We start from the raw sequence: 60,948 nt of genomic DNA, 5'->3' as shown, positions 1-60,948 counted from the left end.
GGGGGATCCGAAACATTGGACAATGGAGATCAGAGCAAAGTCACGGACTGGAAACTTGTTGGATTGAGCTAGTTTCGAGTTCTGTTACGGCTTTCGACGTTTCCCTTGTGTTGGATATTTAAGAATAGAAGTAGGCTTAATAATAATTCCTGATGATCCTTTACATATTCTCTGAACGTTAGTGACAATGTTTCTTTTTAGCATGTGTCGGCCCCCGTGTCGGAGTGGCAAGTCGACCTCCGTGGCGGAGTGGTTAGCAGAGCGCGCTCCAACGCCAGGGGTTCTGGGTTCGAGTCCCGGGTAAGGCATGGGTATTTGTGTTCGTCCAGTTGATAAGAAAGAAAGAAAAATGTAAGAATTGAAAAGTGTAAAAGTGAGAAAAAGAGTGAATGGTGAGGGATACCTCCGTGTAGGGGGTATTTCCTTAAAAAAAAAAAAAAAAAGAGTGGTTAGCACACCGTGCTACGAATCCAGAGGTCACAGGTTCGAATCCCGGCCTGGGCATGAATGTTTGTGAGTGTCCATTCATCAATTTTATCATATCATCATTCATCCCCATCTTTGCAAATTAGCCGAAAGTGGCACAAAAAGCGAAGTAAAAATAAAGCAAATCAATCAATTTATTAGCATGCAATGTTAATTGCATTTTATCGTATTCCAACATCCTTCCCTTACAATATACAGATTATAATGACTTCAAAATACAATATCACTTTAGGTATACACTGACCTAACAATGAAAGTAAAAATTATTCAGATTGATTCCTAGTGAGCTGTGGTTGGTAAGTTGAAGATGGAGGATATGTGAACTCTGAAATAATCTGGCTGAAGACAGTGGATCTAGGATAAATTGTTCTCGCCTATTTTCTATTTTTCTCACCAAAGCCTGTTCTATTTCTAGGGGGTCCCCTAATTATTATCAGCACGTTGTTTAGAAACTGATAATTCAGGCTCCCGATGGGCATCAAACACCATATGCTAATATTTCAATTTTCCCTGTTCGGCAATGTTGACCTGCATTTAACTCCATTCCCATGCTCCTTATGTACAGTACAAGAAATGAAATTGGCTTTGTAAAGAAAAGGATCGAAAGGCAAACGAATGAAAACATAAATAAATTCAATATTATATTTAGCGGCTTAGATAAGATATAAAGAAAACGAAAGAACATTAAAACAAATGCTGTCTGTTAAGGATGAAAATGGAAAAGAAGACCACCAAGCACATCAAAAACACCAACAAACCATCAATATTACAGCCTCTTTCCGTAGATTGGGGGTTCGTGTACAAGGTAAAGAGCAAGTCTATGAGAATAGAGAATAGAATAGAGAATGGCATTCTTCGAAAAGTGTGAGGAGTTGTGTTTTGAAGATACCGACGTATATAAACCACAAACGAAAATAATTTCTGGGTAAATCTCGAAATACAGTGTTCCGTTCAAATCTCCCTAATTTCAACTAATTACTGTGAGTGAAGTACGATGAATTGTTAAATAACTGTAACACTAAATGAAAGGCCAGATCTTCAAGTTTTGTTTCCATGACTTGAAGTTGTCCGTTTGCTAACTACGCAGCGCCACGGTCGCATAAATAAAAATGGCGACTGTTCAACAACGCGCGCAGGCAGTGGTGTGGTATGCTGAGAGAAAATCTGTGATTGCAACGCAACGAAATTTCAGACGAGTGTGCGGAGGAGTTGCACTTGATGCTAAATCTGCAAAATCAATTAGGCTGTAGTTTAGTAAGTTTTCAACAACCGGAAGTGTCCTAAAACAATCTGGTATAGCTCGCCGTCGTGTGTCGGAGGAAAAGGTGTAAGAAATTCGACCTGACCTCACTCCGCTGCACATCTTCCTCAGGGGTTACGTCAATGATCGTGTGTTTGCGACGCCAGTGTTACGAACCCGCATACGTGATACTATTGCAACAGTAACAGGGGAAATGTTGGAGAGAACATGGCAAGAAGTTGAATACAGACTGTGCTACCAATGGGGCACATGTGGAGGCGTATTAGTGTGTGGAAAATAAAAGTTATGAGTTTTTCTTAAAATTTCATTGCTCTATCATTCATACTTTCCTTTCTACGATTAATTGAAATTAGGGAGATTTAAACGGAACACCCGGTACATTATTAGTGCCAATCCTATTAGCTTATTCATTTATTGTTTTGTTTCCAAAATGTCGGCAAGATCTAGAAAATTAACAAGATAAATTGATTTATGTTTTAATATTAAATGCAGTGTGAGAATTTATCGTACTGTTTGGAGATAGAAGAGGGGAGGGAGTGCGAAGAAATTGGATCTGTTTTAGGAGTAGATAAATGCAACATATTATAGTTAGCACATGCCTGTTCAGATAAAGTGGCACTTTCTTCATACCTTCAGCCCTATAAAGTGATCCACTTTATGTGAACAGGAGTGCACAATCAACCGCACCGATAACAGTAGGCAAATTGCCAATCGCTATTTTCATTTTCTTCATTCGATGTGCTCTTAGGGAATGAAATTGCTCTGGTACTGGATCACTGGTTGTCCTCTGCTTATTCATGCTTTTTGTTTCAGTAGAACCCCCATTGCGGAAAACAGAATGAATGAACATGGTGAAGGATAACTTGTCTACTATTATATTTGCTCTTTGGTGTACAGTCAAGTAACAATTGACTTTTGTAGCTTTATATTGCAAAAAAGAAAAAAAAATCAAATTCCTGTAACTTCCATCCTGTCCTGAAAATCAACCTTCATTGTGTGTTGTCTCTTGACCCTTACCTCATTTTTCGAGAAGTAATTAATTACATGTGTGAAATTTAGGAAGTGTGTTAATGATGGCATAACCCCTCCAGTCCCGAAGCCAAATTTTTAGTAAAAGTTTCACAAAATTTCAAGTTTTGGGACATTTGCCACCTACCTAAAGATAATATTGCAGTGTTCCCCCCCTTAAAATTAGAAATATTTTAGAAGAGGTATCAAATATGATACCTCGGGATTCAACGAGGACAATGTTACTTCACAATTGGTATCATATGTAATACCTTGAGACTCTGTGAGGAAATTTAATACATCCCAAAAAATGACTGTAGTGACGTTTTTATTTAAAATACTCTACTTTCATACCCTAGGATATATTGCAATTATCATGGGAATGATTTTACATTACTTTCTACAAACAGTGGTGGCGATTAGGGGGGACGTGGGGGCAGTTGCCTTCACTATTTGCCAATTATGCCCCCACACTATGCTAAACCTTATGTACCAAGGGAAAGTAAACCTTCATTGCCTCCTCCCTATTTTGACACCCCCCCCCCCCAAGTTTTGGTACCCAATCGCCGCCACTGTGAACAGAATATGCACGCACAATTTTGTTTAAAAAATTGTACAATGCTTCTAAACTTGCACAATTTCTTAAAATTTTGAACTCACGATGAATGATGAGAGTATTTTTCTTATGGAAATTAGAGGAGATAAACAATTTGCATTTATCAAACTGTACAAAAGTGAGACCATCACATCCAGGATTGCGACATTTTGGCCTATTATTATTATTATTTTTTACCATACCGTAGTAAGTGAGAGACTGCTGGCTTACAGATATGGCAATTGTGTTGGTGTTCAAGGCCTCTTTTCCTGTGTAGAGAATCTTTATCTTCACTTTCTTTGTCATTCTGCATTTTATTGGTGTCATTGTCAGTAGAAATAAGATATTCAGAGAAGTTAAAGTAAGGTAAATTGCACTTCTTAACCCACCCATTATTCTTAGCAGCGTTTCAATTTTGGATCCAGAAAGCAGCAATGACAAAACCGATGAAGGGATGAATCAATCTGACAGTTCAATTTCTTGTGCTCTCATCGAGTATTTCCTCAATACTCCACCTAGTACAGGATGCCCCAGCACATCGCGCTACGACGCCAGGTGTCCGGGTTCGAATCCTTGCCTGGGCATGGATATTTATGAGTGTCCAGTCATTAATTTCATCATATCATCACTCATCCCCATCTTCGCAAATTAGCCAAAAGTGGCACAAGAAGCGAAGTAAAATAAACAAAGTCAATCAATAAATACAGGGTGTCTCAAATAAAAGTATACCCAATGTTCTAATTAACTTTGATCTGAGTGTACTTTTATTTGGGACACCCTGTATATCAGCACCTCCCATATTGATGATGTACATATTTCTTTACAACATGTAGACATAGACAGTGGCAGCGCTTGGGTGTCAAATCTTGGGCTGCAAGGACAGTTCACTTTCTCTTGGTCATTACGAGGCCATAGTGTGGAACAAAAAGTGGGGGAGCAACTGCCCCCTTGGCCCCCTTAATCGCCGCCACTGGGTGTGGGACTTCGATAATCCCACCATCTTTCCTTGACCATCGTCAACAATCTTCCAAATGCTCGACGACGTATTCATTTGAAACTACTGTTACGGATCTATGGTCAAACAATTTGGCAATTGCAAAATTTTCATGATTTCTTTCACTTCGTCCATACGTTCATTTCAATTTTCACTTGATGAAAAATCACCTGAAGATTATTCTTCAACAATTAAATCATCTTCATTGTCATCATCGGCATGTTCAAAATCAACATGAGAGTCTACTGGTGTATCAGCTCTGCAATTTCTTTGTATTAGAAAAAGAATGATCCTAATAGAGAAATAGAGTAAAAATAGATAGATATAGAGCAAGATAGCGTACCAAGTCACGCACACTCTGAATTTACATGTATTCTGAACAATTAAACTAAAATAATAAGTGTAACTATTTCTACAACTTCTCAATTGATACACCTGAATAGCAAGAGAAAAGGATCTTCCGATCATTTTCGGCTTCGTATTTTTGGTGAAGAAAGGAATGGTTGAGTCCCGATGTATCAAATGTGATACCTGGGTGAAATTACGTCATAACACTAACATATTTTACTTTCTTTGCGCAAGTTTTCTGCAATTCACTGCCATCTACTGGAACTACAACAAACGAAAAACAAAGCACTAACGCAAAGTACAGTCTTTTCACGGTGATACCCCAGCAGCCAACTCAATCGATTGAAGCGTAGTAGTGCAAAAAAATAAAACCTCAAGGTATCATATATGATACCTCGGGACTGAAGGGGATGAGAACTTCGATCATTCACTGTGCGAAAATAATTAACTAGAGGAGAAATCTTTCAAATTCCACAAATTTCAATCCAGAAAATTCAATGCCCAACTTCTGAAATTTATGACATTTGGATGACTTATTATTATTATTATTAGACTTATTATTAGAGGTTCTGGTCCTACTCAATTTTTTTTTGTCATCCGTCACTATTGCATTTTGAACAATTGTTAGTGCAGAAGTCTCATTATACGACAAACGTAATTGTTTCATAGAACTAATATTTAAATTCCTCGTATTTACTTGAATTCTACATATGGGCTTCCAAAACAGCACATCAGTATAAACAGTTCAGGATGTTTCAAACCAGCATGGTCAACATATTTACATTTTTGAAATTCAATATTTATGCTTCAATAATATATTGTTTTCTGGGGAGTAGGATAAAATCAACCTTGGTATGGATGTAAATTCGTCTCCCTTGCCCGGAATATAATTGATTGCATTTGAGTTGCTTTTACTTCGCTTTTCGAGCCTGAGAAAACTTGGTTACATGGGTTCCCAGGTTCGATCCTCGGTGGAGGCACAAAGCGACTCCTTGAAGGTTCATCGAGCTTACAGTTAAGAGCGATCGGAACCACTATCTGCGCCCACCGTGAATCGACAAGGCGATAACATTACCACTGCTGCAACCGGAGGCCCTCTAATTCCTTCCAAAATATAAAAATATAATGCAGTATTGTCTGTGGTATTGTTCTATTCGTGTGTTTTACATTTGTCCTGTCTTGTTCTCATTTTCTACGTATATATTTTATTTATTTTTAATATATATATATTATTTACTTTTCCTGACTGTAACTCGGTGAGAATGTATTTCAGGATAATTTGTACACAATAATTTGCTTTACAAAGTCATCGTCTTTGCATCGGTGCCCAAGGCTTTGAGTGGTCGATTCACGATATCTCAAACGAAGGTTCTGAGGGTCCCGCTCATTAATTTCATCAATTTTTATTATCCATCCTCAACGTCGCAATTATCCAAAAAGTGTCAAAAACAGACGTAAAGTAGGAAAAAATACAAACACAAAATTGTAAGTTCGTACGTTGCGTATGTATATTGATCAACTATGATATTGTCGCTTGCATCAATATCAATATGCACAAGGAGCAGTGGCGAAGCGTGACATCTTGACGTAGTCATCGCAAGATTTGCCAAACGTCAGGGTCGATCTCTCAACGGTTGGAGGGGAAGGGGGGCAATATGTATCTGCGATAAACACCAAGGTCACTGCCAAATCAATGTAAAAGCTCATACCACAGACTTTATGACTACAAAAGAGACATAATTCTATCCCATACGATGAGAATGATTAAATATGATTATTTATATCGTTCAATATGTGTTTTTTCTTTTAACAAGTGGAAATAGCAGACATTCTCAGTGGCGTGTTCAGGATTTTCGAAGGGGGGAGGGTTACGTGTACTTTTTTAGTAATCATTCCTCATTTTGCCATCTTTTCCTGCCATTCACATTCTTTTTTCCCCATTTTTTAAAGAATATTGAGCCTAAGTAGGGATTATGACCCTCACCAACCCCTCCTTGTGCACGCCACTGGACCCTCGGAAGAATCTTGATGACTCCATGGAAACCCTGCAGTGGCTGAAAACATGGGGATGGGAGCTGAAAAAAAGGCCTGTTATGACCCAAACCTTCCAGAGTGGTGGAAAGTAGAGGTCGTAGGATCTTGTAGTAGGATCTGCCTGTTCGGAAGAGTTCGGCTGTTCTCGGCACCAGCGGAGACCAGGGGGATTCGCACCCTTCTGCCATTAGCTGAGGCTTCTAACACCATTGCCTTCAATAGGAAACTTGGCGGGAAGGTTCGGCGCGAGGGGTAGTACTAAACACTCATTTCAATGCGCTAAACTTTAGCGAATCTCTTGTATATTTCGAGCTGTTCCATGCTGGCGCTTGGCTTATTTCGCACAAATATGCGAATATTCTGACTTATTTTTTTCTACTTCTTCCCTAAAATATTTAAAATTCAGTAATTTTAATATTTTGCTTGGTCATCGCCGCATCTCCCGATGACCGGATGCCTCGCCTCTGACGGGGAGAGAGTAATTTCCTGGACGGAAACGAGGGCCGGATGTATTCGAGAACATGGAATGGGTGAAGTCTATTTCTATGGATGATAGAAATATCGATCGGTATGTTAAAGTCGCATTCACATTGACACTGTGCTCATTGCCTCCAGACAGTTCGTGTCCATCGTAATGGCTGCCAGTGTAGGTCCCAGTGGTTCAAGACAGGTATGAGATTATTCATTGTTTTCGAATTGAACTTATTCAGCATAAATTGGCGTTCAATTCTCTTCTCCGCTGCGGCTGACTGTTTTTTTTATTATGCACTCAATTAGAGCGACCGTTGGTGACAAAAAATGTTGCGTTTCATCAAAACTTTTCACACTCCATCTATATCCGGGCAGAAACAGTTTTTGAGGTAAATCCCAAGGATTATCGCTGACATATTGAAAATACGACGCCGTATTGAATTTTTGGCACCGCTCTCTTTTAAGTGAGTTTTCTCATCAACCAATAAGCCAAACTGCACAGACTTTCTTTTTTTTTTTAAAAAAAAAAAGAAATATATATATATATATTTCATAACGCTTCATTTTACCGCCTCATATTGGAATATACTGCCAAATCTGTACACAAATAACTTTAAAGACACAGCATCAGAGGCGCAACCACAATTTTTTGTCGGGGGGCGCCAAATATCCAGATTAATTGTCATCGCTAGAAAATTTTGTAGGGATGTTAGGGCAAAACTAAAAAATAATAATTATAATAATAACCATAAATAATAATTATTAGAATTTATTAAATTAAAAAGTGAATCTGCAATTGGTCGAAATAGAGCATCTAACTTTATCTTGAAAGGCAACCGTGAAGTTCTGGTTCCATTTCTTACAACTTTCTGTAACAGATCATTATTACCAGAACTTCAGAAAGATGTTTTTATTGTTCAAGTGTTAAAAAATATAGAGGGAAATTGATAACTGTAGGCCAATAATCATTATAAATGCAGTAGCTAACGTGTTTTTACCTATCAAGCTTGACTCCCAATGAGACACGTCTGTTGCGTTCTGTTGCCGCTTTTCTCCACGTCTCGGGGGGCGTCAAGCTTAATTGCAGATTATCTGGGGTTTCTTTCGAGCAATATAGTAATGTTAATTAGCCAGGATGTATAAAAGCTAGATCAACGATTGCTATTATGTTAGATTTAATTGATGCTACAAAATCAACTCTTAAGTAGGAAATCGCAAACTGATTTTTATACTTAAATCTTTTGACTCCGTGAACCATAAATTAATTTTACTTAATTCTTGGAATATCACTTAGGTTTTTTTAAAATTGTTTGAGAGTTATTTACTAAATAGAACTAATAGAGTTAAAGTAGGACACACTACCTCTGAGAAAGCAAAAACAACTGGTGGAGTGCCACAAGGATCTGCTCTTGGACAAGTTTATTTGCAAATCTTATTAATGATATCATGTATAGTGTTATTGACTCAACTTCTCTTTTATATGCTGACGATCTAAAAGTTTTTTATGGAAATACAAAACGGGTCAGATGTTTTAATGTTACAAAATGATTTCAAAGATTAGTATAGCGTGAAAACAATGGAATGCAAATTAATCTTAGTAAATGCAAAGTGATGTACGAGAAAAACATACTTGATTGTTTCCAATTATTTTATTAAATACAGAAGGTGCTACTGTGCTCTAGTGATAAGGAACTTGGAATAATCATTGATTCATGATTATTATTTGATGAAAACATAATAGGAACTTGTAAAAAGCTAAAAAGGTACTAGGTTTTAAATTTTTAATTAGACTTCTTTTAGAAATTTTCAGGTTTTTATGTTACAATCGTGCGTCCATTGCTAAAATATGGTTGTGAATTATAGAGATCAGCAACTAAATGCTACACAGAGAAAATTGAATCAGTTCATAAATTATTCATCAGAATTGTTACGTAATATTTAAATATAAAGAGTGGTTGGAATAACTTAAATTACAAACATTGTGTTTAAGAAGTAACAAAATAAGTGCATTAGTACACTTCTGTTCACAAAAAGTGGCACACTCGTTTCAGTTGAAGTCCACATTCGGGTCTGGCAGTACAGCCAAAGTATGTGTTCGGAAACAAGCAGTGTTGCTTACTATCAAACATTTTAACCACATGCAGGGAATTTTGTGTCTCTCAGACTCAAAGAAAAAGGTTAAGGGAAAGATTGCAGCGTAAATATTAATTAAGTTGACTGTCCACGTCTACATTGAAAGTAATGTAAATGCGAATACTTCGTGAAAATATATTTTATAAAACGCATTTTTTACGTTCGTGAAGAAGTGGTTATCACAATGTGTTTGAATGCGAGAGCCCCGGGTTCGAATTTGGCCTGAACATGGGTGTTCTTTTTGAGTGTCTCTTCATCGTTGCCAGTTGCCGAAAATGGAAGGAAAGCAACACTAAATAACGAAGAAAAACGCAATTAGAATAAGCGAGGCGGAAATAGTGCGGTTGTAATTCCTGACAATGATGCAAAAAGGCAACTTATGAATGTTTTCTTGCGGGAAAGTGTTATCCTAGCCCGGAAGAAGGCTTGAAGAAGGCTTCCCCATCCACTTTGGCAAACATAAACCCAAAGTCGGCACTGAATACGCGATGGGAAAAATAATAGAAATACGAAAGCAAGAAAAGTTTATGTCACAGCCAGGGAGGCACATGAGATGAGGTACCCCCCCCCCCCCCACCCACAAACACACACACACATCAGTCATCCAGGCTACTAACAATAAGTCAATGGTTGTCCTCTCATTTAACTTTAACAATAAATGGAAATTTTGTAAAATAATAATTGTTGAGCTTTCCTTTTTTACACGTGCACGTTGGTTTCGTAATGGAGCACAAAAATAGAATTGTGACTCGTAAAATCACTACCGGCTGAATGAATTTCTCCGTAGATTCCAGAATAATGACTCTTATTTTTTAAATAAATAGTTTAAAAATAATATAATATATGTGCCGTTGGGTAATAAGATTCCTCGTCACATAGAAGAATCCGTTATGTTGACGGAAGCTACGTAGAACACAATTATCATTTTGTAACACTCGTTTCCGAACATAACACTCGCCTTCCACAAAAGCACGACTTCGCAACATCTTCATTCATTTTCATGCACAAACTTGACTTGTATTCTGTAAGCAATGTGCACAGCATAGAAACACTATCTGATGAAGCGTATTGCTTTCAAATGAATGTAATTAGAGAGAAGCGACATCAAAAGTTTCGAGCTGGACAGGAAAAGATGCAATCTTATGGAGAAATTACTTGAGTAGAAGAGATTACCCCTTGCGTTATTTTTTATCGATTTTCTGTCATTCTTAATTGATATTAATGGCTTTTTTTATTGATTTTCATGCAATATTGAGGGGTGCGCTATTGTTAATTAATCAAGCGGAAAGCATAGGGGAGGGGGAGGTAGATGACTCATGAATGACTCATGCGCACGTGTGGGCTTGGATTTATTGATTTTCAATTAGTGCACAATAGTTACTATTATGTATCCCGTTTTTACCCTAACATAACCCTATTGTTGTACTTTATATATGCGTTACAGCCGGATATGAGTCATGGATGATTTATGCCGTCGAGAGAGCTTGATCTTAATGGTTTTCCATTAGTGCACAAAATATACTATTATGTAACACGGTTCCGGTCTATTCTAACCCAATTAGTGTACATTATATACGCGTTACAGCCGGATATGAGTCTCGGATGATTTATACAGACGTGGGGGGGCCTCCCCGATGGCGCAGTGGTAGCGTCATTGCCTTGTAATCAAGGGGTCCCGGGTTCGATACCCGGTGGAGGCACAAGTGGTTCGGATCCCACTTTAAACTGTAGGTCCAGTCCCGATTAGCCTTACTGTGCATAAAGTGGACTTAAAACACCAACTCAAACTCAATACAGACGTGGGGCTTGATCTTAATGGTTTTCCATTAGTGCACAATAGATACTATTATGGTACCCGGTTCCTGCCTTTTCTAACCCAATTTATGCATTTTTTATATGTGTTACGCCCGGATATGAGTCAAGGCTGATTCACGCATTCGTGGGGGAACTTTAAGTTAATGCGTTTAGGACACGTTTTTGGCTATTTACGCGAGGTTTTCAGTCGCCGATGACGCCTTAAGCCGCCATTTTGACATCGGTGCTGGATCATATTAGGTATAATTAATGATATGGATTTATCCGGATTCAACTGGCCGCGAAGGGATCTGGCTAGAAGCTATTATAACACAATATATGGCGTTAGCTTATGTGAGCTTTAAAGGCGAAGAAATGGAACGATATAGCCCATATGAAAACGAAGTATACGGGCAGATTGTTAAATTGTTATATTTGAGGGAGAAGAAAGGAAAAATATTAATAAACTTCCAGTTATAGACACCCTTAGTAAAGGGATTTCAGTCCCCATAGACACATAATAATTTTAGTTACAGTAAAAGTTTGTCCTCTTATAAGTGCAAAGACTACAAATATTAAATATTTCGTATAGTTTATCTAGTAGATAAGCAATGGCTAAAAATACGATAACAGCGTAACATACCTAAAAATTAAGCAAGCAGTGATATTCTAGTGGCACATCATGAGTCTGAAATGTAGTTTAAAATACTCTGACATAAGGATGTGTGTTATCTGAGATCGACATTTTCAAGCTTTCTCTCATGCATAAAGTGGTTCTAGGAATCACTAAGCCTCAATAAAATGGAAACATGGGGGAGTAAAGGCAGCTGGAGCGTGGTGCTGATTGCATCATCTCAAAACATGCAAGAACAAGAATATATGGAACCCTATTCATATATTTAGGAAACTTTACCAACCCTAAGAGGAAGAATATACCGATGTAACTGTAAAATAAACAAACTTTCGTACGTAGCATGCGTAACCTGACTTAAATAAATATAGAAATATTAAAAAAATTAGCATAGTGGAAGTCAATAAACCCTAACAATAACAACAACATTCAACAACTACATCAACAACAACAATAATAATAAAATAATAGTAATAATGAAGTTTGTGGCTAAAGTTTTAGTTAAAAGTACTTATTCCTTAGTGATTAGAGAAATTATTTAAATAAAAACAAAACTGAAAGTTAAAAATTAGTAAATATAAGATACAGAACGCAATAAATAAAATAACAAAACTCTAAGTTAAAGATTACATACAAATCGCAATAAATAGAAAAATTGATACAGGAAGTAGAAAAAATCTCTTTTCGAGTGTAAACTGCAATAAAAAATGTAGACTGAATAGATGAAATTGTGTTATTAGAGTAAAAAAAAAATAAGCCTAAACTTGTAAATAGTAAGTTAAAAGTTGAAAAAATCTCTTCGTAAGTGCGATATGTAATTTAAAATGTTGCCTGAATAGTATAAATAGTGTTATTTTGGTTAAAAAATTAACATGAAGTTGTAAAATAATAAGTTAAAAATGAAAAAAAACTCTTTGTGAGTCCAAAATTTAATAAAAAATATTGCCTGAATAGTATACATAGTGTTATTTTTGTAAGAAAATTAACATAAAGCTGTAAAATAATAAGTTAAAAAATGAAAAAATATCTTTGTGTGTTAAAAATATATTAAAATGTCTTGCTTGAATAGTATAAATAGTGTTATTTGAGCCAAAATAAGCCTAAAGTTCAGCTAAAGTTGAAGAAACACACTTTATGTGTCTAAATTGCAATAGGAACTCTTGCTTCAATCGTTTAAATAGCGTTTTCTGAGTAAAAATACGCAAAAAATGTGTAATATTGGCCCTAAGAGTCAAAATCTGGTCAATATTCCGTAAAAAACAACAACAATCCTGTAGCTTATAAAGCAATAATCAAAGAGTCCGTGGTTCGAAACCTAAAAATAAGGGCAAATAGTGGATCGCATCCACTTTAACCTGTAGGTACTGGTCCGGATTCACCTTTAACCTGTAGGTACTGGGCCGGATTGTTCTTAGTTCAGCCAAATTCCTTACGCTTTAGGTCAAATAGTCTTTATAATGTTACGAAAGGAGGAAGAAAACCCCCTAAGTTACTTCCGTAAAACAAAATTGGATTCTCAAAAAAATCAATACAAGCGTGATAAAGTATTGGCGGCACGCGAAATTCATTACGTATTATTATCCCCTTCAGTTCCGCTAGGGGGTCCGCTGGGAAACTAACAATAGAGACCCTTTCTCACCCTCGGCCGGCAATGATCCCTCGCTTGACAGGGGTGACAGAGGAAATATTCTTCTTTACTGGTGCGAATTTCGTCCGCAACCTTGTAGAGGGGTCTTGCGGTCAACGTATTCTTCCATTTTTCAAGAGCAATTGTTATTAATAACATGCATTCTGCCCGTATTCTTCATTTTCATATGGGCTACATCGTTCAATTTCTTCGCCTTTAAAGCTCACATAAGCTAACTCCATATATTGTGTTATAATAGCTTCTAGCCAGATCCCTTCGCGGCCAGTTGAATCCGGATAAATCCAGATCCATAATTATACATAATATGATCCAGCACCGATGCCAAAATGGCGGCTTAAGGCGTCATCGGCGACTGCAAACCTCGCGTAAATAGCCAAAAACGTGTCCTAAACGCATTAACTTAAAGTACCCCCACGAATGCATGAATCAGCCTTGACTCATATCCGGGCGTAACACATATAAAAAAAATGCATAAATTGGGTTAGAATAGGCCGGAACCGGGTACCATAATACAGGGTGTCCCACGAACAGCGCAACTGGGAATTAAGAGTGGCGTTACTTTGTAACTGAAACCTGTACATACATAAGTCACACACCAAATGTTAGCCCTGTCCAAGTAGATATTTTTAAACATAGAAACAACAAACGGGGTGCAGTGTTCTTCATGCAGTGTTGCCAAATGTAAGTGAAAGTGTAAATTTATTTTTCCACAAAGCATGGAAAATTGCATGTCAAACATTCGTACGGAAATTTGGACGTCAATTTCCACCTTGGGTAGGTGGACTATTTCGCCATCTATAGTTCAGAGAAGAAAACCGATCGTTTTCGCGTATAGCCAATCCTGAAATGCCTCGTAAATGCGTACCGGTCCAAATGGGTGTTTTTAAAAAAATATGAGGTACAGTGGCAACACTGTTGATGTTTGAAGGCAACCAAAGGTGTGTTTAGTGATGGTCTATGACATGGAAATACTGGAAACAGGAAAAAAAGAAAATGAAAAATATGGTGAAAAAAGTGTTACTTACCTACTCCTGGCAACCATGCAATGCGCGTAACAGGCAGTGTAGCTTTACAAAAGATGTTGAAAATGACAACCATTTTCCCTGAGGCATTCATCAACACGTTTTATCATGTTGGAAGCAACTTTATGCAAGGTTGATTGGTTTATATTGTTAATGGCTGTGCAAATGTTTATTTTTAGATCATCAAGTGTTCTTGGGTTATTAATGTAAACTGTTTGTTTCAAATAACCCCACAGAAAAAAATCTGGAGACGTCAGATCCGGGGAGCGACTAAGCCATAAGTTTTTGCTTATAATTTGATCGCCAAAAAACTCTGCCAACATGTCTAAAGTTTCATTAGACGTGTGACATGTTGCGGAGTCTTGTTGAAACCAACAATCACGTTCATCACGTTCCAACAGAGAAATAAACTGTGTGATAAGGTCACGATAAATTATTCCGTCAACTGTTGTGTTGAAAAAGAATGGACCGATTATTTTTCTCCACGAAATCGCGCACCACACACCGATCTTTTGTGGATGAAGTGATTGTTCATGGAACAAATGGGGATTGTTACTTGACCAGTGTCGAGAATTTTGACTGTTGACATATCCATTTAAGTGGAACCATGCTTCATCCGTGAAAAAACCTTATCCAAAATATTCACACCATTGTCTCTAATAAATTTCTAAACCACTGGCAGTATCTTACACGTGCACCTTTGCCTGCTTCCTTCAGTTCTTGCACAGCCTGTACCTTATATGCACGTAGGTGCAATTGTTTTAACGCTCGGTGAGTTGTTGTTTTTGATACACCTGACTGTGCAGAAAGTTTACGAACAGATTTCCTGGGAGATTGTGTTATTACGAGGCATTTCAGGATTGGCTATACGCGAAAACGATCGGTTTTCTTCTCTGAACTATAGATGGCGAAATAGTCCACCTACCCAAGGTGGAAATTGACGTCCAAATTTCCGTACGAATGTTTGACATGCAATTTTCCATGCTTTGTGGAAAAATAAATTTACACTTTCACTTACATTTGGCAACACTGCATGAACAACACTGCACCCCGTTTGTTGTTTCTATGTTTAAAAATATCTACTTGGACAGGGCTAACATTTGGTGTATGACTTATGTATGTACAGGTTTCAGTTACAAAGTAACGCCACTCTTAATTCCCAGTTGCGCCGTTCGTGGGACACCCTGTAGTATCTATTGTGAACTAATGAAAAACCATTAAGACCAAGCCCCACGTCTGTATAAATCATCCGAGACTCGTACCCGGCTGTAACGCGTATATAATGTACACTAATTGGGTTAGAATACGCCGGAACCAAATTCCATAATAGTATATTTTGTGCACTAATGGAAAACCATTAAGATCAAGCTCTCTCGACGGCATAAATCATCCATGACTCATATCCGGCTGTAACGCATATATATAAAGTACAACAATAGGGTTATGTTAGGGTAAAAACGGGTTACATAATAGTAACTATTGTGCACTAATTGAAAATCAATAAATCCAAGCCCACACGTGCGCATGAGTCATCCATGACTCATCTACGTCCCCCTCCCCTATACTTTCCGCTTGATTAATTAACAATAGCGCCCCCCTCATTACTGCATTAAAATCAATATAAAGCTATTAATATCAATTAAGAATGACAGAAAATCGATAAAAATGACGCAAAGGGTAATTCCTTCTACTTACCTGAATAGCTTGGTTTCTTCACCGTGGTTTGTGGCCATGTCGGTTGAAGGTTCTTTTAAAGCTGAAGTCCTAGGTTCGATTCCCCTCGTGGTCGTTTTTTTACTAACTTGTAACACATTAATTATTTCATTGTCTTTGTATTTCAGTGTTTTAAAGTGTGATGCGAACCACTATGTGCCTTGACCGAGTATCGAACATGGGACCTCCTTATTACTAGTCGTCACACCGATTGTAGCGTTATAGTTTGTTATTGTTCGTGTGGAGAGATGAAAATAAAAATATGACACCCACAGATATTCTGACAGTCGAAATAATTTTGAGTGTATAGCGTGTTTTATTTTCTTCATCGTGTTGCAGCTAGAGGTTGCTACTTACAATAATCAATACTAAAAACGCGTCGTGAAATAAAACTGAAGATGAATCGTTCAATATTCTTTAGAAGAAGGGTCACTGGAATTAACTGCAAAAATTGTGAGTTACATAAAAATATGGTTTCGTCATTGATATGCTTGTTTGTGTAATTTTGGCGTTGAACTCCACTTTATGCACAGCAAGGATAATCGGAACTGGACCTACAGTTTAAAATGGGATCCGAGCCACATCTTCCTCTATCAGCAATAGAAATTGGGACATTATCGATGTTCCCTTCTGTAAAGATAGAATCACTACAAGATCCTTTTTAATTATTATTTTCTATGTATGTTTAATATTATTTAGTGACAGCTATACTTCTTTTTTACGCAATTCACAATGTAACCTGCTATCGAGCTGGCCTACGTGACGGTGAAAGTCAGCTTGCAGAAAGCGGTTAGTTTTAAAAATCTTGTATTTTCAACCTGAGGGGGGTTGAAAGAAGTTTCGTTTAATGTTTTTTTTTTTCGAATCGCCTATACTTATAAGGGATCCGATTGAGTAACGGCGGTTGGCATTCTTACATTTTTGGGCAATGGGGAAGACCTTTGGAAGGTTCTTTCGGTGCCGGTAAAGTGGCTGAGCTAGTCAAATGGCTAGCGGTCACGGATCAACCATTTGCTTATATCGAAATACATAGATGAGTCCACGCAATTTTTCTAGATTCGTTTGGTGACAAGCCAACGCTTAGTTTTCGGTGGACATTTGTATTATTCTTAGAGAAACGTCGTATCCGAGGGAATTAAGGGACGCGTTTAATTACAAGAATATGTATATCCGTTGGTGACTAGCCAAGCACTTTGTTCCGCGGAAATATTAGTTTAAATTTGTAGATTCAACACTGTCAAGGTGTCCGGTTTTTATTTAATCAGGGATTAAAGGGACTGTGACAGGGTGGAAATAGAATCACGGCAGTTTTGTTTTGTATAATTTCAAGAAGAGCACATTATTAGTTGTGTATTTTCAATTCAAGTTTAGTCTCTTCTTGCGTGGCAATTTGATTAGAAACCAGAAAGGGAGGGAATTAGAGATACATGTCATGTATGCTATTGCCAAGCTAGATACATTTTTTAACTAGTACTGCTGGTCTAGGCCAGCGTACGAACCTCTCTCTTAAATATATATTACAGTGTTTCAGTTAAAGAGGATCATGCCATTTTTTATGTGGGAGTTATTTCTGATGTAATTCTTTTGTACATATTTAATCAATGAAATGAATATTTTTTTATATATATTTTTAAACTGAACGTCTGAGCTATTATTCAAGATAAAAAGAACTGAGTTTTCCCTAATATCTAGAATATGGTAGTTATTCTATGTCTTTAATTCGATTGAACCGTTTTTGTTAGTTTTCATATGTTTTTGCACCTTATTTTGCCTGAGGAAGTAACGAACATAAGTAACAGGTCGAGCCAAGACAGGTTTCTCCCTCCAGAATAGAAGTAGAGCAAAACACTTCTCCTCATGTAAACGTATACATAAACATAATAATAATATTCCTTGGCGCGACAGCCCTGTAAAGGCCTTGGCCTTTCTCCCGAATGCCAGTCTCCCTTCCACAATCCTATCTAGAGGTGTGGAGTTCTTCAACTGGTAATGGGGTGACGTGGGGTCAGCACGTCGAACCCTCAGACACACCTACTATATGTAGGTAGATATATAGACACAAGTGGATGTCTGGGTGCACGTTCGATCACAATCACATACAAAGCTATCTTGTAACTAAAATAACCGATGAAAATGGAAATCGTGTTTGTCTGCTTGTAAATGCGCTTGAAATCTTTATTCTCTTTGAGCATTTGATAATTTAAAGGAAATCAAGCTCTAAAATTATGGCGTTATAATTAAGGTATTTCAACTCATACGGGATTTTCGTTTATTACTGTAAAAAAAGGCGAGAAGAGAATAAAATATGTTCATGAACTAAGATTGTAAATGTAAACTCTCTGTATAATGACATCAGTATCCGAAATTTACCCTGTGTTCAAAACTATTCATGTAATATGACATCGTGGGATCCCATTTCGAATTTGCAAATTTTTTTGTTATACGAGGGTCACTATTTATATTTTGAGCCTTGGCAAAACTGATTGAAGTTAGGCGCGATTTGACGTTTGCACGGAATCGTCTGGCATTATTGACCATAACGTACTTCAAATGTTTTGTCAATAGCTTGATTTGTGTTGTTTATGTTGCCTTGGAGATTGCGCGACAACAATAAAATGGAATTAACTCGTGAACATTTTTTACGATTTTCGACGTGGATTATCAAGACAAGAGTGCATCGATCAACTCACTTCCACATTTGGCGATGAAGCCCCATCCATTGCCACTGTGAAACGCTGGTATAACGAATTTAATCGTGGCCGCCATTCGCTCACCGACGAGATTCGCGAAGGTCGTCCAAAATCAGTTGTTGTTCAAGAAAACATTGATGCTGTGCAAAACCTAATACTGCAAGATCGTCATGTGACATACTGTGAGATTGAGGCAACCATAGGCATTAGTTCCACCAGCATATATAAAATATTACATGATCATTTAGCTGTGAGAAAGGTATGTTCTCGTTGGATCCCACACAATTTGACAAAAACTCAAAAAGACGCTCGCGTCAATTGGTGCAAACAAATGCTCAATAAATACAATCGTGGTGCTTCAAAAGACGTATATAAGATTGTAACAGGTGACGAATCATGGATATATGCATATGAGCCGGAACGTAAACAGCAGTCGACTGTATGGGTGTTTCAAGATGAACCCAATCCAACAAAAGTTGTTCGCGCTCGAAGCACATCGAAACAAATGGTCGCCTGCTTTTTAGGGAAAACTGGTCATGTGGCAACTGTGCCTTTAGAGGAACGTAGAACGGTCAACTCTGAATGGTACACAACAATTTGTTTGCCAGAGGTCTTCGGTCAAATACGGGAAACAAACAAACGCCGTCGGATCATTCTTCATCAAGACAATGCCAGCTGTCACACATCTCGTCTAACAACCGACTTTATGAACAGTCAAAAAATCGAATTGATGGATTTGGCACCCAATGACTTCTTCTTGTTCCCGAATGTCAAGAGTAAATTGCGTGGACAACGATTTTCGTCGGCGGAAGACGCCGTTGATGCGTTCAAAAACCATATTATGGAGGTGTCTCAAGAAGATTGGAAAAACTGCTTTGACAAATGGTTCAAACGAATGCAAAAGTGTATTGACCATAAAGGAGAATACTTCGAAAAACAATAAAGCAGTTTTCAATGCCAAATTCCTGTTTTTTCATTGTTAGGCTCAAAATATAAATAGTGACCCTTGTAAACAACTAGCGGGAGCTTGTTGTTGAGTGGCACAGTGATATGCATGTTGTGTCAACTACATTACTTTAACTCTATTTTAAATAGTGAAAGCGGAAATCCATTACCTATCTGCTGCAAACGTTTGGCCACGCAATCGGAGAAACGTAATTTAATATTATATATATATATATATATATATATATATATATATATATATATATATATATATATATATATATAAAAACTGATCCTACCAGGGTTCGAACTTACGAACGGAGATTATCTGTTCCTTTCACAAAAGTGAAGAACTAGGACACATGCGCTCTATATGGAGACCACGTTGCTCGCAGTTCAGTACCTGCTTTGCGAGGCTGGTTGATGGACATGCGTCACGTGGTTTGTGTTTATCGGCGGTTCTACGGCCTTGGCGGAACAAAACAACTCGCAATGATCTGAGAAGAATGGGTTTTTGGCAGAGAAAAAGAACATTTATGCGTTATATTTGACAGGGCTTTCTTCGGATTTCGTCTCCAACTATTTAAATCTTTGAAAATACATTAATACACATTGGTTTTCACCAGCATATTTCATTTCTCACGCATCATTTTCAGGAATTACAACAGCACTATTTTCGCCTCGCTTATTCTAATTGCGTTTTCTTTCTTTATTTAGTGTTGCTTTTCTTCAATTTTCGGCAACTCGCAACGATGAAGAGACTCAAAAAGAACACCCATGTTTAGGCCAAATTCGAACTTGGGGCTCTCGCATTCTAACTCATTGTGATAACCACTTCTTCACGAACGTTCAAAAATGCGTTTTTTAAAATATATTTTTAACGAATTTTTCGCATTTACATTACTTTCAGTGTAGACGTGGACAGTCAACTTAATTAATATTTACGCTGCAATCTTTCCGTTAGCCCTTTTCTTTGAGTCTGAGAGACACAAAATTCCCTGCATGTGGTTAAAATGTTTGATAGTAAGCAACACTGCTTATTTCCGAACAATTACTTCGGCTGTACTGCCAGACCCGAAGGTGGACTTCAACTGAAACGAGTGTGCCACTTTTTGTGAACAGAAGTGTACATAATATACTCTCCTCAAGGGTCGATAGTGACCTTTTCATGAGAGTTATTTCTTGCAACGTTCCCAAATATAGAACTAGACAAAATTCCTTTCTTTCAGTAAATAGAAAGAATAGTGGTGAAGTAATAAAACACTAATAGATAATCTAATTGATGATATGCATTGTGTAAATTGGACATCTCGCCATTGATGTGGTGAGAATTATTTAGTTTAGAGTTGTAGTAGAAGATCTTGTCGAAAACAATAACTTGAAATTTAATATTACTCTCAATATATAATTCTACTTCTTACATATTTATCTCTGTACTTTTGTATTTCTTTACTTGGCTTTGTTCTATATTAGGTTGCATACTGTGCTGAGCACTTGAAACAAACTGTTATTATTAATACTAATTATTATTATATCCTTGGGGAGATATTTGTACTTGATCCACCAGATAAATGAATATCCAGTAAACTTATTTTTAAAATTATGTTTTGATATTTCATACAGTAAGCGGACTGAAATACATAGTTATTCTCTCTTGTTATTAGCTTTTACGCACCTCGTTCAAGAGAAAGTTTTAAAATGTAGGAAGACATTTTATATAGTGTTTATGTTGTATGACTAGTACATAAATATTGTTTTTTGGAATTTTTAATATTGTGAAACCATTTATATTTTTGGATAAATGGTAGAATATGAAAACATAAACTGGACCCTGTATTTTACACTCATTTTTCTTCGCTTTAACGCATTTTTTACTTCGTTATTCTCTTCGAAAACTGATAAATTAAACATTATATAGATTATTAACATTAAAAGTAACTAACTTTCTGGTTTTTTGTCACTTGAAATGAAGGCTGCCAATTTCCAGTGGATGGATTTGCTTACCAGAAATAAACGGTAATACGCAATCATGTACTGCACACTAGAATCCTCTGATTGCCTGCTTGCAGCCGTGCAGGCAGGGCTTTCTGCTAGCCACGTAAACTTAGCGTGGGCTGTGAAAGCGACAACAAAAAGTTATTAGTTAATAGTTACAGTGTAAATACACAAGTATCGTGTAACTTCCAGTGCAAAAACGTGTGTTCCATTTCTTTCAGATGCGTTATATCCTAAGAGTGGAAGCATTTATTATAATTCAGTCAGTCAGTGAGGGTTTTTTTTCCATTAAAATAACAAAAAAATACTGCCAACAGTCAATGGCTGAACACGTGAACAGGTTTGTTCATTGCCAACACATAGCTTCTGACTGGCAAGAAATTATAGTTACAAGAATGCCTTTCTGGAATTACAATTATTTTCGTCACAGTATTTTGTTCACAAATTTTAAAATCACAGTACGTTTAGAACACCCGGGTTTATACGTAATTTTCTTCCACAAAAATGTACGCGGAGTTTATAATTTTCTGCAGTAAACGACAGTTTTCTTCAGCTAATATTGTTGAACTGTCTTACTGGCGGTACGGGGATATAGCAGCAGAGACATTCGCTTTAATTTCTTACCAATATTTATTATGACGCCCAGACCATGCTGGTTCGAACGTGGACACGAAGTAGACCCCTCTCACTTACCTAATGCCTTCTCTCTCTTCTCTCCTGGTAACTCCTCACTTCCAGAACGCCACTCACTCTCTCTCTCTCTCTCTCTCTCTCTCTCTCTCTCTCTCTCTCTGATACCACCACCTCCCAACACTCCCCAAACATTACTCCTCGATCAGCCACGACTCCCTCCCGATCAATGTCTCTCACTTTTCATTACTCAGCAATGACATTGCCCGATCGGAAATCGCACGTGCATTCATTCCTATTTCAAGGTCTCCTTCTCTGACTACAATATTTTGCAAAATTATGTTCTTATTCTACAAACAAACTGAAATTACCGTATGGAAAATAAGTTGTTTTTTTAAAATAAAGTGAGGAAAATGAAAAGATAAATACCGTACCTTTATCTCATTATTATTTTTCATACAGGTTAAATTGCGATAAATATAAGTTTAAAATTTATTTTTGAAAATTTAGTCAGCAAGCGATTTCAGAATCAATATTTTTCGCATGACTGGAAAACACGCACTCGGCAGACCTCTTTCATGTCTCTTGCACGAGGGTAGCAGGGAGAATAATAGAAGAATGATTAATGATCTGTACAGATTAAAATAATTGAAGAAAGAGCAATAGTAGAAGATAAATTATGCTATGAAATTATCATTCTGCACTGCAACTGCTGCACACGTTGTCTCTCCGTAGGTTAGATGTAAACTGAATGCTCGAAGAGCAGACGACGAACCAGCTCCACATGCATGACTTATCAACATGGCGCCGGCGGATTGTGTTTTAAGCGCAACGCTAGATTCGCAAATTTGGAAGTCTCACTTTGGACTTAAATTGAACGCGGGGAAAGCCAGAACTTGCAGGGGTTATTTTTCCATGGTGTAGTTTTTAAAATATTTTTTTCAGTAAAATTCAGTGGAAATGTCCATTGTTGAAATAATATTCAGCACTTTCAAATAGATAATCAAAAGAGCTTTAATTTAATGTTGTGATTTGGTTGTAACATGGTGGAGATTCAAGCATTTAAGCGACGCGATTTTAGCCCATAAAGATTTGAACCATGGTTACTGTACTTACAGCTAACCTAGTTATGTTAGGTTTTTACCTTGCAAACAATAGGCCACAGCTAAAAATTGGTGGAGAGTTACAGCTCTTGTCTGGTCTTACGGCGTGCGGTCTACATGCTGGAAAGAGAAGTGGGGGGCAGGGAAGCGAATAATCCAGCGCGATGAGAAACACAGCAGCCTATAGAACGAGGTGACGTCGACGTCGTAACTCTCGGCGCCACCGCTGTTGTCTGGTTGGTCTGCGGTGTATTCCCCACTCCCAACTTCCCTTACCAGCATGAGGGCCGCCCGCCGTATATACATAGTATGGATGTTTGTGAATAACATACTGAAAGTCCCAACAATGTCATGTCTACGTCAACCAGGCATGGTTCATTCAAAATGCCGGTCACCAACCAACGCCTGCCCTGTTATGGAGATATTGTCTTGTCATTACACGTAGAAACGTGAAGGTAATGGTAACAGAGACAGAGAGAGAGAGAGAGAGAGAGAGAGAGAGAGAGAGAGAGACATCAGGTAATATATCTGAATAAAGTATACTCTGTCCCGGGAGTCTCTGACCAATGAACACGTGCGAGGGAAAGGGTCGTGGAGGGCGTGATTGACTGCAGTTACCAGCCTTCTCAGCAGCATGTACTGATTCGCTCCGCCTACTCTCTTCCCCCTTACTACACGTCCTTGCTCCAAATATTCCCAGAATATAGTATAATTGCCATATTCTTTCAGTTTGCATTACAATACATTTTCGCCTTTTCAAATTAGATGTCTGTACTTCCGTAATATAAATTGTGAAAAATGTTGTTATATGTATAGACCATATCAAATACAAGGATATAATAATGATCAAAGCTTTATCCTAGTAAATATCAGTTTTTTTAAAATAAATTGTCTTTCATATTATGCAAGTTACGCAATAAAATATCCACATAAAATAAAAAATCACAATTCAGTCAATTGTATACCAAATTATCATAATTGTTTAGATAAAATGAGTTATATCTTAATATTCATAAACAAATAACATAGCAGAATTTTGCAATATTTGTAGAAAATCGAATCGGTTAAATGATCAGCAATATCACAAAGAAACCGACGTGTCTGACACTGAAGGATATAGATAGACTACCATTTTTTTAGTATATTGTAAGCAGGTATCAACCTTTCTTCATGTACATAGTACCTAATTATTTGCAGCCATATTGGGAAACATGTGGAGAAGATGAGAGGCTACAAGGCTTCGAAATGGACGACTACAGGGTGTTCCTTGACAATTATCAGCCTGAAGGAAAGAACATCAACATCATGCTGTGTAAAGTTGGCATTTTTTCACCGCATACTGGGGTTGGTAAGGTACAATGGTTTCTTGTGCGAGATCTGTGGGATACTCATTGCGAAATTCAAGCGATGGCGCAAATTGGAATCTTAGAGAAAGAAATATGCGGGGATGGAAAAGTAGGCAAAGGGTGAGTTGGACAATAATCTTGTTTTCTGTAATTAGGCGTTTATGTTTTGGTTGTATTCTACATTGTATTACCTTTTATATATGGCCCATATATTTTATTATGATCAAATGGTTTTAGAGCTTCCTTGTCGGATTGTGGCAAGGATTAAGTTCCATTAGTAATGATTTCAGAAGGTTGTTATATAGCTTTGGCTTAAAATTCTTTAGAATGAGATCGCTCTAAAATTTTCAGTTTTTCATAGTACGAGAGGTTTACATTCTATAATTAACATTGTGTAGCTCCTATACACAATAAACCATAAGCTGCTTTACTCTAGGAATGTTTCCACTTCTTCATTGACTACCATTGCATCTATTAGGCATGTGAGATTATATTGATATTAACAAGTTTTAGTTGCCAAAAACACGTTTAGAATGAACTAGATTACAGGAACAGCTTGTTTTTGTACTTCAAAACTGAAGTCAAAGTTATCTTGAAGTCCACTTAATGCTCAGATAGGATATTCGGGGCTGGTCTTACAGTTTAATTGATTGGTTTATTTTACTTCGTGTTTGTGCCACTTTTGGCTAATTTGCAAAGATGGAGATGAGTGATGATATGATGAATTTGATGAATGGACACTCACAAGCATTCACGCCCAGACCGGGATTCTAACCCGGGACTTCATGACGTCGTAGCGCGATGCGCTAACCACTCCTACATGGAGACCGGTGGCTTACAGTTTAAAGTGAATTACTGTGCAAAGTACCTCCGCCGGAAATCGAACCCAAAAACCCTTGATTACAAGGCGATAATGTCACCACTGTGCCATCCAGATGATCCCCTGAAAAGGTGGCACAGTGTCTTTTTTCCTTAAATTTCTTTATATCCCCGTTGAACGTTTCATTGTAAAGAATAACGATAAATTGAACGTACGAGAGGGCACGGCTTGGGAAATGAAGTTCGAGACGAGACTTTGTGCAATAGTACGTAATACGTATTGATAAGCCAAGGTAGCGTAACAAAGCGTAAGTCTGTACATTTTCTAGAAGATTCAAAGCTACAATCTGACCAAGACTCGTTCAGTTATTCTACCAGCCAGCTGCTCTTCTTAGCTATGTCAAATATGTAGAATCAAGTGTAAAGAGACATCCTGAAGTTCTGATGTAACAAACGGCTCACAGGTAAACAGGTTGTAATTCTGCTAAGATACAGGAAGTCGAATCTTGACGAATCGGCGTGGAGAAAGTCTCTCCACTGGTAAAGGAATAGAGGAGAGTGTGGAAGGATGACTCTTTGGTTTGGCTTGGAATAGGGAACAGCGCTCTTCGGTTTGGTCTTCGAAGAAAGTCAGTCTTCCTGACTTAGCTTGAGAAGTAAGCCTTCAGTACAGGCTTACACTTTGTTATATAACTTCATCTTGGACTTCATCATCAGACTTCACGTTAGACAGGTAATTAGCCTACCCTTACCATGTATGATTCAGGTTGGAAGGTTTTAAAATCCAAGTGTTAATTGTTTGCCATTTCTAGTTGTTGGTTAGTGTATCTGATTACTTTAGTACCTCTAGCTCCTTACCATCGAGCTCACAATGAGCAGCTAGTTGCTCTACCATCAAGGATGAATGATTGAGTGAGCTACATTCCCATTAAGATCTAAGGGTATGACACGGTAGTAGCACGCACTAGTCAGCCATTTCCGAGAAGTAGTTCGAAGTTTCCATTTCCAAGTGTGCGTTATAAGGCGAATATCTGATCCGGCTGTCAAGTGGTCCGCAGGCCAAGGCAGCGTATCAATTTCACTTGCCGAAGGTCCTGGGATCTATTAGGCTACCCACACTTTATTAACTCGAGCAACTGTTTATTACATTTAACTTATTGAATAAAATTGTATTTTAATGTTTTTGGAAAAATACTCCTTTTCTAATGTTGCTTTTAATTTTCCCACCATTTGCATGTTAAATTATGCACGCGTTATTCTCGCCAAATTTTAGGTATGGGAAACCAGGGCAAGAGTGAACACCTTGTTTTGGAAGAGAATTATAAGTTAAGCACGTAGAGTAAAGAAATGAGAATGGTAGGACATGAAAAGTACATCGGCTGTTACATCACATCTTCTTTTCTTGCTCTTTCTACAAGCATATCTTTATATGGTGATGCTGTAAGAACAGTTAAGTTTTTCTCTCGTGCTGTGTTAGACTTCTGTAAGAGAGGAACTGAAGAAATAGCTATAATCTCTAGAGGATAAGCAAGAGTGCACGTTCCTTCTTGCCCAGACATTGCCGTCCTTGACAATTATAACTGTCAGCTTCCGGTTGTGAACGTGTTCTTTTCAATACCATGTCAAAGTTATACTTAGGAATGAAGCCATTTGAACGAAAATTTACAACCTTCAACTTGTATATTCTACCCTATCAGATGTAACATATATCTGCAAAGAAATTGCTCATGTGGCAGTTTTCAACGATACGACTCTTTCCTAAAGTGATTCCAGGACAAAGAATGCAAGGAGTATAGAAAGATTGGACTTGGAAATTCTATCTTTGGCTTTACTTTTGAAAGAATTGGAGGGTCACATAAACCGGTGAACCAATCGGCTTTGTCCAGTTACCGAGGAGAGAGGGGAATTCTCGTGGTATTCTTCAACGCCAAATTTTTCGTTTCGATTTGTTTTCGAAACGGGTGATACCCAGAACAAGGCCAAGCACGGAGAAGCCTAATTTTGTAATGGTTGCCGCCGAGTAGCTAGCGAATGGGTTTCCGATTTCCTGTCTCTCCCTGAAATGCTAGCAGGACAGGAAGAGGTTTAATGGAAATTGAAGGTTCCAAAAGAAGGATGCCGATTGAAGGACATTCTGGAATAAAACCAAATCAGAGAAACCGGAACCAGTCTCGCAAGAAAGAATGTGGAATACAGACTGATGAAATTCCAGAAGACTGTTCTTTAAACCCTAGAGCACATTCATGGGAAATTCCTTCCGCCATTAAAGCACGTTCTTGGGAAATTCCTTCTACCAGTCGAGCGAATTTAAACCAAAGGTCGTTGTAGAAGGAGCTCTCCCTTCTACAACGCTACACTATTTTGATATTGGTGAGAGCGAAGGCATATTTATTACTAATGAAAATTAGAAGTTTTGTATCTGGATCTAAATTCTTGTCCAAATTCAGAAGAAGAGAAGTTATTTACCGTCTTCGAAGTAACAAAAAATTGTAACAAATAACCAGATATTCTAATAGAAGTTTTGGGATTGAAAATAAGATGCACTTTGGATACAGGAAGTGAATGCACCGTCATGAATTATAACGTTTGGGTAAAGCTCCGAGAGAGATGACCAGGCTTGAAACTGCAACGATGTCCAGGAATAAGGTTAAAGGATTTTGTTGGACATGAGAGGTCCCTTATATTAGGATGCCAAACCATTCCTTTTGAAATTGCAGGACACATTTTCGAAGATCAAGTTTACGTAGTGGAGAGAGGCAGATTTGTTATTTGGATATCCCTTCTTCAAAAGGTACAAAGCCAATTTGGATGCAGGTGCCAAGAAATCATATTTAACGGTGAAGGGACAAGTTGTTGAAGAAACTTTGATTCTAGATAGCCAAGAAGATAGTTTTGAAGCAATTAATGGTAAGACTTCGTGTGTAAAACTATTGATGACTGAAACGGAATCTCATTTAGAAAATTGGTCCGCCAGCGAAGAAGATATAAAGGAGAAAGCCGTTGTTCCAGAATTGTTGAATAAAAAAGAGAAGGAGAAGCTATTTCAAATATTGACTAAATATCGCCCTATATTCTCTGACAAACCAGGGCTTGCAAAAAACTATACCTGCGAAATTTTGTTAAGCACCGACCAACCAGTAATTTCGTTGCCTTATCCTAGTCCAATGTCAAAACGGGAAAGATTGGAAGAGTAGCTAAATAAATGGAAGGATTGGGGAGTACTTCGAAATTGTAGTTCTCCTTACATGAATCCAATGCTAGTGGTGGCAAAGCCAGACGGTTCGGTTAGTCCCTGCATTGACTTCAGGAAATTAAATAAACCCATTATAGTTCCTAAAAGTACAGTACCACGACTTCAAGAAGCTCTACAAAAGTGTCAAGGTAAAAGATACTTCTCGTGCTTTGATCTTGCTTCAGGCTATCTTCAGGTTCTTATTAAACCAGAACACCAGAAGTTCACTGCATTCTCCTACAAAGGCCGAGCGTGGTGTTTCACCAGGATGCCATTCGGATTATCCAATGCCGTAGTAATCTTCATGCACACGATGCATAGCTTTTCGAGCCATGGACAGAAGATTTTCTCACTGTCTACATAGATGACCTTCTCATTTTTGACGAAACTCTAGAAGAACATTTTCAGCACATCAAGTTCTTGTTTGAAAAGTTGCAGAGTGAAGGATTCATTATAAATTTAAAAAAATGTGAATTCGTTAAACCAGAGAAAAAATACTTAGGCCATCTCGTATCAGGAAAGTGCATCGGAATAGATCCCAGGAAAGATGAGGCCATTTTGAAATTTCCACGTCCGAGAACGAGAAAACACCTGCGGCAATTTCTCGGTTTAATTAACTGGCGACGTAGGTTTGTAAGGGACCTAGCTTTGAAAACGGCAGTTTTAAAAGAACAAATGGGAGTGGAACAACCTAAGAGAAAAGGCATTCCAATCACTGAAGCGTGAATTAGTAAACTTCCTGCTTTAGCTCAACCCAACTTCAAAAATAATTCCAGCTGATGTGTGATGCTTCAAACATTGGGTTAGGATCAGTATTGTTCCAAGGGCAGACAAAGGAGAATGGCAATTTAGAAAATATTAGTATAATTCAATATGCCAGCAGAAAGTTAAAACCGGCCAAAAAGAATTACACAACTCAAGAGTTGGAATGCTTAAGCATTATTTTTTGAATCGAACATTTTAAGGTATTCCTCTATGGTACGAAGTTTAAAATCTATTCCGATTATAAAAACCTTTTGTGGCTAGAAAACAGTAAAAACTGGAATGCTTGATTAACGCGATGGGCTTTAAAACTGCAACAGTACAACTATGAAATAATCTACATCCAAGGGCAGAATAATGGAATAGCAGATGTTCTTAGCCGTTATTCTGTGCCTGAAGATCAAGCTACCGAAGAAGAACACAAGAACACAAAACGTATAACGTATGGAGTCTTATAAGACCCTTGGGAGAGCAAGAACTGGACAAACGGAAAGAAGAACAAAAGGAAGATCCATTTTGTGAACTAAAGCTAGAGGAGGTCAGGAATATTGGCGGAAGCTCATCAAAATACATCTACTGTTCTTCCAGGGAAAAAGGGGACAGAAGTTTAAGAGACTAGTTGAACCTACAAAACTAAAGGTAGAGATACTACGGTCCGAACACGACAACACTGGTCATTTCGGTTTCAACAAAACATATCAAAAAATAAAATCTAGGTTTTTTTTGGAAAACATGAAGATATACGAGAATGCTTAACTTGTTATAAGATCAAACCTGATAAGAAGGGCTTATCCAAACAAAAATTGACCACTACTAATCGGAAACCGCATGAAGTCTTATCTATCGATTTAATTGGAAAATTACCCAAATCATCTTACTTTTACAATCTTCTCACTATGGTAGATGTCGGAAGCATCAGAGAAATAATAAGTAAATTGGAAAGCGGATATTTGCTTCATTTTCCTAAACCTGAGTATATACTATCTGATCGAGGAAGTCAATTTACCTCTAGAAAATGGCATGAGTTTACTCAAAACCAATCGGTTGTTGCAGTCCACACCACTCCTTATCATCCTGCAGGCAACATTGTGGAAAGAATGAATCAGGAAATAGTTACATTAATAAAAACTTCTTGTCATAATTCGCACAGTGATTGGCACAAATTTGTATCAAAAATTTGTTGGATATTAAACTGCTCTGTTTTCGGAGAAACCGGGTATGCTCACTTAGAGCTTTTTTTTTTACAATAAACCGGTACCCGTTAGCATCCAAAAACAAATAAATTGGCCACAAAATGAGGATGTTCGGGATTTTCCTTGGAAATATAAATTTTTCCATGCTCAAACAAATAATATCCGGAAAAAGGACCAACGGCATCAAAAGAACAATCTTAGGGCCTACGATCTAATTAAAGGTGATTTAGTGTTTAAAAAAACACACAAATTAAGTTCGGCTAAGGATAATGTCATCTCTAAATTTTTGGAATGTTTTACTGGTCCTTTTGTAGTAAAGGAAATTAAGAACAACGCAGCAGAATTACTGAACCCATGGAGATACGAAGATTCAGGAAAAGAAGACTTCCAAAATCTAAAAAAATATAAATTGTTCTCCTGAACGAAAATTAGAATTATTAGAATTATGGAAATCATAAGAGACATTATACCTACCTGTATTCGCAACCTTGGCAATGATTAGGAAAACCATAGGTTACGAAAATAAATAAAAAGGTCAAATAAATATGGCGTTCAATGTAAAAGACGATTGGAACAAGGAATTTTCATCCTCTTATCAAAATTGGTTCCGGAATGTGGGAGGACTATCTAACTTAGAAGACAGTCAGGAGGACAAATTAAATAAATCAACAGAATAATTGAAGAGAGAAATCATTACAAACAGGGAGGTAAGTAATTCAGATTATCACACCCTCAGTACTACTTTGAAGCAATACCATGATATACTGGATAGTTCTTCAAAGAAGGAAGAAACTCCTGAGGTACATCAGATCCTGAAATCTTTCAAGGTTTCAGATCTAATTTCTTGTTTACCTGAAGAAGCTGAAAGTGATAAAACAAGGCCGCTTACTGAAGGAAACAATTCTCTCCAAGAACAGTGGAATAGTGATTACGTTCTAATCAGCAGTGATGATGTGATTTGTGTGAACTGTTAAAGTAATGGGTTGAAATTAGAAGAATGTGTTAGAAATAATTCATTATTCGTCTCAAATCTTCAAAAAGGATGTTAATCTGATCCGCAAAGTATTCCGAGCCTTCACTTTCCAAAGGGAGGGGAAAGTACAGCTTAGAAAAAAAATTAATGTGTATTACTTCCGAGAAGCGTTGACAACCTAATTCCTGGTATAACAAATAATGCATAATGTAAGCCTTGGTGATTTTGTTCAAACTTAACTACAATGTGGAAAGTAATAAGATTAATCTAATTGTGGATATTAACTGTTCTCTATGATTACTGAAAATAGTTGGGACAATTTCCGAAGTAACTAATAATGTAAACTTATAAGATCCTTTCTTAACTAACTAATCCTGATGATAGGTCAAAGGAAAGATAACTCGGAATGCCCATGAGACGATCCAAGTAATCTGGGTTAATCTGTTCAAGTTGAATTAATGAATGTGTTGCGTTTAAGCTGATTACTGAAAGGTTAGAAAAAAAGGAAAAAGGATAATAAAACAAAAATAAATTTTATTTATTTTTATTTTTTCTGGGGGAACGCTATGTTTCGCCCCAGTCAACACCGGGTTTTTAAGCACAAACTGTTCAATCTGTGTTGTACGAATGAGTGTTGAAATCTTTTCTTTAATAATGTTAGATTTCTTTCTATAAAGATGTGTTATTTTTAATATCTCAATAGGTAAAGGATTGCTTAACTTAATTCTTGCAGAGATGCTGAAACTATGAATGTATAAACAACTATGGAGTTACCTTGGTAAAATGTAAACTAATTTTTTGTATAAAAGGGCAATAGCTTTGTAAGCCCGTGGGACATTTTCATGGTTGCTGAAAGGCTGATGATTTAGGGGACGTTGGGGAAATATATTGCTTCGTTCTTCGGTTCGGCTGGAGTACTTGTACTCCATCGGCGGATATTTCACTACCCAACTATGAATAAGGTGTTCTCCTGCATCATCAAAAGACCAGGGTTAGAAACTTCGGTATAACTAATAGTTTTAGGCCTATGAGTTGTATCGAGTGAATTGTCTGTTTAAAAGTGTTTGTATGTCAGCGGAAGTTCAAATAAATCTTCAAGTAAGAGATCTTAATGATCTTTCATTTAAAACCTATATAGGTGAAAATTAAAAATAAATCCTGCACCACAGACCACGCAAGGGAATTTTTCCGACCTTGTCCCATCACAAAGCGACTCTGGGGCTCACCCAGCCTCAAATCAATGGGTACCTGGGGTATCGTTCTGGTGTAAAGGCGGCCGGTGCTGATCACATCGCCTCCAAAATGGCCGAGATCGAGAATGTGTGGGGCCTTCCCCAACATTCCCGAAATGTACCTTCATGGCAGGTGGTATTTTCACGGTGAACTTTACCTTTACTTAAAAGTTTCGAATAAATACGATCTTGTATGCATGAATGCATATCTCAGATTTAAATACAATTTTGTCAAACTACTAGCAGAATAGATGCTAATATGAATATTTTTTCTTTCTAGACGAATTGAATTCTACATAAACTATTTGCCTAGTTTGAACTACGCTAAACTTATAAAGAAGTATATCGCAAAGAGGAACGGTTACATGTCTTTGAAACTTAGATATAGATTGTATGAGTCCAAGGACGGAGAGGATCCAATAGAAGCACTGGAGATCTTAAAAGATTGCCAAAATCAAAATATAAAGATAGATGTGGATACTTTTTCACCTTCTGACTTGGATGTTTTGCAAAGCAAGATGGTAAATTTCAATGAGAATGAGTTGAATGTTGCCGAGAGCATGAGACGTGATGTAAGTATATTCAATCTTCAAGCATATACTCGTATACACAAATTATCTTCATATTTGTTAAGTCGAGTGTAATGAAAACTAAAGTACATAAATTAATATCTTAATAGTGCAAACAGCACTTGCATTGCTTGTATTATAATTTCGCCACAGCAAAAGGAACGCCAATGCTGAAACCAGGATTAACCTGGAACCTTCGGCAATGAGATCGTGAACTTACTCGAATACTTGCTTCGTATTCAAATTTTCTAAATACTGGCAATTATTTCCTGAAGGTCCAGGAGTTTGTGAACAGCAGTTACGATTTCTGACTGGGGCCGAGAGGGTGAATGTTCTTACAGCTGCTTCGTCCTATTTATCAATGTAATACCCATAGCAGTTTCGAACTCAGAACAATCGATGCTGAGACTGTAATTCGAGAATTCAGCATGTTCGGCCTCCGAGGTGGCAACTTTGTTTATTTATTATACAATCTTCTACTTTAATACCATATTGTGTCTCCTTTTCTCTTTTAATTAAGATTGATTTCCACCAGGGACCTCTAAAATTAACAAGTTAATAGTAAGTAGCAAAATTTACTGAAGCAAATAAATCTGTGCTAACAAAATATTAGGCCCGAGTCGATACCACTTTGAACCGATACCGATTCCCACCGATACCGATACCGATACTTAAAAATTGTAGTAATTAAAATTTGTTCAAAATATTGATCAAAAATTGATGTGTAAATATTCTTCGCCAATTTTATGTATCGATTTACCAATAAATTTGCTTTAGAATATTCAAGAATTAAAATAGATAGTATGTAATCACAAAATAAATACAAGTTTCTCGTGCAAAATTGATGCAAAATAATAACAAAGGTTGAATTTTGCATAACTTCCAGGATAATGAGACTCCGCGAAGGTGTCGCGTGGCATTTTTGCTGACCCCGTGAAAGACTAATATGCCGTAAAAATATCGGCTGTTATCGGTAGGTGCATTTCAACCGATACTTTCCGATAGCGATATATCGGCATCGGTATCGGCTCAGCCCTACAAAATATTCATTACTGTACAATCATCAATAGTGACCATATTAATACTTTGACTCCCTGCACCGCCACTTTGGATCCTCCAACCATACCCGCTCCCTTTGATGCGTTGAAAGATAGGGTTCAATCCTCCCGGTGACGCTTATAACTATATTATCAGAGATTCTAAGAGTTAATGGAGATCGCATCCTTCGGGGTTTAAGACTAAACCATCAACCCTGCTCGAAGCGTCTGAAGCTTTCAATCTCTCTCCCTCCCCTGAGACATCTAGAACTACAGCTCTTGTCTAGTCTTTCGGCGAGCGACCTACATGCTGGCAAGGAAATTGGGGAGCAGGGAATATACGCAGCACACCAACCAGGCAACAGCGCTGGCGCCGAGAGTTACGACATGGCGGGAGAAAGTACTACGCGCATCTCGTTCTTCAGGCTCCTGTGTTTCTTATTGCGCTGGATTGGTCGCTTCCCCGCTCTCCACTTCCCTTGCCAGCATGCAGGTCGCACCCCGTAAGACTGCACAAGAGCAAGAGGAACGACCCAAGACATCTAAAAACTAACAATGCATCAATTCACATCGTGTCTGTTCGGCAGGAGAAGGCAAAATGTGAGGTGTGCATTCAGTAAAATGAATGTCAGCCTATATTCCACAGAGACAACTTCGTTTCAGTCACGGCTTACGTAAATTATTACGAGACTGATAATTACAACTAAGACTACTACAGGCAGTCGCAGGAATTGAACAATCATACCAGCAATTTCTTTAATCTTTATTGCCCTACCATCATTACGTCTTTTACATTTAGTAGACGAAATTAATCAACTTTCCGTCACTGCAACTGTGGTCGCATGAACTAAAATTGTTTTTGAGGTATTGTAAAATTTGATAAACACAGGAATAATACAAATCTTAATATCTATTGCAATGTAGTCAGTCCCTTCTGCGTAGTGATATTTTTGTTTATAGCCTGTAACTGCCCTCCTCGTAGTGACCACTCTTGTCTCGGGAATCTGTGAAGCAAAGCTGTTCATGACGGCAGAGAAGAGAAGAAAGTGAGCGGGCGGGGCAAAGCAGTGCGCGCTGCTGCAAACAACTGGTAGCTGCAGCCGCGTTGCCCCGACATGCAATATCTCTCTCTCTCTCTCTCTCTCTCTCTCTCTCTCTCTCTCTCTCTCTCTCTCTCTCTCTCCGCGTTCATTGGTCGAGCTCTCTCGAGTCACTACTTCGGCAGATATTTGTTTTCGTTAGTTTGCTCCAGAGATTCCCAAGGCAGAGTATAATTCTTCCTTGAGACTGAAGTCTGTCAATTTTTTGCAGGCTTATTGGGAAACATGCCAGGACGGTGAGACGCTAAAAGACTTCAAGATGAAAGACTACAAGGTGTTCCTCGAGAATTGCAGATCTTATCCTAACACCACCACCTTACTGCTGTGCAAAGTTGTAATCAATGAAGAGGTCCTATGGTTCCTCGTTCGCAACTTACAATACACGCATTCCGAAATTCAAGCGATTGCCCAAGTCGGGATATTGGAGGAGATATATAGACAAGAATCAGGGCTCAGGTGTGTTGGTCATTTCTCTATAAATCTAATTTACCATACAAGAACTACGTACATGCATAAGCGTAGTTGTGTTTTCGTTATTTTGTGTCTCATTTCTGCAACTTCTGGTTAAACACGGCGATGAAAATAAATGATGATATGCTGTCATTGATGAAGGGCCATTCACAATGAACAAGCCCATGGCGGAAATTGAACTCTGGTGAGATAGAAAGCAGACCACTTTACGTGCTCGGCCACCGCCCTCGTACAAACGTAAATATGTGTGTGTGTATGTGTTATGAGAGAATCCTATTTACTTATGTATGCTTAAAAATAAAAAGTCATTATACTTTAAATATTACTGTAACAAGTGCATTAAAATGCAAGCTTAAGATTAAACGTACAAAACTTACATTGGATAGATTTTCACAAGTTGTTAGAGAATGTCACCTACAGGATGAGGACCAGCCTCATTGACACTCCTCTTGGGCTCGTAGCATGAAGTATTCATTTTTAGGGAGATGGCAACATAATGTTGGAACTGGAATGAATTCTTTACGTTGTGTCTGCCAGCTATAACCGTGTAAATTCAAAGCGACCCAAATTTCTCTGTGGACCGATTTGTTCCGGTCTACCCTACTAACAAACTACATTATGACTACATATATTCTTCAGGAGAACTTTTCTCGATACAACAGATGAGCAATTATTGAGTCCAACCTTATTTTTATGATTTTTTTCACATTTTCAAACCATTATCATATTGAAATACATTGTGAGTATTATATCTTGTAAGCTTTACGTACATGTATCAAGAAAACTAATTTAAACTGTTAGGGAGAAATTATAGACACCATTTTTATTTTATGCAACCTTTTACACACAAATCATAATTTTATAGTATTCTGACCTGGTTTCTGTGATTGACACACTACTTTTATACTAACTAGTTTTTGCTACTTAGTTATTCGGATGGGATAAAAATTAGCCCAACTTTATTTCCTTTATCCTTTATCTGTTATTTTTAATATAAGCTGTTATTCTGCAATTAACAATAGAATGTGAACTCCTGTCGATATTCAAGAATGCAAGAAAGACTTAATATATATATATATATATATATATATATATATATATAAAATTATTAAATGCCATGTAACGTTGAAAATCATCCTTATGCAATGATAGATTATTCAATGGTAGAAATGTAATAGATTGAGATGAATAATTTATGTTTATAAGAATACTATTATTGAGTGTTTAAGAAATTTGTTGAAAAGATTGAAAATACTTGTTCGTTATTGCATTTAATTTCTTAATTACTCTACCGTAAATTAAATACTACTTTAATTGTATTTTAAGAAATATACAGTATTTTACCAAGATGATACAGAGCAATGTAACTTGCAGTTTATTTTTACATATTCATTTTCTAGTGAATATGTTCTTAGCGCAACAACAAGTTATTTACCCTGATATAGATCAAGGTCATCTGTAAAAGGGAAACATAATATTAACCATAATATCCTAAATTGTACAATCTTGTCTAGCCCCATTAGATTACGTATAGCCACGACCTTTCAGATTTTCTCTAAAAATTTTAATTAAACCATATTATTTATACATTCACAAACTTCGATTGTGGAAATCACTCGTATAATATACCTGGGCAATTCGATGTGTGATGGAATTACCGTTTGGACAGCTATGTAATTAGAGTAGGGCGGAGCGACTCTGAACGGCGGGTGACTTTGGACTTTTTTAGCGTTCGTCAACTGTTTGCAGAGTAGGTAGAATCCAGGGGGTGCTCTTTCGGCGGCGCAGATCGTATGCGCAGTTGTCCGTGGATACATGACGTCATCATCGAGAAGCTCGGCGCGGAAAAGGCTGGTTCCTTATGCAAATATTGAGATATTTGACAACGAATATCTTCTAAAATATAGTAACAGGGGGAAAGTTACAACTTTTACTGTTAAGATTCATCCTTTCTAATCAATTTATCACAAAGTTGATTCAAATGTGTAAAATGGTTTTCAAGAAATCGTGTTACGAAGGAACCCCTGTTTTGTTCTCTCCAGGCTTCCAATATAAGGGAGTTTTAACTTAAGCGCGTTGGATTTCTTTTTGCTCTATGTTTTAAAATAAGATTATTTTGTTCTTGTCAACTGAATTCATGCCTAAATGCTATGGAAAGTTGTGAAAACTATTATCAGAAAACTAACGGAAGAAATCTAAAATATCACAGCCTTTCCAGTCGGTAATTGCGTAAGTAAACGAAAAGACAAGATTGTTATAAAAAATGCGGGATTGCCCATTTTTGTGAAAAAGGCATTGTGCGAGATCTAAAAGCAGAACATTTTAATATTGTATGTAAATGTAAGGGTGTAATAAACGTGACTACTCCCCGTAAAATATCACTGCACTCTCCACGTTTCTCTTCTGTCTTTTCTTTGGCGCCGTCAATAGCTTCAACACGTTGTTTTTTTTATATATATTTGTCACATATTTGTTTTAATTAGTATTCTGCTCGTTCCGCCACCTGAACGCAGCAGCTAGGGCTCAAAGGGCAGTGCAGTTACACCGGAAGAAGGCTCGGAAATGGCAGGCTTCAGAAGTTAACTCATCCAAATTAAATTAAATAGGTATGTGCTCTCTCTAAATTTAAACATAGTTCACAAATAATTTGATTAAAAGTTTTAAAAGTATCTGTTTTATTTAATAACGTATTAATTGGTGCAATCTTCTCCAGCATAGCTATAGACAGTGACCACACTACAAAGGGGGGGGGGCAGGAGAATTTCTCTCTCTCTCTCTCTCTCTCTCTCTTATCTGCCCCCAGTATAACGACAAAAATAAATAAATGAATGAATGCTCTTTTAGCCCAAATATGCATTTTTGTGTCGTATGTAACGGAATAATAAACATGATTGCCCCGGGAAAATATGATTTACCCCTCCATCTTTTCTATTGCGCAGTCACTAGCTACAACATATTTTGATTTCTATTGTTCCCACATATTTATTTTAATTTTAGTATTGTGAATCATATTCCACTGTGTTACCTCACGTAGCCACCCCCCCCCCCACACACACACACGCGCGTATGTACGATTTCAGTTGTAAGTTTTAGACTAAGCTTGTCAAATGTCCACTTATATCTTTGTATTCTTGAGCCATTTAAAAAGAATCATTTCGCCCCTTCTTCTGGACGATGTTTTCCCACTGGAAGCCCCTTTGCAGTTCGAGATCCGGGGCTATAGCCTTCCCAAGCCACAGTCTCCTCCAAATACTGTCCTGGCCTCATGAAAGAAAAATATATGTATTTCTACGAAATATTAATTTGACTTGGCAGTTTCTTTTTTCGAACAGGAATAAGTTTTAAATTTTAATAGCTTATAAATTTACACTAGCAATTTTGAGTAAAGATTTTACGTAACCCTAAAAGTACATTTAGAGACTGCAAGGTCAACTCTCGATATTTCAGATATATTAATAATTTTCATCACAACGTCTAGTAATAATTATTTGTTACTTCAATAACCTCCTCGCAAATGTTTCTCGCATATTAAAACGTAGATGCCATATGATTGTCATTTTCTGTTTATTTCCTTGTAATGCTGACCTCCGTGGCGAAGTGGTTAGCACAACACTTTACGATGCCAAGGGCCCCCAGGTTCGAATCCCCGCCCGGGCATGGGTCTACTTTCCTTTCTTCAGTTTCATCATATCATCACGCATCCTCATCTTTGCGATTAGCCATATGTGACAGATAAGCGAAGTAAAATAAACTAAGTCAATTAATCATTTATTTTTTAAAACTCTTTCATTCTTCTTTAGCATGTCACGTTTTTGTTAAAATTATATTACGATTTGTAAAATGAAAATTCTAAAGGAGAACACGCAACTTTCTTTGTAGCGCATCGGTCAGAAAGTTTCAGGAATATGGATTTTCAAAATACATTTTTTCACATGTAATTTGTCCCCTTTTAAAAGTAGCGCGTTTTCAATTATGTTACTAATCATTAAAAGGATGCCTCAATACCATCTTGGAGGATGACAATTAATAAATTTCCCCTCCTAAAAGTAATAATATACTTTCGCTCTCTGAATCTCCCATATAAATGCTAGGGGCCGTCTGCTTGAGCCGAGCTCACTCCCCTCTGGTGACGTCACGCGTTCGTGAAAGATCGGCAATCTTCGGATGGCTTTACCTAATCTCTATATACCTTGGGTAGAATCACGCAGTTGGAGCTGAGAGTTTAGGTGCAAGGTGCATATCCACTAGTCCTTGTGTTTTGTTGTTGTTGAAATTACGCAGTGTTTCATCTGAGAACAGGAATAGTTTATTGTTCGAGGTAAGTACTATTGTTACAGAAGCGTTGCGATATAACTTTCTTGGTTGTGTATATATAAGGAATAATTTTGGAGGGAACATGGTGCAACGGTTGGAAGTTTGTTGGCGGTCGCCTAGAAGTGTCTTTTGTGAGAAAGTATTGTGCCTAGATTTCTCCTGCAATCTCTTTGCAACTGAAGTAAATTTTTGATGAACCAATGCATTGGGTGTGACTCTGAACTGCAAATGTGGGGTGACACTGAACGCTGGCGGGTGAATCCGAACGGTTAGCAACAGTTGTTATAATATTGTATTTCGGTTTTACAGATGCCAAAACACTACAAGAAAGCATCGAACGGACAAAAATACAAAAGGTGGAGTGAGGAATGCATGGCAGAAGCAATAACCGAAATTTCGGCAGGCGCAATTTCCTTATCAAGAGCTGCGGTTAAGTATCAAGTACCAAAAGCTACATTACATTCGTGGCTTAAGAATCCCAATCAGGAACGTAAACCTGGTGAGCAGCCTGTTTTTACAAGACAAGAAGAACATGAACTGGCATCATTATTAAATAAAGCTGCCAGAAAAGGATTTCCATTTACATCACATGAAGTAAGGAAAGCAGCATTTGACTACGCAGAGAGAGCTTGTCCAAGAAATCCGGAGAGGCAACGCCAACAGAAAACGACGACTCACATGCTTCTCTTCGGGACCCTGAAGCACAATCACATAAGGAGGATTTGACACGAGCCATATCCACAAGGGTAAATGCTGGTCAGAAGCCATGGGCGTCCGGAAGAGGGAGCAAGGGGGCCGTGCCCCCCCTGGAAAATGAAAGTCAATCAAAAATTATATATTTTTGACATATACTGCAATTTCATTGCAGCCACAACAATATGTATTAATTATTGTATGAATTTGAAAATTCAAATTTAAGAAATGTTCTTTGAGGGAATAATACTATTATTGGGGAAAATGTACCTTGTTTGCCCCCCCTGGAAAAAAATACCTTCCTTGTCCCTCCATGGAAAAAATCCTGCGGACGTCCATTGCAGAAACGTCAAATGCCACTACATGGAAATGCATCTCCATCTTTCGCAGATGTATTGCCGATGCTGAAGTGGAAACCCCCGAGAAAAAGAACGTCAATCATCAAAAAGCAACTTTTCTTACCAGTAGCGTATGCACGATTTTATCAAGGAGGGGTTATTTCTAAAACTTTCTCCAAATTCACTTTACCATTGTTTTATTATACTTTAATTAAATAATAATAATCACAATTAATTAATAATACTTATAATTAATTAATTAGCTGAATTACTACTAATAATCCTACTAATACTACTACTACTATTAGGTACTAGAGATCTACATAAATATAGCATTTACGAAAGCAATAGAACAATATCACTTTCTAGTCATTTGATTTTTATCAAATTCTGGGAGCAATTTTTGTTTCTTTGTTACGAAATAATTGTCTGGTCAACGAGGTGAGACGAGATGAGACATTTTAAGTGTGAAGAAAATCCATAAAAACAAGAAAATATATTAAAATAAATTAAAATAATCAAAGTATGGAACTCATCCAAGGAGCTGCGGTAGTCTGGTCGGTAGAGCGTCTGACAGCCACGCTTGAGATCCGGGTTCGATTCCCGGAATTGGTTGGAATTTTTCCGGCTTCTTCTCCTCATAAATGTCCCCGATAATTCACATCTGGATTGTCTCTCTGTTCTTACCAACAAAACATTTTACAATGGTTAAGCTTATTGTCGTTTGAATAATTGGCTAGTCAACAAGGTGAGACATTTTAAAAGAGAGACATTCAAACATGCTGCGGTAAACAATGGGAAGGCGGACCGTTGACTGTTCTTGTCCGCCTAGCCTTTGTCTATACATTAGCCGCTTACAACGAACCAAGAACTTTCTTTTAGTTAATTCTCATTGTTCACACAAAAATATACATGTTCATTGAACGTAGAGGGGTGGCTGATGGGGTTACAGCCCCTACCAAAATTTTAGGAAAATCAGAATTTTCAAATAAAAATCCATTAAGAACTTTGAAAAATCAAAATGTGTAAATGCGAAACCTCTTTTAAAGTGAGTCCCGATTACCATTTTTGTCTTTGAATACAATTTTAATAGACTGAAAAGCTCGAAAAATACGAAATATTTTATTATGCATCCTGCCCTCCAAAACGAAGGCATGTGCTATTCACATCTACTATTCCAGCCCATCCCGAAAAATAAAATCCTGCGTACGCCAGTGTATTGAACATTGTTGCAACTGAGATACAAAACAAGCTTTCTCTCTTTTAAATCATAGTTGCCCTCATATTTTATTTTCAAGAATACATGTTAATTTTCAAGGCTTTCTCTCTGAAAGACGCATGTGTTTGGAAGCTGTGCTTTTTTTCTTCGTGCTGCATGGAAATAATAATTCAAATTATTATTATTTTTATTATTATTAGTAGTAGTAGTAGTAATAATAGTAATAGTATTGTCCTAGATCTTTGACTGTGGTAAGTTGGCCATTTAATTATTTTTTTCCACAGCATTTTTCATAATATTTCACAAGCTCAAGGGGACTGTTAAACCCCGTAACCCCCCCTTGGGTACGCCACTGTTACTTACATCCTCTGACTACATGACGAAGTTAACCAGCGCCAAATCACGACAGAAACGACGACCAGAGAAGCAGAAAATGCAAAAATCTCAAACAAAATGCACCAAAACGTCGGAAGATAACTGCGGATTTTGTGTACGTGGTTATTTCTCCCCTGGTTCATCAGCATTTGGTGACTGGATACAAAGCCAGATATGTCACGTCTGGTTCCATGAGATTTTTGTTGGTTCAGGACACAGCGGACAATTTGCGTGTGGCCGATGCAGAATGGCTGCATAAATAAACTCTAATCTTTAGATTTTGTGTGTTCTGGATTTATTTGTTCTTTTCATTTCTATTTAATAACCATTAACCATGCCTTCTTGCATAAGCACAAGAATATACATGTGTCTTTTGTGCTTGCTCTTACTTTTCTTTAGCTTGTTCATTCTCACCCGCCGTGCGTTCAGAGTCACCCGCTTATCGGGGTGGCTCTGAACAAAACAAGTTATGTAACATTTTTTGTTATAATGGACAAACTATTTGCATCTTTCTAGAAATGTTTCATGCTACTTTAGAGGAAATATATTGGATTCCAGTAAATGCACAAGTTTTTTATTTTCAACTACGCCTTATTGATCTGCAACCGAAAATATTCGAAATCGTTCAGAGTCGCCCCGCCCTACTCTACATATTCCCCTCATGCGATTACATATGTAGTACAATATGTGACTTGTCGTGCTATATGTATTGACACAATGTGGTATAACTTCCAGCTTGCAAAAAAATGTAAATTATTTGGATGTACTAGGCAGATAATTGTGTTTAAAATCCGTGTGACGGAATTACCTTCATGGAAATCATCTTAGCAGGTGCATACAGACATTTTCCAATTTCTGTGAATTATAAACTTTTGTCTAAAATATTAATATTGGTAAAATAGTTCAAAGCATGCTCATCATGCCAGGACACGACAACTAAAATTGTTTTTTTTTTATTCTGATACTTATTTTTATCCAAAACCTTGTGTGACGGAATTACCATTTGTCCAAATACGCTATACACATGTAATTGCCATCAATTGATTGATTGAGTTAGTGTTTTAAGTTTACTTTATGCACAATAAGGCTTAGCGGGACTGGACCTAAAGTTTAAAGTGGGATCCAAACCATCCATCGGGTATTGAACCCGGGACCCCTTGATTACAAGAAGATGACCATACCATTACGCTATCGGGGTATTTAATTGCGTTGTTTTCAAAGTAATATAATTCAGTCCAACTGAAAATTGATTTTAATGATCGTACTGTAATACAATATTGGTCTTCTGAACAATGCAATAACAGTATAACAAAATATTTAGTATCAGGTAAGAAAGAATCAAAAAACAAACCAAAATTCTCACTTTGAAACGAAATCTACATATTTGGAAACTATATTGGCATAATTGTTTGCATAGGTCTAAGTTTCCATTACAACATATCGAACACGCTGTTCAAAAACAAACAATTATGTTTGTTCGGTTCTTGTTAAACGATCTCCTTCAGTCAACTGGCAAAGAAATTCCATTCCATGAGAGTCAAGCTAAATAATGTTTCTGAGAATACTATTATATATTTCAAACAGGTATCTTTGGTTGAAGTGGCTACCTGAGAAGAATTTAACACCTTGGATTGCAGGGTACAATAAAAATACTTCCTGCAAAAGCAACTCCAAAAATAAATGACAGCAAATTGTATGGCGAGATAGAACTTGAAGAGCCTCCTTGATGGTCTCATTTGGCATATTGCTGCTTGGAGTGTCCATAGCACCTTACTGCCATTCGGATATGTCCCCTTAATCTTATCAGTTGACGTGAATTCATATGCTTCCTCTTCAATCGCTTCCGTTCATGGTCTTTCTTTTTCATTTTATCATAAAAACCTATTTTCTACCTTCTCTGCCTACTTTCGCATTGACGTTCAGCACCTTCTTAGTCATTACACTCCAAACTGTCCGAAAATAAGTTAGCAATATACCTATAGTAATCTAACATTATGATACATTACAGACACCATGTGGAGCAATTTGCAGATATCACTGGTAATCCCATCACACACAGCTGGTAATTCCGTCACAGTGATATACAGCCATTCCATGAAGATTGCTGCACATGTAAGTGTTACACATGTCCGTAGTATCAAAACCGACCTTTGCAGGAAAAGTTTTACTTCCGGGTATTTTTAACCCACGGTTTTATGCGAAAAAACTGAAAAATTGTGACGGAAATACCATTTTGCCTTATGTATTAAAAGACGTGTATATCTCAGTTTACATACACACAATAACGTAGCGAAATACATCAATTTGTTCTTCTAGGGTACATTAAGCTTACCGTACTATCATATTAGTTCCTTCTTGCCATATATAGTGAGTTCATGAATAGTTAAAATGCGCAATTAACATATCATGCCATGTGTATTGCGGCCATCTTGAAAAATACTTTTTCTAAGCACCTGCCGTATTGTTTTTAACGAAACAACGGCATGTTCCATCAACTATAAGTATAACTCTTGTATGATATTATCGTCATTTTTATGTACAAAGCTTTTCAGTTTTTGGACTGGAGGTTGACATTTCCGTGGAATTGCCCACCTAGGACCTGTGCATGAGTAGTTAGTCATAGCTTACATTGTCACTACCATCATTGTAATTCATCCATAGCACCTTCTGGTAGCAACAGTAATGTAGTAAAACAAGATATGAATATATGATTAAGTATGACACTGCTATGGAATGTTAGAAAGTATTAGAAATATATTAAGACATATCTACCTGCAAATAAAATTTTACATATGCATATTTTTTTCTGAACAATGCAGTGTGATCTCGGATTTTTTTTATTTATTTTCGTCAAATTAACCTTGCAATGTTCTATTCTTTTTCAGTGAAGTGGAATTTTATATCAGCTTTTCTCCTTGCTTGAACTGTGCGAAGATCCTAGCGCAATACATCAATGACAAGAATGACAGCAATGTAAGGATGAAGCTCCGATTCAGCACGTTGTACAAGCCAAGAGGACAAGACCACGACGAAAGGAAACAAGTTCTGGAAGTGTTGAAAGGATGCAGCAGCATTGATATGTCTACATTCTCAACATTTGACTGGGATATTTTGGAGAATAAAGTGTCAGATCTCGACCGACAGAAAGTTGATTACAAAGATCGTGCGAGATGGGATTCGGTAAAGGACAGTGAATTTCAGGCATTATCACAAACAAATGGATAATCATTATCTTCATTTATGTGGATTATATTGGATGAAATTGTGGATGATGCGTCATGTTTTGCTTCCCAGTACTATCCAGCGTCTAGCCTAAACATTATACTTCATTTATACAGGGTGTCATTTTAATGGCGCCCACGGACCACAGATTCATATAGAGGACATCAAAACAAACAACTATTCTCAGTAACATTTCTTTCGTTCGTGCGTCGATTCGACGCTACAGCCGTTCAAAAAAGACCCTTTTGCCGCCTGGATGCTGGCAACCCAACACAACATTTGATCGTATCTGTGACGTCATTTCCTGTGGCGGAACAGCACACGACAGGGTTGCAAGTAACACACAAATTTTGTGAAAAATGACAAACTACCAACCATATTATTAGCTGTAAAACGAAGCGAGAAACGCATCCAGAAGACAGAACATCATAGCCTACCAGCCAGCAGAACAGCAGTCATCTCCGGGGAAGGGAGAAGTGAACCAACGATATGAGAATGGTAAAAAAACGTATTCAAAATTAAGTGTCAATATCGAATTTTGTCTCAGCCTACATATCAAATATCAACAGCAATAAACTTTATTGGACTTTCAGCTTACATGCGGCTGTTTATGCCCAGCTACATGTCAAATATTTGCGAATCTCGTTGCAAGGTTGATATCTACAGGTTTGTGTCCAGATGCCTTGTGGTACTTTTGTTCTGATAACGGAAGTATCTGAGGTTCACGTTGTTACATTACGACTAAAAGACGTACAATCACATTAACAATGCAATGATGAATCAGTAGCGAATATCCGGCCGTGTTCAGAGTTGCAAACTGTTACATGGGTATCCGGTGCACAGTAGAGATGGCCAAACGGATCCGGATCCGAAAAATCCGGATTCATTCGGATCCGAATCCGGATCCAAAAGTTACGGATCTGGATCCGGATCCGAAAATTCCGGATCCGGATCCGAGAGTTTCGTATCTTAATCCCATTATAATATTGCCACACCTTAAAAGGTATTATGATCTTCGATTACAAAGAAATTTTTCATTAGTTAGTCCTACAATATTTTTTTTCAAGTGTTGTTCCTAAAATACTTTGCTACGCATCGGCTAACACACTCGTGCACAAAAAAATAATCTTACTTGTTTAACATAAAATGTCAGAGGTGATTTTGTAAATGCCATTGAAACGAATATGTATTCATTCGAATGTACTGGAAATGGAAACATACATAAATGTGAGACATTCCATTCCAGGATGAAACCTTTAACACAGTTAACAAGATAGAAATGTTATACAAAAATTATACAATTTTTCTACAGTTACAGTTTTACAAATTAAAATAAAACATTATAATATATGCAGTGTTATATAATTACAAAGTGTAAGACTAACAAGGGAGGTTATCTAAGTGTCCCCCTCCGATTTCCATGAAACTTGGCAGGTGTATAGTGGGGCCCAATGAAAGAAATACGTGTTTTTTGTTTTTTTTTGTTTCAGCTAAAAAACTGTTTTAGGGGGCAAAACTCACACAAATGTCAAGATGAGGACAAATTGAAGTTGGGATCTGACCTCTGTGTCCCCCTCCGATTTCCATGAAACTTGGCAGGTGTGTGTGTAAGCGGGCCCAAAGGAAGAAATAGGTGTTTTTTTGTTTCGGCTAAAAAACTGTTTTAGGGGGCAACCCCCCTCAAATGTCAAGATGAGGACAAATTTAAGTGGGGATCTGACCTCATGTTCCCCTCCGATTTCCATGAAACGTGGCAGGTGTATAGGGAGGCCCTATGCCCCCTGTTTCTTCCTATGCCATATTTACGTGGTTTCGGGGTCAGATCCCCACTTCAATTTCTCCTCATCTTGACATTTGAGGGGGGGGGTTGCCGCCCAATAAAACCGTTTTTTAGGTGAAACACAAAAACACGTACTTCTTCCTTTGGTCACCTCCATACACCTGCCAAGTTTCATGGAAATCGGAGGGGGAGGCTTAGACCTCCCTTGTAAGTGTATTAATTAATTACAAATCACGCACGCGCGCACACACACACTATATATATATATATATATATATATATATATATATATATATATATATATATATGTGTGTGTGTGTGTGTGTGTGTGTGTGTGTATGTATATTTTATATATATATATATATATATATTAGCAGGTAACAATATGTTATAAACACATTCTTACTTTCCAAAGAAACTCATGTGGGAATGCAAAACGGATCCGGATCCGGATCTGGCCATCCCGTCGTTGGAGACCTTGTATTACTACTACTTATATCTCTATATTTTCAACCATTTTTGCTACTTGCCTCATAATGCCCTGATTATACATTATTATGTGTTACATACCTTTGGAATTTTGAGTGCTTTCATATCTATTTTGTTATCTGTTCAGTGTGTCACAGACAGCTGGTATCAGAAGGACGAATTGGACTAAATTGTAGATGCCAACTTAGTAACTAGATTTGCAAATATTTGACAGCTAAGTCGAGACAAAATTTGATATGGTAATTTCCATTTGAATTCTATTTCCTTTCTACCATTTTTAGCATCGTTTGTTTACTTCCTGTTAGGTTGCAGAACGTGTTTTCTCGTTTTGTTTTACGGTACATAATATGGCTGATTGTAGCTATGTCATTTTTCATAGAATATGTGTGTTCCTGGCAACCCTGGAACGCATCGCTTCACGACGGGATATGACGTCAAAAATACAATCAAATGTTGTGTGGGGTTGCCAGCATTCAGCGGCAAAACGGGCTTTTTTGAACGACTGTAGCGCTGAAACGATGCACCAACGAGAAAAATGTTACTGAGAAAAGTTGTTTGTTTTGATGTCCTCTATACATTTCCGTGGTCCGTGGGCGCCATTAAAATGACACCCTGTATATAATAACGTACATAAGGTAACTGAGTTTATTTGTGTGCAGTTTATTGCGCATACAAGTTAAAGTTTGACTCCACTGACAAGACAATTTTTTTTGCCATCGACACAAATATAAACAGCAGAAGTCGTTAAAAAATTTTAATCAACACACATGATACACGATTTTTGCCATTTCTCCTTTGTCAGTTGATGACGAGGCTAATATTTTCACATTTCCAGAAATAATACAAGAAGTATAATTAAATGCTATGAACAGTTACTTCTTCCTTGTTTCTGAGAAAATTTCAAGTTTTCTGTCGTGCTGTATTGCGCCTCCATTGAAGAAACTGAAGATGCGTGAGACTATTTTTAGAAAACAATGAATATAGTTTAAAGGATAGGAGAAATATATTCCTGGTTCAATCAGACAAAAAGTGACTTCCGAACATTATTAAATACTTAGGGTTTTTGTATAGGCTTAATACGCTGTCTTATAAGACAAAATACTATGAAGTGTATGTATATACTTGTATATGTTTGTATACAATATTTTTTAAACTTCATTTAAATATGTTTAAAAACACGATGTCAGAAAAAGTTAAGATTGATGTATTTCATGCCTAAAATGTGTAAGTAATAATGATGTTGAAATATTTGCCTCTTTAATGTTAATATTATTTTATATGTTCTTTGTTTGTTTTAGTATGTTCACTTGTTAGTTGGTCTGCCCTTACAACAAATCGTCCTAACAGTTTATATTTCACATTGCTTTATCTGAGTGTTAATAAAAAGTGAAATGTAAAAATAAAATATAGTATGTATAATACAATTGACATCAGCACAATCTTAGACTTGCCTATTATTTTTACCTCTGCCTACAATATACCCAAAATAAGCGCATAAATCTATTTTTTTCTCATCCACAGGTTGCAAGTGTAGGCATCTCTTATGACAAAAAATATTTGTCATAGGGGAAGGTTGCCGAAATTGGACCGTTGCCTAAGTTGGATCGGCTTTGTTTTTGCCTTTAGACGAGTAAGTGTCGTGTACAAATGACTGAATGGTCAGTCAACTAGATACGTTCGACGAAGTAGAAGTGGTGTTATTGTGTTTCCATTGTTCGTTTTGCAATTATTGTGCTTCGGATCTTAAGCTCTTGTGTAGACTAGGGGTAAGTAATCAAATATCCTGAAGCATATTATAAAAGTGCCATTCAGTAACCACTAATTACATGTGGTAAAACTAGGGTTTTGTTGTGTATGTTCGTGTAGCGTCATATTTTTATTAACGGGGAATAATTGCCTAACTTGGAGCACCACGTGTTTCCTAAATTGGACGGGGGGAAATATGGGCTGTGGACAGAGATGGAATTGCATATGACTATAGCAGAATACAATAATGGGGACTATGGCTTGAACGAGTGTAGTAGAAGGTATGGTGTCCCTAAGGCAACAATACGGAGGCATGCTATTGAGAAAAACAATTATGCAGATGTAGTTAAGGCTTTGGAGAGACAGGCTAGTTCAATCCTGAAATGGAGAAAATTCTTGAAGATCATATTGTCCAATTAGAAGAGTATTTTTATGGGTTGACCATTAAGGATGTCCGTAAATTGGCCTATAATCTGTCACAAAAGTATGGAATTGCTAATACGTTTAATCACGAGACAAAGATGGCTGTGAAAAATTTGTTCTACGCATTTATGATAAGAAATCCGCAACTGTCTGTTCGCCAACCAGAGGCTACCTCATTATCAAGAGCAAAAAAATTAAACAGAGAATGTAGGACACTTTTTTGATCTTTTGGAACGATGTATCGAACAATTTGGTTTTAAAGCTGACCGAATATTCAAAGTGGATGAGTCAGGTTTCACCACAGTCCAGAAACGTCCACAAAAAATTGTAGCAAGGAAAGGAAAATCACAGGTAGCTGCTGTTACAAGCGGTGGATCTGGGGTAAATATCACAATAGTATGTGCAGTGAGTGCAACAGGTGTCTACATACCGTAGACATACGAAGTACATGCCTTTTGTGAGCGGTCCAACCTAAGCAACCTGTGGTCCAAGTTAGGAAACCTGTTGTCTATAATGGCCCGATGTCGCTACTTTCGTTATATACCCTATTATATTGGTTCCTGCATTTTTTTTAAATACATATATGTACTGAAAGCTAATAGTTTGTACTTCTCATACCTACAATTTCGTTTTTTTTCTTTGTCGTGTTTTTGATGCAGAAGCAAAGTAGTACCAACTGGTCCAATTTAGGCAACTCTCCCTTATACTATACACTAAGCAGGACTCTTACTTTACGAAGTAAGCAAAGGGGTCCCGGGTTCGATAACCAGTGGAGGCACAAAGTGGTTTGGATCCCACTTTAAACTGTAGGTCCAGTCCCGATTAGCCTTACTGTGAAAAAAGTAGACTTAAAACAACAATTCAACATTAAACAACTAAGTAAGTGAATTTTCGAACTTTCAAAGACCAGGAGTACCGTCATTCAGATAACATCGAGGTATTGTGCAATGAGCAGCGAAGATTTAACAGTAGGCAAATTACCTGTAGCTATTTTCTTTTTTCCTCATTCTGCACATTTTCAGGAAATGGAGTTGTATTTTTGTTGAACCAGACGTTGTTCTTGATTTACTCCTTACCGTGAAAAGAAAAAAAATCTAGCGCCCAACGTTTCGGAAAACCCAATGAATGAACATTGTGATGGACAATTTTCTTACTATTATATTTGGCTTTATCTGTACGCCCAGCGCCAAACGAAAGTCTGAATTGCCGATCATCATTTTCATTCAGTCTGTTCTCCACAATGTGATGATCATGAATTGAAATTAAAACATCAATATGCTGAGGACACCTGCTTTGCATCAATAGAATTCCACTCCTTGAAGCAACCTGCAAATTGTCTATTGCCATTTTCTTTCTTCTGCGTTGTATCTGTGTTCAGGAAATAAAATAGTACTGGTGGTGTAGCAGAGGTTGTCCTGTGCTTATTGATGCTTTTTGTTTGTTTGTTGATCTCACGTTGATGAAAACAGAATGAATGAATATAGTGAAGGGCAACTTGCCTACTATTATATTTGCCCTTGGCTGTACAGTACGATGAAAATTGCCTTTGGTGGAGATTTATTGCAAAAGAAAGCTCAAATTCCTACAACTTCCACCATATCCCACAAAGCAACCTTGCATTGTTTGTTGTCTCTTGATCCTTACCATTACCTGCTGAGTTTGTCGGAAGGAAAAGTGGAGACTAGGGACCATTTGAACACTCCACAGCTTTTATCCTTTTTATTTCATAGTCAAAATTGTTGTATTACTTTTGAAGAGAAAAATAAACAAAAACAAGCTTCTAATACAAGTAACCCCTACTTTTCACACAAAAATCTAAGTTATTTTGAAAGTTCAATGCGGTAAACAAAGCATCAGTAAATCCCATGCATGGTGCACATTTGAACAATGTCTTGTTTTTATTAATTTGACTGGAAATGAAATGTTTAACATATTATGCGTTCACATGATATTTGCTTTAAAAATGCTGGAAACGAAATTGAAGCATTTCAGTGCTTGAGTTCGGGTTGTTCCCCTGAACCAAAGGGCTCTAGTAATTTCAAAATTCCGTTGCTTTTTTCGATATTTTTCATAACATTAATCTCTGGAAATACAACTTCCACGAACACTCACAAAGAACACCCGTGATGAATCGAACCCTGAAATTAACGAATGTTAATATTTTATACATATTTTGAAAGCTCGTTTAATTATCTTTTTGATCACATAGTTACATTGTAAAAATGTGTTTTCTTGTTTGTTCTTTTTAAAAACGTAGTTCAGAGGCGAGTTCCTAACGTGGCCCATGGCGGGTAACCTTCGGAAAGGTTACACTCGCCTCTGGAATTATCATTTTTTTCACATTAAAATACATTTTATTATTAGAGTTTACCTAATAATGTTAAATTTGCACAGACTTTCATGAATCAATGTCCTCCTCCGTAGCTGAGCGGGTTAAGGCGTTCACTCGTCTTGAGATCGTTCGCTGCGGGACGGTGTAGGTTCGAATCCGGCTCTGGTTGGAATTTATGCGGCCTACGTATAGGGTCGGTGACAACCCACCATCGTGAGGAAATTGGGGAGCTTCGAATGAGTAAGCGTAATCCGGTCCCGGAAACCTACTATAACGGCTGGGGATACGTTGGGCTGACCCCCCGACTATTCCAATACTGGTTGCAGATCTCCACGCTTAGAGGTGACGAAGGAAAGCGTGGGAGGGAGACCGGCAGTCGGTAGGTAAGCCAAGGCCCTTCAGGGCTGTTGCGCAAAGGTTTGTTATTCATGAATCAGTAAATATTATTATGTTGGGTTTCTATGTTAATACTTCAGTGATAATTTTTTTGGCGGAAGTGTTTTTTTATATATTTCGAAGACAATTAGTAGGGTGGAATTAGCTAAAATTTTGCTCCAACCCAGAATTAAATACTACAGAAAATATTTTTTCCAGGAATGTTTCCCAATGTTAGGACAACTCAAATCCAAAATGCCAAGAGTTCGAAGCTTGGGGAAATCATTCTACATACGAGGGTTGGTCAATAAGTATCTGCACTTTTGATGTAATTTTCTTTCGGTTGGCGGGCATGTCAATGGAGTGTGCATTTATGATTGATTGAATGTATATCACTCCGAAGAGAAGTTGAAGAATTTCACTTTTGGGTAATCGCAAAGGTGAAGATGAAATAAATTATGACACTCACAAAGAAAACCGATGCAGTATTCGAACCTGGGACCACTGACATCACATGGGCTGTGCTAACCACTCCGCCACGGAGGTCGGTTATGCATCGTTAATGCATGTCATCAATCGAAAGTTTGAGACTAACAGTTTCTGTAATAAATTATAAAAGAATTAATTATCATGAATAAATATGTTTTCTTGAGCACAAGCAACATTTTCTACGAAACTATAAGCAGTGGTAACCTTTACTACCCATGGGCCACCTTGGAATCAGATGTAACTGTTTTGTAATTTTTTTTGTGAAGTTACAAGCAGTTTTACAAAGTATTTTATATTGTACATGTTGTTAATTAGTTATAAAAGTTATTTCTTAAATTTATCTCTCATTAGAGATTTGTAAATTGCCCTAGAAGCTTAACTCTTTTAGCTAACCTACCTTAGATATGTTTCAAAATAATAGCACACACACCTATCCATAAGCAATAATATCTTGTAATCAAACTCGCCTCTTGGCATTCTACGTGGTTGTCAACTTCTTACAATTTTTGACGAGAAAAATCACTTTTCAGAGAGTCATCACACGTTCTCACACTGAATGTTTCTTAAATTATTAATGGTTTGATTACTAGTTGATAGCGCAGTGCTGTCATCTACTGCCAATAATGTCAACTCCGCTAGGGTTACCAGATAATAAACTTCAAAGAATTATGACATTTTTAGATTTCACAAAATATTGTATAGAAGTGTGTTTACTAGTGTTTTGATGAACTTGTAGATTACACACCCGTGTAAAATGTTTTTACACCGTTCTAATATAACTAAAAATAGGTAGACCTTATTTTATTTATATATACAGTGGCGGGTATTACGGGGGAGAGGGGGCAGTTGTCCCCACTTTTTGCCACTTTTGCCCCCGCACTATGCTAAACCTTATGTACGTACCAAGGGAAAGTAAACTGTCCTTGCCCCCGCCCACTTCCCACTTTTTGCACCTTGCACCCTAGATTTGGAACCCAATCGCACTGTGTATATATCGTCGATGTTTTCACGAACTGGCGAATATGTCAACTCCCCTGCATCACGAACCGGCGAATGTGCAAAATTTGACATTTTGAGTTTTTGACGCTGTATATGTTGGAACAACTTGTACTTTGCTCTCACAAAGTTTGAAGTTTATATTAAATATTGCTTAGGAGATAAAGATGGACAACGTTTTGACGAATATGAAAACTAGTATTGTGATAATTTCACGAACCGACGAATATGAAATTCGCCGCTTCGTGGAGAAAAACATATCATTTTACGATTTATTCAGGATGTGTCAGTTCGACTACATTTTGCCTAACAGATGCCGCTGTAATAAAACGTTTTATATTTAAATTTTTTCATAAGAAATATAACCCATTTGTAAGATATCAGAATATATGTAAGGCACAGTTGTTTATGTTTCTATTGGAATAATGTACAGTCTATATTTTGAGACTTTCAATGAGATTGGCAATCATCTGGTTTACTTCTCGCAACTAAATTATTTCGAATGGTTTATAAAAAAAATGCCATATTTCTTTGATATTATTTTGAAGAATAGCCTTCTAGTGGTGTGGCTACAAGTAATTATTTAGAAGATATGAACAAGGACGTGCTTGTGAAGTGGACTGACTGATGGCATTACTAACATCGTAAGAAGTAGTGTTGACCACGAGACGAGACTTTGGCCTGTCTCGTCTCGTGGAAGTCTCGTGGAAATGCTGTCTCGTCTCGAAAATATTAGTTTGTCTCATGACACATGGTGAATCACGTCTCGTCTCGAATTTTTAAAAGCCTGTCCCGTCTCGTCCCGTGAACAACACTAGTCAGAAGCCAAGAACTTACACTCCCCCATGGAATGAAGAAGTTGCAATATGGAGCGAAAGTACGTAAAAATGTGGTGGGATCCTGAGAAAATGTATTATAAAGGTGTTGTGATCGGTATGGAAGAAGATTTTGAAAGTGGTGATACAGGTGATGAACTTCCTCTGTCAGTGCCAAAGAAGAGCTCATGTGGTGTGATCAATGACTCGAGTGCAGTAGTTAGTGACGTTGACAGTTCTTTAGAAACGTTAGCGGATGATGAGGACAAGGATCCTGATTTTCTTATATCTTCCAGTGATAATGAATCGTCCGTACATTCCTCACCGAGAAATGTTCACGCTGTATGTAGTTCCTTGCATTTGCTGCATGCGTAACGTGTCAGGATTTGGTTTGTTACAATCACTTCATATTGGATTGCGCCGAGCACAACAGACGTGTTAGTGTACAAGAGAAAAACAACCATCCGGGATCAAGCCACACAGATTTTAAAATAGATGGTTCCCAAAAGGACTATGTTACTCCAGTAAAGCGAAGGGTTTCCGAAAAGGAAAAAGTAAGAAAAAATGTAAAAGCCTGTCGTTCTTTGGGTTATGAGTTTGTAAGTGAAAAGAGTCATCAAGTTATTCCTTTTCGCAGATTGCTTCGTCCACGTTGTGAGTCACGGACATGCCAAACAAGAGGATTGAAGTGCAACGATTTTGATGACAACACAAGAATGAAAGTTAATAATGCGTCTTATAATTTAGGAGTTTCCCGACAACGAGAATGGGTGAGTAAGTTCATCGCTTCCAATGCTCCTGTAAGGTCAACGAAGTCAGAAGACAAAAAGAGGAAGGAAAGAACGCTTCATTATTTTTTACCAGATAACCATAATGTAAGACAAAGAGTATGTCGTAAAATGTTTCTTAACACACTTGCAATTGCTGAGAGACAAGTAAGGACAATGCTAATGAAGTTAAAGAGCCAGTGCATGGTAGAAGAAGAAAAGAGAGGTTAACGTCAGACAAGGTTAAAAGAAAGATACGAGAAAATGCGTACAGATATTAAAAAGCACATAAATATGTTTCCTAGGATGGAATCTCATCTTTGCCGCAGAAGTTTTAGCCAACAGTACTTGTCGTCCAACTTAAGTATTGCAAAGATGTATGAACTATTCAAAAAAGAATTTCCAAACAGCTCGGCATGTTACGAGCCTTATACAGATCAGTTTTTAAATGTATGGAGTTAAAATTTCGTTCTCCAAAAAAAGATCTTTGTGGTTTGTGTTAGACGTACAACTCATTGAAATCAGCCAATTCTTTATCTAATCATTCTGACTTGATTGAAAAATATAACAGGCACATACAGGAAAAACAGAAGGTGAGGGAAATTAAAGGTGCGATGAAAGATACAGCTGTTCAAAATCCACAGGAGTTCGTGGCTGCTTGCTTTGACATGGAGCAAGTCATAAATCTACCACAGAGCAAACGAACTGAACTGCATTACAAAAGAAAATTATCAGCCTACAATTTTACAATTTATGAATTAGTTAGTAAAAGCGGTCATTGCTACGTTTGGCACAAAGGATTAGTGAAAGAGGTCCGAATGAAGTTGCAAGAAACTTAAGGAAGTTTCTGCTGATGAAAGATGAACAAGGTGTAAAACAGGTAGCGTTCTTCGCCGATGGATGTGCATCTCAGAACAAAAACAGTATCCTGCCTTCTATGTTCGTTTATATTTTAAACAATGAAGCACAAAACCTCAACACCATACATGTTTTCTTCTTCAAAAAACGAGTCACGGACAAAGTGAAGGTGAGGCTATTCACAGTACAAATGAAAACGCACTTCGACGGAGTGAAGATATCTTCATCCCTGCCCAACTCATCCCGGTAATCAGGATGGCAAGAAAGAAACAACTATCTGCGGTTCAAGAGTTGCATACTAAAGACGTCTTAGATTGGAAACAATATTCGCAGTACCTGCGTATCCTAAAAGTTAGATCAACAAATGAGGGTCAACCCGTGGACTGGACAAAAGTCATGCAAATTCATCTGCGCAAGGGTTGTCCCAATATATTTATAAAAGCATCGCATAACCTAAACACACACTCAAGTATATCACTTCCTAATCCACGCAGTGCTAGAGAGGATAATTTGCCACCAAGGGCTTTTACTTCAAAACCAAAACTGCCTATGAAAAAATACAAGGACTTGCTGTCATTATGTCAAGGAGTAATACCAGTAATTTCTCATCCTGATCAAAAAGACTTCTATGTCAGATTACCTCACTAATTGTACAACCATTTTGCGTCTATTAACTTAATATTTGATAACAGACGAGTGTTGGTCAATGTATTACTATTTTGTTCCTTACATTTTATTTCCTGAATTTTATTATTCTTGAAATTTATTTGCGGGTACGTCTAGTGTTGTGCGAATTTCTCTGTTTCTCACTGTTACGTATTAAACTGTTATGGTGTATGTTATGATTAGTGTATTAAGGATTGGCCTAATATTTAACTCTGTATAAATATCCAATAAATAAGTTGAAAGTTTTAGCCTTGAACTGTAGAATTCGCAGTTTTAGTGAAAATTACAATGACGAATCAAGTTAAAAATATTCCATTTTTTTTTTTTTGTTTTGTTTTCACGAACTGACGAATAGATTCAATGAAATCCTTTGTTCATTTATTGTTCATTAAAATTCTTTCTACGGTGTTCTTTCTCATGTGAACTACCTTCTCACACAGCATTTATTGTTATCTCAAAATATAGTTTAGCTCGAATATTTTTTTCACTGATTCGCAAGAAACGCAAAATTGGCTACTTTCAACTTCGTTTTTCTTAAAATCAATATTTTGCACATTCGCCGGTTCGTGATGCAGCGGAGTTGACAAATTCGCCAGTTCGTGAAAACATCGACGATATATAGGCTATATAGTAGATTTGAGAGAGATTGTATTGTGCTTGCCTAAGTTAGGAAAATATTGAAGTCTTGTGATGCTGCAGTGATTAATCATCGGGTTCCTTCAAGCCAATGAGTAAGTTAGTTAGCCAGATAATAAAGGATTGTAAATGTATTTAGACAATACTAAAATACCTTTATTAGCAACTGAGATGAATGTTCCTGCTGCATGATAAGACAATAATTTCGTTCAATTTGAAATGGAACACTGAAACAATATTAACAATTTTTTTACAAATATGAAATTTTGTTCTAATCTTGAAGTTGAAGCAGTTGTCTACATCCCCCCCCCCCAAAAAAAATAGAAGAGATTTCTTCATATTCCTAAAAGCACAATGTCGCAAACGAAGGTTCTGGGTTTGAGCCCTGACCTGAGCATCTCACTCATTAATTTCATCAATTTTTATTATCCATCCTCAACGTCGCAATTATCCAAAAGTGTAAAAAAAGAGACACAAAGTAGGGAAATCACAAATTTGTGAATTCGTACACTCTTTTGTAGCGTCTTCGCCTTGTAATCAAGGGGTCCCGAGTTCGATACCCGGTGGAGGTACATAGTGGTTCGGATCCCACTATAAACTGTAGGTCCAGTCCCGATTAGTTTTAGTGTGCAAAAAGTGGACTTAAAACACTAACTCGAACAAACAAACTTGTACGCTCATTATGTATTGATCCACTGTGATGTTATGGTTTGCATCAATATATCCATGCACGGGGCAAGATTAATTTCCAGGGCGGAATCGTGGGCGGGATTTATTCGAGAACATGCAATGGGTGGGTGGAGTCTTATTTCTACGGTCGATAGAAATATCGGTCGGTTCGTCATAGTCGCATTCACATTGACTCTGTCCCCATTGTCCCCAGAAAGTTCGTCTCGATCGTAATGACTGCCCGTGCGGGTTCCATTGCTTCAAGCGAGGTATGGGATTTTTTAATTATTTTTTAATTGAATTTGCTTAGCATAAATTAGCATTAATTTCTCATCTCCGCTGGTGCTCGACTATTTTTCATTATGTACTCATTTAGTGTGACGTTGGTGACAAAATTGTGCGTTTCGGAAAAATAAATCATCAATCTTTTCACACTCCATCTACATCCGGGTAGAAACAGTTTTTGAGGTAAAACCCAAAGATTATCACTGACATACGACGCCGTATTCAATTTCTTGCACCGTGCTCTTTCAAGCGAGTTTTCTCCTTAACCAATATGCCAAACTGCACAGACTTTTTTAAAAAAAATATTTCATAAAGCTTCCTTTTACCGCCTCATATTGGAATATACTACCAAATCTGTACACAAATAATATAAAATAATTAACAAGCAAGTTTTAAAGATATGGCATTTACCTCAAAATAATTTGTTAAAAATGGCTACTATTGTCGAAAATCATATTCAGCACTTTCAAATACGTAATTAAAAGATCTTTAATTTAATATATAGTGTGTTATGAATGGTTGAAAAATGGTGTGGATTCAAGAGTTGCGATTTTAGTCAATAACTTTACATATAAATATAGCCCAGTTATTTTAAAATTTTACCTTGCAAAAAATAGTGCAAAGCTAAAAATTGGTGGAATTAGAAAACATGTTCCTGAATAACATACTGAAAGTTCCCACAACTTCCATGTCTGCGTCAGCCAGGTATGATTAATTCAAAATGGTGGTCGCAAACTACGACTGCCGTGCTATGGTGATATATACTCTGTTTCGGCTATCTCTGAAGCGAGCGAACGAAAACAAATCTCTGCGCAAGTAGTGACGCGAGACAGCTCCATCAATGAACACGCGAGAAGGAACGGTGTTGCGTGAGGAGGGGGAAAGCGACTGCAAATACCAGCCTTCAAGCAGCCACTCAATCCCCTCCCTTTTCTCTGCCGCTATGCAGCCTTGCTCCAAAGATAGCCTGGAGAGGGTATAGCCGTTGTCATTACACTTATACTCTGTGTCTGGAATCCGTGGAGAAAGCCGCGCATAAAGGTGGAACAAAACACTGTGCGCTGCTGCAAACGGTTGGTGGTTGCAGAAGCATTTTCCCCTATACACACTCACTTCCCCTCTCTTGCTTTCATGCTCGAACCATCTCGCGCAGAGAATGCCGGGACAGATTGTAGAAACATCAAACCAGCGGCAATCGGGAGAGACTTCAGATAATACAACTACAG

The 60,948-nt window shown here is 37.4% G+C and overlaps 1 protein-coding gene across 2 annotated transcripts; it reads left to right on the top strand.

The window, feature by feature from the left end:
- Window positions 1-450: 450 nt before the first annotated feature.
- On the top strand, window positions 451-48,160 carry LOC145995251 (uncharacterized). Of its 2 annotated transcripts, none has more exons than XM_083131821.1 (5): window positions 451-513; window positions 24,699-24,967; window positions 33,339-33,630; window positions 35,976-36,220; window positions 46,060-48,160. In XM_083131821.1, the coding sequence occupies exons 1-5, from the start codon at window positions 508-510 to the stop codon at window positions 46,397-46,399; spliced, it is 1,152 nt and encodes a 383-aa protein (XP_082987947.1). In that variant the 5' UTR covers window positions 451-507; the 3' UTR covers window positions 46,400-48,160. The 2 variants fall into 2 exon arrangements, with proteins under 2 accessions (XP_082987947.1, XP_082987946.1); XM_083131820.1 differs by lacking the exon at window positions 451-513 and adding an exon at window positions 7,321-7,396.
- The last annotated feature ends 12,788 nt before the right edge of the window (window positions 48,161-60,948 follow it).

This window comes from Lepisma saccharinum, chromosome 11 (assembly GCF_977018435.1).
Source record: "Lepisma saccharinum chromosome 11, izLepSacc3.1, whole genome shotgun sequence".
Classification (NCBI taxonomy): domain Eukaryota; kingdom Metazoa; phylum Arthropoda; class Insecta; order Zygentoma; family Lepismatidae; genus Lepisma; species Lepisma saccharinum.
The sequence above is the reverse complement of the archived record's forward strand: the minus strand, read 5'-3'. Positions and strand labels throughout refer to the sequence as shown.

Excerpts from the sequence above, each read along its gene's own strand:
- LOC145995251 (XM_083131820.1), top strand. The coding sequence starts at position 7,361 with ATGGCTGCCAGTGTAGGTCCCAGTGGTTCAAGACAG. Across the intron at positions 7,397-24,698 it reads GTCCCAGTGGTTCAAGACAG|CCATATTGGGAAACATGTGG; the intron begins GTATGAGATTAT and ends AATTATTTGCAG. Across the intron at positions 33,631-35,975 it reads CCGAGAGCATGAGACGTGAT|GCTTATTGGGAAACATGCCA; the intron begins GTAAGTATATTC and ends AATTTTTTGCAG.